We start from the raw sequence: 69,424 nt of genomic DNA on the forward strand, positions 1-69,424 counted from the left end.
AAGTCCCTCTGGTGGGCTCCTGGAACACTTAGCAACTGTGAATGCGAAATGACAGGGCAGAGGGAAAAGGCTTTAAAAAAGTGCCTTGTTTGACAGTGAGAAGGAAGTACAAAGTGAATGATAAGTTAATACACGGAGGGTAGAGACGGTAGAGACACCGATCTAGCAAAAGAGAAAAAAAAAAGCAGTTTTCCCTTTTATAGGACAAACCAGAAAGTTATCTAAATTTTTAAAACAGTATATAGTGTCAGATTTCAGAGAAAGAATAAGAATGAAGAGACTCACTCGAATTAGAATAATTGTCAACTATGTTACACAGAAGCTTAGAAATGAAAGGGAGATTGTTTCAAGGGATAGAGAATAGGGCCAAAACTGTATCTACACCAGAAATCGCAAAATAACTCTGAATAATGACGATTTGGAAAGAAAGCCTCTGTTATTCAGAATGGGGCTGCTTATTTAAAACCCGCTCTCGGCGGAGCCCTGTTCCCTTCACTGCAGTCTGTCTTGATGGGTCACTGCGTGTTGCTTTGTTCAATGATGCCGGCATCGCAGCACGTTTGTATACAGTGGTCAAGCCTCCCGACAATTTAGTGGAAAAGTTAGGGAAATTGGTTGCTGGAACTAATTGGCCAGTTCCATTACGGTAGTTTCCACTGCCCTAAGGACCACTGCCCTAAGGACCACTGCCCAAGATTCACTTTTCTGTATGCTCCTCCTTGGAATCCAAAAACTTTCCATTGTTTATCAGCCACAGACATTTTTATTTATGCCTGCCGAGTGAAGAAGTGTGAATGACTTAAAATGATGTGTTTTTTTTTAAGAGTTGAACCTCCCATCCTCTTACTCTAGAATCTTTCAATATTTTTACCCCCAAATCTATGCAGCACTAGATTTTTCATGTAGGAAGGGAGAAATTATCCAGTAAAAAAGGGAGTGTACTGAATGGTATTGGATCTCTCGGTTACTGAACTTAACAAGTGTTAGGAGTTGACCCCAGACAATAACAACAAGCAGTAATAATAATGGGTAAAATGTATTATATTCTAAGTGTGTCATGTGAATTAAATCACATAATCCTCACGCACAAAAAAACTTGCTCTCCCCATTTCACAGATGAGGACATTGAGGCACACAGAGGCCAGATAGCTTACTCAGACTCCCTTGGGAAGGAGAGTACTGATGTAAAGTCGATACTGGTAATTTGCCTACAAAACCTTCAGCTCCCCCTTCCCCATACACTCACCAAGCTGAGATGTTACAGTCCCACCTTTACGCTTTATGACTCTGATACTTCCTTTCAGATCGTAGATAATTGATTTTAAAGGGTGGATCATCCAAGGCTGGGTCTGACATTTCCTTTCTCCCAAGACTGTTGGATTTGTCTTAGGGTTGGGGTGGCCCAGAGGCACGTACCTGAGCCAGGAGGAGGCCGGTAGGCTGACAGGAGAAGCGGCACTGTAGAGGGCAGTGGGGATCAGAGGGACCCTCGGTGAAAAGGAAAGCGCAAACTCTCTCAGCCCGTTGCTCCCCAGTTCATGTCTGCAGGAGCCCCAGATGCCCGAATTGCAGTTGAGTTCCCTGGGAGACCCCCGTGGCTTTCTACCAAAACCCTTCTTGCTTTTTCTTAATCACTCTTGAGTGCGTTCCTGTGATGTACAACCAAATGATTCGTAAGAAAACTGCCATTCTTCTCTGAGGGGCTTCTGCTCTGCTGCACCCAGACCCTCTCTGAAGTGCTACCCCAAAACGCATGTTCACGTGTGGCCTTCCAAAGCATCCAGCGTATTCCCCCGACACTGACACCGTCATCGGAAGGCGCGGTGACCAAGGGTGAAAACAAAGATGCTAATACTGCTTGCTACCAACAAGAGCAGGATGGGTTTCAACAAGACAGGTTACGTCAAATCACCCATCGTGGTGCTTGGCAGATCGCCGTCTCTTAAATGTGGTTTACCTTCTGTTCCCTTTATTCAGTAAACATTATGTAACTATGGGTTCTTTATGTAGTAGGTTAAAACCAATGGAAATCTCCTGCTTCCCTAACTATGTGGATGCACGTTAAATTTTGTGTCTCTATTTTCATTTGGAGAAATAAGCAGTGACACAGTGTGGTTAAAAGGCAAGTCGGGGTCCTGTGCGTCTGGGTCATGGAGTGGGCTCTCGCAGTCAACTCTGCAAATGGGCTCCGTGGCCCAGCATCCCCATCCCCGCCACCTGTGATCCTGCGCCGAGGCTCGCTTGGGGCTAGCTCGGGGCCAACCACGACTCCTCCTGGCGCTGCCTGGGCTCCACTTCCAGTAACAGCTCCTGTGGGGGTGCGGAGTACCCTGGGGAAGCCATCCCGCACCACCTGGGCCTCCCCAAGGCCGACCCAGACACTGGTGGGCTAGCTTCTTTTCCAGGAAGTCCACTCTCCCACTCGTGGCCACAGTGTTGGAGTCCCCAGAGCGCTCTGAATCGCCCCAGACGTCCACCGGCACCATCACCGGTGAGCTGGCTCGGGAAGCCGTGGGGAAGCAGCAGCCTGGCGGCCAGCCTGGCAAAACCAACTCCAGGCTCCCCCATCCTGAGTGGCCACCACCAGCTGCCAGCCTTCCTTCCAAGGCGCCAGGCTTATCAGAGTCCCCCCAACCCCAATTCCCCTTCCCTCCCCTCCCCGAGACCAAGCAGGCTACAGGCAGCAGAAACAGGTTCTTTAATATCAAAACAGCAAAGCACCAAAAAGGAAGTTGAGAGAACCCTGCTCTTTAGTACCCAAGCCACACAAGAGCCTTCCTGACCCCTCATAACCCTGTGCCTTGCACCAAGTAGAAAATAAACTCCAAGCAGCCATCAGTGAATTAATTAATTAATTAATTAATTAATTAATTAATTAATTAAAAAATAAAAAGGGTGTCTGCGGAGATCGGAGTGGTAATACCTCACTGGTAGAGTGCATGCTTCGCATGTGCAGGGTCCTGGGTTCAATCCTCAGTAACCCTATTAAAAAATAAACAAATAAATGTACTCTCCTAAAACAAAGGAAAAAAATACTAAAAAAAAGTGGAGTGGGGAAGTCAAATTGACTGCTAATAACACCTGTGAAGGTTAATCTGATGTCAACGTGGCTGGGCTAAAGGACACTCAGGTAGCCAGTCAAACATTATTTCTGCATGTGTTTGTAGCATGTTTTTAGGAGAGATTAGCACTTGACTTGGTAGGCTGAGTAGAGAAGAAGGCCCTCACCCATGTGGGAGGGCATTACCCCATCCTTGAGGGAGGAAGGGCAAATGCGCTCTGATGGAGCTGAGACATCCGTCTTCGCCTGCCTTGGGACATCAGCACTCCTGGCTCTCAGGCCTTTGGGCTTGGACTGAACTACACCCCAGCTTTCCCGAGTCTCCAGCTTGTGGAGAGCAGAGCATGGAACCTCTCAGCCTCCAAAATCACGTGAGCCGATTCCCATAATAAATCTCTCTCCCTCCATATATATGGAAATATATATCTATAGTAAATAATATATATAATAATTCTCCATCTGTATATCTGTATCTGCATATCTCTGTCTATTTCAGGCTTCTCTAGGAAAACAGATGGGTTCTATTTTCTCTGGAGACCCCTGACTGATACCTAGAGGCTTAGAACAGTGCCTGGCTCAGTGAAAGAGTTCAGGGACTATTAGCATTAATTATCATTTTTATTATCATCATTACACCTCTGACCCTTTTCCTTTCTCAGTGGCATCATTTCTGCATCTTTAGTACTAACCATCTTGTTCTCCAAGTTCTGTGCAAAGATGTTACTGACGAGTAAGTTTGATTTACAGTAGCTGCCTGGGTTCCCATTCTCACAGCTAAGGTTATTAGACTCACTACATCTTATTTGCTTGCAAATCTTATTTTTGCCTCTGTTTCTCCAAGAAATACAGCAGAACACTCAAGGCTTCTGTATTTGTTTTGTGTGCCACTCTTCTATCTTATAAAGAGTTGCTTATCAAAGACATTTTCATAGAACTAAGTTTAAATTTACTTTTCAACTGTTTACCTTTTCCAAGGTTCTTTAGTGAATGAGGGTGTACCTCTCAAGATAAAGGAGATGATCGTTTATGGTAACGCTCCCCAAAATCTAGATAGTCAGTGGTGCAGCTGTCCAGTCTTCTGCTTTTATTTAACATCAAAGTATCATAGAAAAGAGGGGAAGTAATGTTTTTTAAAAAAGTGTTCTATACAAAACCCAGCAGAAAGCAGTGACAGGAAATATTAGATTGTATGTTACTTTAAGGCAAGGCTATAGTATCTTCTTCTTTTTGGTAACTTCACCAGACTCAATAAATGTTGACTGAACTAACTGGCATTGATTCTGCTCTTAATACTTTAGAAACAGAACTTCTCCCCCAACATATAATTAGTGTATTTCTTCAGTGCAACAGGATAAACAGAGACTGCTAGGCGTTTATAGCAATGCTATCATATCATTTTATAGAAAAGTGATACAAGTGGAAAGGGCCGACAAGCCACTGGTTCATGCTGTGTAAACCTACGCAGGGACCAAGTCCGGTGATGTCCCTTTCAGTGGAGATACTATCGTGATTCGATGTCACAAAACATTACCCTTCTCTGACAGACGTTATAAGCCAAACTGCTTCTAGGAACCAGTCCGCCGCAAAGTGACAGAAGTCCTGTATCCTCATCAGAGTCCGCACTGGGAAAGGTTTCAGCTCTCATCTGTCTCACTTACTTGATGTACATAACGTCAGTTGCAAGGCCTACATTTTCTAATAACAAGGTGTCCAGGTGACAGCTCAGAGAGCACAGGCTGTCATGTCGTGGGAAAGGAAGCCACCAGGAAAGGGAGTCAGTTCAGTTGCCACGTAGGTCGGTTCAGTCTGATGCACACATGCACGTGTGCAAGGGGCCACTGAGTTCAGTTTGAGGGCGTGCTCACTAGAAAGAACCAACAGCTCACACTCGCCCAGACTGTCCGTGCGGAGCAGCCTTCTGAGCAGAACCATCGGTAAGAGCAAACAAGACTAAGAACAGCCTTTGGACACCGGGTTCTCCAGACCACATTTTCATGTCTCTTTCAGAAACCCCTGGGGATTTAGGGGGCCTTCATGAGAGTCTGAAAAAAGCATCTCTTCTGGGTGGACAGTTAGGAAAAGGCTGCTTTCTAGCTGGATGTGCCACTTACCAATCTCTGGCCTCTCAGCCACAAGCCCGCTCTTCCTTGCCCTGCTAATGATTCTGGAACATTTCCCCCCTTGCCAACCGGCACTAAATGAAGCCTGTCAGCAGCAGGTGCTGGAGGGACACTGGAGGCAAAAGTCCCTCTTCTGGATCCGTTGTGGGCTCTCTTTTGGCAGGTGCGGCCATGGTATCTTCCTCCAGTTCTCCAACGGTGGCTTTCCAGCAAGTTCCACTCTTGCCGCAGTTAGCAAACTTCTCTGCCGTTCAGTGGACCCTCACCTGCTCTCTCCAGCAAAGCCTGTATCTCAGCCCTGGTGGACAGGGGTCTTCCTTCTAGATTTGTCCCTTACTTGGGTGCTTTTCTTCAGCCACAGAGGTAGTGGTTCACCCTACATCAGTTAACGTTGTATTGTTCCAACTTCTCTTTACCCTGAATGGCCAACCCTCTGTTACTCCAATCCCCTGTTGTAGTTAATTATTCTTCTTATTAAACTTTCCCTGTTCACATTATGTAAGGTTTCTGTCTCCTGAGTGGACCCTGGCTGACACAGTGGATGAATTAGAATGGCGACCCTTTAGACAAGGTTTAGTGAGTAAGGGTGCCTTTGTACAAAGGAGAAAGGATATTCCACTTGCTCCATGAGCAAGGGCTAGACTTCGGCCCCCATTTGCTTCAGCACATTGGCAGGCCATCTTTGAGTTCTTGCCCAACCTGTACACCCATCAGGAATCGTCCTTGTCCGGACCACTGAAGTTCTAAAAATTAAAACATGAATTGCTGTGTCTCTGCTTGCAGGATGCCCTCAGGCTAGTAGAAGAGACAGACAAGTACACAGACAATGGGAAGTAGGCTTCGAGGGAGGGAAACACAGGTTACTATGGAAAAATAGAGGAGGGAGACCCTGTTTCTGTTGCTGCATAGAATACTCCAAAACACAGGGGCTTAAAACGGCAGTAAAATACTTATCATCTTACAGAGCTTCTATGCATCGGGAATTTGGGAGTGGCTTAGCTGAGTGATTCTGGCTTGGGATCTCTCATGAGGTCATAGTCAAGGTGTCAGCCAGGGCTGCAGTCACTTAAAAGCTCTACTGGGGCTGCAGGATCTACTTGTAAGATGACTCACTTCCTTGGCTGGCAAATTGATACTAGCTGTTGACCTAAGGCCTCACAACCCTGACCTCTCCGTAGAGATGACTGAATGATTTCAAGACAAGGCAGTAGGCTTCTCTCAGAGCAAAGGATAAAAGAGGAAGCATGGTAGGATTTACTATTTTTATTATGGCATAGCCTCAAAAGTTACATATTTGACAATTTCCTGTAGGTTAACACAGGTCAGCTTTACTTGATTTGGGAGGAGACCACAAGAGTGTGACTGTCAGGAGGTGACATGATGGGGGGCCATGGTAAAGGCAGAGCTCCTACAACAAGCCAGAGGGCGGAGGGCTTCCTGCCAGAAAGAATATTGGAGGTGAGTGTGGCAGCCTGCGTTAACAAGTGATGCAGAGTAGCAGAATGTTCCGAGCAAAGGTGTCAGCAGGTGCATAGGTCTGGGAGCTGAAAGGCAAGAGCAAGTGTTTCACTCTGTTGTAAGTTTCAGGGGTTTGAGGTAGGAGGGTGGTGCTACATGAATGCAGTGAGAAGTGAGGCTGGATAAATTGTCAGAGGTAAAATCACAGAGGACCTTGTGCAGCATTTTACTTGGAGGAGATGGGTAGCCGTGGACAGATTTTAATCAGGGTAATGATTCTTAAAACTTACGTCTCTAAAGAAAGCCACTCAGATTCAGCACACTTATTGCAGTGTTAATTTCCAACTCTTCTTAGAAGCACAAATACCTTCAGTGGGGACCTCCTGCCTTTTACTTTGTTCTTTCTCTGGTTTGCTTGTCCTTAAATCTGAAGCATTAAGGGGTGCAGCCGGGGTGAACTGAGAAGTTAGGTTCCAGGTTTCTACAGCCTTCCTGGGAAGTCCCCTTTATGGGTCTGCTGGCTTGCTGGCTGTTGCAGGGACCGTGGCTGAAAACAGACTGAGTGGTATCAGCTTCAGTCAGTGACGTGCTCGAGTCACCAGATATCATTTCTCTGAAAGGCCGTGTGATACAAGTGTCCGTGTGGAAGGCCAGCTGGGGATTCTTTGGTCTTTCCAGCTGTCATCGTACACAGGAAAAATAAAGCTGTCAACAGTAGCATTTTCAAGGATGAAGGACAACAGTGTATATATAATACATGGTATGTTACACATACATGTATTAGAGATATATAGTGTAATTTATATTACATGATACATAGTATATATAAATGTAAACATAAATAAATTTTATATATGTATTTGTTAGGCCTGAGACCCTGGATTAGGAAACATTATGTGTCTCTTCCAGGAACAGAAGTAATCTGTTAACGTCAATTTCCAATTTTCCATAAAAGAAGGAATAAGACAGAAAATTAAAATCCCTGCATAATCCTCACTTTCATTTCTATTGTCTCTTGAAAGCACCTTAGAGGTGTAAGTAAGTCAGTTTCCAAGGAACAAATTGCCTAATTTTAATTCTTTCTACTAACTCATTCACATGCCTTGGCAATTTACTTTCCCTTCTTAAGACAACTGTCTCACCGCACAGTTAGGGAGCAGGCATGGGTAGCCTTTAAAAGTCTCTTTCAGACTGGAAAGACCGCATTTTGTGAATTTCATTCTTCAAAGCCACGCTCCTATTGGAGATGCTAATGGCCAGGGGAAGTGTGAACTACAAAAAGAGACACGATAATTCTCAAGCCGTATAATCAGTCTCTGAATAATTTAAAATTTCGTGTACTACTAGACTCCGTGTTTCACTTGCCTTTGACGTAATTCAGATAACAAAGGGAGGAGTCATCAGAAACTGCTAGTGAGGAGGAAGCCCATATTGCTGATCCCTGCTCTCATTTTTTTTTTTTTTTTCAAAGTGCCCTACTGGACCAGGATAGCCCTGAGGAAAAGCTCATGCACATTTAAAACTCACTGTCCATTTAAAAGAAAATATACTTTTAAAAGGTAACCTGGGGGCCTCATACCTCCTTATTCAGTCCACCCTTCCCGAGACATTTCCTGGTTCCTCACACATTTTCTCAGTGCTTTGTTACTGGCTTGCACGGCTCATGGTCTGCAGGGGTCCAAGGACTGAAGGGCCATTCCAGCAGCCAAGAAACACACAGGAAGCCCTGGCCAACTGTGCAGAAAAATCCCAAACAGGAAAAAACAACCGCGTTCACAAGACAGGGGCAGGATGGAGGGAAAAAGCTCCAACCAACACTGAATTACCCCAGAGCCCTTTAGTTACAACTATTTAAGTCGACTGATGAAATGTCAAGTTTCTTAGCAAATGTGATAGTTAATTTTATTATTACTAACTTGACTGAGTCATGGGGAGACCAGATATTTGGTCAAACATTCTGGGTATTTCTATGAGGGTGTTTTTGCATAAGATTAACATTTAAATTAGTAGACTGAATAAAGCAGTTGTCCTCCCTCATGTGGGGGGGCCTCATTCAGTCAGCTGAAGCCTTGAGTAGAACAAAAAGTCTGACTCTTCCCCAAGTAAGCAAGAATTTCTCTCACCTGTGGGCAGAAATGGCTGCTTAGGTAGAATGTAATTATGGGGGGGGGGGGGGGGAAGGACAACTTCCCTTTTTCTACCCCCACAGAAATCTTCACTATCTACTGATAGACGCCTAAAATTCTCCTTCACTCTTTTTTCTTGATATAGTTCCAAAACGTCCAAGAATATAACATTTCAAACAGTGATTTATAGCATTTGGGGATCAATTTAGGGCCCAGACAAGAAATCAGAAGCCACATTAGGTATTTCAATAGAGGGAGTTTAAAATAAAGAATTGCTTAAGCAAGTGTTGGAAGAATGAAAAAGCGAAAGGTGAGTATTTTAGTTACACAGAGATAGGAATTATAGGAAGTAGCCACCTGGGAAGGAAGGGAAGAAGTTGGAGTTATCTAAATCCACAAGTTTAGGGAGGAGGCCCTGAAGAGCTGGAATTCAGACTTCTCAGTATGGGGCGCTGTCTAGCAGCAGGGGGTACCTGGAAGTCTGAGGAGAGGCCCCGTGGATGCAGGACAAACTAGAAATGGGTGGGGGGCACTTCTCAGTTGTGCCTCTCAGGTATCTGGTCATGATGGAGAAAGCTGAACAACTGGTATATAAAAAGCAAATCCATATTCTCTCTCCTCTCTCTCTCTTCTCTCTCTCCCCCCACCCCTTCCCCTGCCCTCTATTGATTATGCCTAACAGACAAAGGACAAACAGTTTTTCCAAGTCTTAGTCCTAACATCCCATATTATAGAGGGATGGATTTACGTCTGGGTGATGGTAGCTTAATAACCATTATGAATGGACGGATTTAAAACAAGTTTTGATGGAGAAGAAAACCTAAACTGATAGATTCTCGATTCCGGTAGAATTAGAGGGTAATGTGAGTGACATTACAGGAGGGTGGACGGCAGTATAGAAAGGAATCATTGAGACAATTCTGCACAGTAGCAGCATTGACTGAGATATCTGATGCCTCTCGATAATAATATTAACAAAGAAAGATTAAAGCTAGTTGTAAATACTAGTAAGTGTATAAATAACAAAATAATAATATACATTTATATTTAAAATCTGTATTGCTTATCCAGCTATGCTAAGTGTGGTGTAGAAATACTTTTGCTGATACTTTGTAATCTTCAGTGACTCTGAGAAAGATGGTTGAACTTACTGTAGCTATAAGAAACAACTACAGTAATATAATTAAAACAGTACAACGTAATCACTTGTGAGATTATACAGTATTCCAAATTTTTAAAGAGTCAACATTTGGATAATTACAATGTTCTTGGCAATGTTTTAAATGCTTTACATGTATTAACTCACTTAGTGCTCACCATAACCCTGTTTCTCTTATTTTTCCATTTTATAGATAAAAAGACTATGACAGAGAGAGGTTAAGTAACTCGCCAATAGTCACACAGCCTTCCTTCAGTGGCAGTGCTAGAATTTTACTCCAATAGTCTGTCTCTTAAGCATTCCAGTCTACACTGTTAGTAAAAACATTTTGGGATTAAAAAAAAATCTCTTCCAGTCACATTGTAAGCCTTAGTTTCCTTATTTATAAATAGGGATAATAATTTGTGCTTGTTGGGACTGCTGTAATGATTAGATAACACGATATTTGTTAAAAAAATTCTAGTTCAGAGCTCCTCATGTATTAAGTCCTTCGTAAGTGGTAGCCCTCACTTATACTTCTGAGTATCTCTGCGGAGGTGGGTGAAAGGTAAGTCATCTAATCTAGGGGCTCACTTGACATTTTGGAAATAAACAAAAGTATCTCCTGTAACCGAGACTAATGAGCGAAGGGAGAGGTCATACTGGCCACTAACACAGCCTGATGAACAACCAGGTGTCACGGAGAGGACAGCATGGATTTTCTTCTGTGCTTCTTAAGCTGTTCGTTATATTAACAGATCATTATTTGAATAATCATTCCCACGTTTAAAAATCTCAATTTCTTAAATAAATGGGAAGCAACAAAACAAAGCAATTACTCGCAGAGAGAGACCTTTTGGCCTGCCCGCCTAGCCCTCCTCAGTCTGCGCTCAAGAGGGAAAATACCATTTTAGGACTGGAACAGTGAAAGGCTCTAAGGGGATTTATTCTTCTGTTTTGCTTAAAAAAACAAAACAAAAAACTGAGATGAGAATACAATGTAGAGTAATGGCTGCATTGTGTAATTGCGGATAGAGCAGACATAATAATATGCTTTCCTAGCACGAAACAATAACTCTGATTCCTTCTCATTATTCTAAGCATGGACAAACATGCATAATACAAATACTCTAAATGAAAGCCTTGTTTGGTAGGGTCATTTAGTGAGGAGACCCTGTACAAATATCCAAGGAAGATTAGGCCTCCATATTGGTTAAAACTAACTTGGATGGGCCACAGAGAAGAAAATAAAAGAATGCAACACTTTTGCTCTTGGGTGTTTTAGAAAATTTACAAACAAGGCTTGAACTGTTAACACCAAAAGTATTGCAGGTTCGTAACCAAGGCAACCCTTCCCGGCTCCGCATTCAGGCTTTCCTGTTGATGATCTATTGTAATGCCAATAATTGCAGCTGAGAGGCTTCCCTGTTTGTCGTGAGAGACAATTAGCACTTGAAATAAAGTAACAGATTTAAATAAACTGGGTGACTCAACAGTGTGACCTGATCTCTTAGGAATCAGCAACAGCTTTGGGACATGACTGACTCCTGTGTCTTCAGGGGCCTCCACAGTGAGAGAGACATCATCCAAAGTTACCTGAGGTCTTGTTTGCTGATTTCTCTAGCTGTCGTGATTGAAAACCATTTGTTCCATCTTAGATTCTGTTGGAAAATAGTTTAATCAATCCAAACCTGCGAGAAGGTGATACTGAATTTTCAGGGACAGCCTCATTCAAACAACTTGTCTCTACCTGGAATGCTTGGTTAAAAAATATTGCCTCCAATTACTGTCATAATTACTCTTCCCTGTTAGGTAGGCTGTTTTTTAAGTTGCTGTTTATTGTCATTCTGGTGTGAATGGAAAGCTTGCAACTCCTGATCTATGTCTTTGCCTCACCTATAATTTTTGCTTTCAAAATGAAAATCACTACTAGTATTAGGACCATTTATGGAAACCATTACATGGCACCAACTCTCAAAAACAGTGTTAATAAGCCCATGGACCCATGACTCTTAGAGACTTTCTGAAGTCTCCATGAATCTTCAGTGTCCCAAGGACAAGTAGGTTTTCCCTGACTCAACCTTACTTGCTTTCAGAGTCTCGTTTATTATTTCTGTAAACAGTCACTCAGATCTCATGTGTCCATGTGATGAGATTTCTGGTAGAACGATGCTCCAAGCCTCTCCCTTCAGCTCTCTGCTTTGTGAGTTCAAGAGAAGAAACTGGACGTGCTGGACTGAACCCCTTCTGGACTTTCCTTTTTCAGCACGAATGTATCCACAGGGTCCCTGAATTCCCATCGGTCCTCTGCCATGTGGTCAGGGCTCTGTGTCTAGGGGGGAAGTGGCCCACAGCTGCCAAACGATCCCAGTGAATGAGGAGAGGGGTCTTTTAAATTCAGCGATAAAGGCAGATCTAAAGCCACATTCTCCAATCAGCTTGAACAGTCGTAAAGCTGTTGGTTTGATCTCCATCTGTCTCTCTCTTCCGTCTCTAAATTGGTTCTGAATTCAGCTGGGAAAGAGAGGTGTTATTTATTGGCTGCTCCAAACCCCTAACATATGTCTTCCACATCCATTGTGGTTGGTAAATATTAACTAATGACAAAGTCATAGGATGTAAATTGCACCAGAGAAGAGCCCTTGCTGGTTGCACTCGCTGCTGTGTCTCTAGTGCATAGAAGTAAAAAAAAAAAAAAAAAAAAAAAAAAATCTGCGGAGTGACTGAAGTTACAGCTTCTTTAGTTCAGATCACAGATATTCTCACATTTCAGAATAAAGCACTTGGGGTATTTCATTTTTTTTCTCACTAACACCCTAAAGATTGATGAAAGACGGTCCTAATGTAAATGAAAGGACTGAAACCTCAGTCTCAATGGAAGCAAAAGGACTGGAACCAGGGCGGAATTGTTGAATTATTCACAGGAGAGATTGACGGCGTAGTGTGCCACGGTTGGAATTTAGGCTTCTCTAAGACCTATTCTCGGGCTCAGGACCACAGGACTGGGAAATCTCAAAGGATGGAGGAGAACAAAGAGCCCTGACATGGGCCAGTGATAAAGACCAGTCCTACAGAACACAGGGAGAGGATGTGAGGATGTGACGCTTGGACCATAAAGTAACCACGGAGCTCCCGCAGTACTGGGTATGAGACGCTGGAACAGTTGTGCCTCTGAGCTGCTCCTTCCAGCAGGAAGCCTAGCCTGACAGAGAACATGGTGGCACGGGGCACTGGGGAAGATGTGTTCAAAACCGGAGACCGTTCCTGGTGCCAAGGGCCATGGACTTTAAAATCTACACTTTGATCCTACCTGCCAAAGAGACAGGAATTGGCAGTGAGAGCTGTAGCAGGACAGACTCCTCTGCACCAGAGACAAATGAGGACCAGCGCCTAGATGTCTACCGCCTGGAGGGGAGGAGACCCCCAGTGCTCCCACGACCCCAGACTCCTGAAGGGGGCACTTCAGAGAACGACAGGCATCTGCGAATGAAAAGACCTAGGATTTATCCTAGAGACCTCAAAACAAACAAACACAGACACTCCCACCAGCAAGAGTGTAGAAGAGCAGGGTCAGCACACAAGGAGATTTGGGACCAGAAGCTACGCTTTTGCTCACACTAGCTTCAGGTTCCTAAGAGGAACTGGAAGTCATCTCCACTGTATGGTGTTTATAATGTGTTGTCCGTAACTCGGCCTAAGAATAGCAAAATGTATATTAGCTGTTGTTCCCGTGTATGGATTCAGACATTCCCCAGAAATCTTTTAGTGAGGTTCCGAGGCTGCCTTTTGGGTGCTGTTACACAGAGAACTCAACTTTTAGGGCTAACATTATGGTGCCTAGCATGGGTAAGAACATGCCGAGAGAATTGCAGAATTCTGCCTTAATAAAACATGTTACTCAAGTAACAGCATCCCGGGAGTCCTGGTGTAGTGCCCGAATGCAGGCTGGTGTTAGAGCTCCCTTACTAGCCAGTCGTAACAGCGGGGGTCAGTCACTCATCGTCTTTAACCTCAGTTTCCTCATCTGCATCAACGTACAAATAGAGATGAGAAAAGTGCTTCCAAGAGAGAGCGGGAGCCGGAATCCAATACAGTGAGTCCTGGACATTAGATAAGTATTTATATAAAATGAACCGATGACTTGTTTTTATAAATTTAATGAGTTTTCCACAATAGGTAATTCACATAAAACCCTCTGCGCAGTGACGGGCATGTGATTGTGCTCACAGAAATGGCGAGATATTACTATTGATGGATCCTAAGCATGTGCTGAGTCCCCGCTGTGTCCTGAGTGACTGTCGAAAACGCGCTGGGTACACAGCTCTCTATTGCTGGATCTAACCATACTGCGTATTTCATGTTTAGTTCAGCCTCTTTGAAAGCTGCTGGTTTTCCTTTTCTCTACAATAGGACTGATTTTTTTTTTCTTCCAAAAAGCATAAGCAGTGTACGCTTGATTTACCTCTCCCAATCTGCCTCCCCCTTTCCCTGTAGAAATTTGAGTGACAGGTGGGTTGGTGATATGATCAGTAAGCCCTGGAGCCCCCAGCTTTCCCCATCGTGGTGTTATTTAAGGGCCCTTCTTCCCATTGCCTCTGTCCTCTCCTTCCCCTCCTTGCCTTCTTTCTCTGTGTATTTCTCAGCCTCTGTTATGTACACTGTGTATTGCTAAACGCTGTGGAAAGTCCCAAGAAGCAGACACACACACACACACACACACACACACTCTTCATGTTCTCAAGCACTTAGAATCTGTTTGAGTGGACAAGACATAAAAAGTTAAATAAAAGAGTAGAGTGACAATACAAGACACTGTCATAAGATATGTACCAAGGCTGTTTATGACATGGTGTCAATGATATTCCTTGCAAACCTAGCCTATCACACTGTCAATCTCTGCTGTGAATAATTTAGAGTTTTTGATTCCTTCTTGCACACAGAGATAGCTTTGCTCTGTAGATCATGAAGATGTAGAAATCATCTGATTCCAATGATGCTAGGTGAGCTCAAAACCTTAAGCAGGAAGGAGTTAGAGAGCCAAATGCCAAGGTAAAGGAAATTCAGCGTCAGCAACATTTTTGGAGTTTGATACAATTATTTGTTAGAGGGGCTCTTAAGCTTATCACCAGATTCCTACTGGAGTGTGTATGAGCCTAAAATGTAAAAAGAACGACATACAGAAAATTAGTCCAAGTAGTGGTGTTTTGAGAAATGGAGTTAATGTATTTAGAAAATACGAAGTGAAACACAGACATTCACATAGGAGGAAAAACTTGGGAAGCAGAAAGGCTGGGGTGATAACAGGTAGCAAATTCACATGAATATGTAGCACAAGACGGTGCAGAGAAGAAAGGTAATGTCACTTCAGGTGGACCAAGCAAAGAAATCACATTCTAGACCAAGGGAAACAGAGGTGAGTCTGTTCACATCTCCTTGGTGAAACACTCTTGGAACAATACACGTGATCTCGGGATTTCAGCTCAAGGAAGACGTTGAAAAACAAAAGAAAGTCTGATGTGAAAAGCACAGATGATTATAAGCACCTGCCAGGTTGATTTATGAGGTACGAACACACAACAGGCACCTAAATACGTGCATACATGTGAGTATCACTTGCAGAAACCCAATGATTATCACAATAATTGGAGTCTTCTTTTGCCATTCTGTTGTCAGGGAAAAGCATTTGTTGGCTTAAGTAAGATCTTTTGCCTTGAAAAGGAGATTATCTTAGAATTTGTCATCAGGCAAGCCCTATCCAGGAAATAGATACGTGAAATTCACATACAATTGTCAAATTCAGGCTCGTTTGTGATAAACTAAAGAGACTTGTGTTCTCAAAACACATGGTTCTAGTGGCGACAGAAAGGAACATAGCGGATAGATAACTAGTAGTTGTTGCTGACTTATTCTTAGCCAAGTGCAGGGTGAGAAACTTTATAAATACAGTATCTTAAAGGGAGAATGATTAACAGCTTTAGGAGAGGGGAGGTAGTAGAATGGGGGGGGGGGCGGGGGGAAGGCTGAAGGATGAGATGTGCCCATTCAGTGACATAGTTTCTCAGAAAAGATGAGACAGCTTGAGCTCATTTAATGATCACCAGGAAGGTGCTTAAAATTACCCTGTTCATTAAAAAAAAAAAAAAAGATAACTATATTATAAGCCATAAATTACTGAAATTATCATATGAGTATGTAAGGAAAACATCAATGTTTTAAATACAGGATAAAAATAGTTCTTGTTACAGCTGCTATTTACTCAAAAGGCTGACTCTGCATATATAAATGTTACAAAAGAAATAACTTTAAACTCCTTATGCAATCAACTGACATTTTGGCATTTTATAGTGAACTACAAAAAAGAATGTCAACTGCAAATGTGAAGAATTTTAGAATACATGTATCTCAGAAATGATTGCCTTTTCCTTACAAACATACTTTAGAATATATTCAGCATGAAATTTTTCTGTTTGTAAATAATTGCCTGTAAGTGGTATAAAGAAAAGGTAAGTTATAGGCAAATAGGCAACTTGTAAAACTAAAGTCTTTTAATGATGGTGGTTCCACATATATTTATGCTTAAGTTTATGGGAAGTATTTTGAAATTCACGTAGAGCACTAAAAAAAAAAGTTATAGGACGCATGATTCAAATTGAGGTCAACCAAATTATAATTCAAAACATAAAAACGTAACTCACACATTTATTTTCAATGTAGTCACAAAATAACATGTTTACTTGCTGAAACAAAGCACATAAATTAAAACATTTATTTTAGTCTGGATTAACATCTTTTGGAAAAGCCAAAGTTAGCTCCATGACTTCTCTCCTCTCTACAAAAACCTTCCTTTGCTTATCATTGTTTATTGACTCAAATGAGCAATTTTTAGCTTATCGGCACCTCAGTGATCTTTTCCAATCCTCTCCACAGTATAGAAGACTCAGCCTGTTTTTTCCTATCCATCAAATCATGGCTTATAACTTAATAGTTGGTTACTTTTTTGTAACATGAACAGAATAATTTTAAGCACCTTCCTAACCATAATGACATTGTTTCAAGTTCTTAAAAGATACCTCATTTGTTTCTTCTGGGCTAGTTATTGCAATTCAAATGCCTACCCAGGCCATGCCAGTCACATAAATAGGTATAATGGGTCTGGAAGGGACCATACAAACCGGAGAGGACACGTCTGTCTGAGGGTCGCCTCTGCACAGCTTTGATTGTTGACATGCCGTAAGGGTGCGCCTCGTTGCCAGCTCTCTCAGTTCTCTTAGAGGAGCCAGAAATCTAACTCTTCTGTGAAATCTCCAACTTCTGAATGTGGGAACTGACTCAAATTTTTTTAAAAATATTATGCATACTCCAAAAGAAAATTAAAAGTTTCCATGCTGAATATGGTCCGTGGACTTTTAGTTTTGACCTCTATGGTTAAACTAAATCCCAACCCCCAATTCAATTTTCTGCCCTAGTCTCTTTGTTCACACCCAGTTCATGGGCCAAGACAGCTTCGTCCTTCTTTTTCTGTCAATTCGCACTGAAATGTCTCCTGATTCTCTTCTTTATGAAAAATCCCTTCTCTTTCTTCAGCGCTCTTTTTTTTTTCTTCTCTGAATCCATGTAATATTAAACCCTTTCCTATACCAAAGTCTTCCTTGTGTCTTATTCATTTATATACGTATTTTATTCTTGTGGCTAACAGGAAAAAGTCCTTGAAGGGAGAGATTATTTTACTATGCCTGACACTTAGGAGACATTCAGTAAATGCTCGTAGAATTGAAATGAGTTGGATACAGAGGAGATCGCTTACAGATGCCCCATCAGCAATGTTTTTCATGGAGATTCTCATTTGAGCTGAACCGTGTAGAGTTAATATTTACGAGGCTAAAGTCTAGCAGAAAAATCAGTTAAATCATGTTTCCTTAACAGATGGTGCATCTGTGTTTCCTCATGCGATATCCTGACTGTGTATAATTGCCATAATTAAGTAATAGTCGCCTACACAATCTTTGGTAAAAAGGATCTTTCCTGCATTCAGATTTTCAGTATGTCCCAGTCGCAATCAATAAATGCTTCTGCGTTTGATCCAGAGTGGGCTGTTCCTGGGTGGATTTCCTTCTCTGACCCCAGACAACTGATGAAGTCCATCTTGGTTTCAGTTTGCGAGGGTAGGCGGTTTAATGTGGCTAATTCCTGAAATGACCCTAGGACCCAGGATACAGAATTTGCTGGCTTTCTCGTTGCTCACAGCTTGATCTAATGCTTGAGTTAGCATCAGGGGGTACTCAGCAGAGCTTGAGGAATGTTGGTGGATATTTTTTTTCTCACTCTCTTGCGCGCTAACTGCACTTAGCCAGAAAATAAGAAGAATTAGAAGTTGTTCTCATTCATACTTCCTTCTGTTTGATCTGTATACAGTGCATCGTTTACAAGACAGTTGGGTGTGTGGTGGAAAGATGGTTAAAACTGAAGTCAAGAGACCAACTGTTTGAGCTTCAAAAGCAAGGGAGAGACCTGAGCACCCCGAGTCTGGTTTTCTCATGTGTGAGATAAAAAAAAAATGATGTGCCTGCCTCTTCCAGTAAGCTACAGTTCAGGATTAGCTGAAATAACATATGTGAAAGCACCTCTGTGAGCAGGCTTTCCAAGAGTTCACGACTGTTTATTTGAAGAACTTACACACTTGTGCCTTTGGTGGTAGAGACCTAATTTGGGGGGAACCCCTTTGAGTCAGTGAACAATGGCAGGACCAAATCGGGCCAAGCCCACTGGTTTCCTTTCTGTCCCCGGCTGCCGCCCTCAACTGTGGCAACACTGAGTCGTCACGACAGAAACCTAGGTCTCACATTGAATATCCGCTTCTTCACAGAAAAAGTTTGCCTACTTCTGCATAGTTTTTCAGTTGCAGGAGATATTCAAACATTTGACTTCAAGTCTGAACTTGAAAACCCCTCAACTAGACCTTCTCAGAGTTACTGTTTATTTTTCCTGTGGTCACAGGGCAGGAATAAAAACACCTGTGGGACCTGGGATCAGAACAATAATTACTTCTCAGTCTTATCTCCTGCAGCCAGAAGAAAACATCTGCTTTTTTTAATTCTGCAGAGAAGGGCAGAATTAAAACACTCTGGGGACTTCCGCTCTGTCTCTGGCACAGAGAAGGAGAGGTGCAAGGCCGGCAGGAACGTTTCTGGTTTAACTGAACGCAAACTTCACGCAAATCAGATTAGCTAAGGGGGAAGCCTGGGCTTTAAAGTTTAAACCTAAACAGGTCTCATTGCTGTTCTGGAACCAATGGATATATGTTGGCGAAAGTCCCACCAATTCTTTGATTTGTTTAATAAAAACCATTAATAAAAATCAAATGGATCACTGGGCAAGAATTTGACCAGAAACACCTTCCAAGTGATAATTAGCTAACCAATTTTTTTTCTGAGTTTTATGTTACCATAAATATTCATGACACATTCCCCATCAAATTGTAAGTTCTTCAGGAAACACTGTTATCAGTTTAAGAACATGAATCAGACTGATAAAGCTAATTGGTTAGGGTTCTTTCTTCTCCTTCATTTAAAATAAAGCTGTCGAAGGTTCCCAGGGTAATGAAGAGCTTTGTTGTTATGACAACTGCTTCTTCCTTTCCCTTTGAAGAAGCTCGTGATGTGATAGGCAACACATCAGGAATAATTAAAACAAATGATGAGCGAGACACATCCGCTTAGAGGAATAAACCAGCACAGACTGAAACCATTTGACTGGTTTTTCAGTTACTGTTTTCATGGCAGGAAATTCACATCATCTGAACTGGTCATTTGTGCCAATTTCCATCGTTTCTCCGTCCAAAAATCTTGTCACTCAGGGAAGATTCAGTTGCATATTGAGATCCTGTTTGCCCAGTGCTTCTCACTGTCTAACTTGCTCTCCTCCAGATAGTGTGAAACACCAGAAGTGACGGTTTAATCAGAGTGAAGGGACACACTCTAACATGGTTCCCAAAGCTCACGTGATTTACACACCCTGATTTCTTCAAGATAAGGGAAGCTATAGCACCATGGCTTTGAGCTTTCTCCCTGGAACTGTAACACAGCATCCACTTGTTGCTTTGTGCCGAGCCCTTCTACCTTCCTCTTCTCCTTTACCCTTTACTCCGGGAACTTGCCGATATCATGTCTGTTTCATGGAAGAGGGATCCAGTCCCCCCAAAGTCCAAGGGACACGCTCAAGGTAATCTGGCTGAAAATAGTTAGGCAACAATTCAAACTGAAGTCTCCTGAATCCAGTTGAGCTCTATGAGATGTATAAGATGCTAAAGCTGAAGGAAAACATTGATTTGAATAATTAAAATACAACTTAACTCTCTGCTGAGGTGGGCTATTACTGTTACTCCAATTCCTCCTCACTTCTTTGCTAAACACTTAGCCTTGCTACCCTAACACATTTTCCCCCCAACTCCAGGTCATGAACCGTTGAGGGTTATAAAAATTTTAGGAATAAAACCCAGGTTCTGTTTCTTAGTGTTTTTGTTTTTTAAGTAATGAGAGATTAGGATATAAAGTCTCAGGGTTTCTTCACATGTAGTCAAGGAAGATATGGTTTTGTGAAAATTGTTTTCCTTTTGTATATATTCATGTATCCTTGTTTTTTTTAATTGAAGTATAGTTAGTTTAGAATGTTGTGTTAGTTTCTGGGGTACAGCAAAGTGATTCAGTTACATATTTACATATATATTCTTTTTCATATTCTTTTTCCTTATAGGTTATTGCAAGTTATTGAATATAGTTCCCTGTGCTAGGCAATTGTTTATCTATTCTGTGTATAGTAGTTTGTATCTGCTAATCCCGAACTCCCAATTTATCCCCTAATTCTATGTCTGAAAATTCACTCATATTTTTATCACCAGCATCTGATCTATTGTTATTTCCTTATGGTGCATTTTTCATCTCGGGCTTTGTCGTTTTCACTTTCAGAAGTTTGATTTGCATTTTATATATATTTTCATGTTTCTACTTAATACATGTGGTCTTTTCTCTGACTTGGTGGACATATAAAATACATTTGTCACAACTGCTCTGCTGTTCTTGTCCACAGTTAATCCCATCACTTGTGTCATTTCTGGGCAGAATTCTCTTATGGGGTGAAATTCTTTTAGACTCCAGGGAGACCCATGTAGGTCTTCAGAGCTCTGTCTGCAGCTCCCTCCTCCCTGGTTACTATCCTCTGTGAATTCTCGCTGCCTTGGCCGACCCACACTTCCAGCTCCGTCTCCTCAACTCAGATGCACCTCTGGGTTCTCCCTGGATCCTCCTCTCCTGTGCCAGCCTGGGACCTCTCCCCAGCCCGGAAGCTCGGGCAGTTGTAAGGCTCACCTCATTTCTTTCTCGTCTTTCAGTGATGATTGCCTTTAATCTCCTGATGTCCAGTTTCTTGAAAACCTCTTCTTAAATACATGGTGTCGGGTTTTTTTTTTTTTTTTTTTTTTTTTCTTTTTCTTAGTTGTTTCAGGCAGAGGGCTAAGTCTGGTCACTGTTACTCATCTAGGCTGGAAGTGGGTGTTTCTAGGTCATTCTTGACTACCTCTTAGAATCTCTCAGCCACCACCAACACTAGCACATACACAAAAATAAATAAATTTAAAAAAAATAAAAGGTCCTGTCAGAGAATTGAATCATGCTGAAGAATATAAATTCCATGTCCACAGCTGATGCTCAGTAAATGTTACATAGGTACATGAATCTGCTTCTGAGAAGAAACATAAAGAGGAAGAGATGCAGAATTGTATTTGTCTTCTTTGCACCACGTCCTGTTGGTGGCGATAACAGACACAAAGGCCTCAGTTATGTCCCTTGCCAGGGATCACTGGGCTAGAAAGCAGTGGGGGCAGGTGCAGACACCAGTGACATGAAGCCCTGCTATTGAGCAGAGCAGGAACGCTTCAGTGTTTCATGCTAATGTCTCTGCAGGAATAAAAGAAAATACATTTTAGCAGATACTGAAAAAAAGTGGGATGAAATTGGTAGTGTCTACAGAGTGAACTATCTTTGGACTGAGATACGCAGTTGGTGAAATAATGTCATAGCACTTCAAAGACCGGTCTCTTGCTGCCCTGGTCCCACCCTGACGTCTTTCTTTCCTCGCCGATGAAACGATGTATTGCATAAGTGCAGGGATGCCAGAGGAGCGCCCGGCGCATCGTGAGAACATTATCTTAGCTGTGTGTGACCAGGAGTCCTGCAGCCCGAGAGCATGGAGCACTGCTGTGCCTCCCAGCATCCCTGGCATTCTCCACAGAAAGTTGGGGGCCGTTTCGAATTTGGAAAAAAAGAAAAAACGTGAACCAAGCCAACTGAGTTTAATATAATTCTTGAAATACAAACTGGCGTTTTCCTTTTAAATCCACTTAAGTACCTGAAAGGCTTTGCGGAGGGATTTTAATGACTTAATGCAAGAACTGTGCACAGAATTAGCATGTGTGACATTTCTTCCCCTTCTCCTTTAAACTGTTGAATAAAGGACTATAGAGAGTTTCTGAGACTGAGATGTGTGGCTTATTGACATAAAAACCATGGATCCCAAGGCCAGTTGAGACAATGTGAGTGTCGCTTCGTTTTTACCCCCAGGGAGGGGCTTCCTCTCCACTGACTTTCACAACACAGCCCTGCCGCTGAGTTGGTGACTGAGAGGCTGAGCTGAGTCCGTGGTTTCTGTCTAGTGAACAATAAACACCGCCATCTCCCTAATATATTTTTCAAGTCAAAATAATTCCTTCTGTCTAGTTATATCCTACGAGAATCCTGTGCTGTACACAGGCAGCATGAGATGGTTGCAGACATCCTCTGTCGAATCCCAAATTACCCTCCAGTTGGCATTGATTCGTTCTTGTTAAATTGTGCGACCCCACTGACCTCTCAACGTGCAAATATTCCTGGGAGAGGTACCGTGGAGGAAGTTTTTTTTCAGATCATTTTTCTCTCTTTCACAAAAGAGATTGGTCAGCACGAAAGGCCTGAAGGCGGTGGGAAAGGAAGGAGTGATAGAAGGGACGCAGAAGAAGGCAGGACCCAAAGATGCACCTCCTGGTTCAGAGTTTTGCTAAGGAGCGATGATGTCATTTTTCATTCATCCATTCATTCATTCAAGTCAACAGACTTTTACTGAGCGTACACAAATCATTTATAATTTTATGTCCTTCCTGATACCGAGAAGGATTTTTCTGTTGTGATACACGCTCGACCCCCAGTGTGGAGATGATGTAAACCCAAGGGCCACAGAATAACGGGTTATAGAAAAATGTAAACAAAAAGGCCAATCATAGTTCAAAGTATAAAGCACTATATAAATGAGTGTATCATAAGTTGTGACAGGTGTGGTTCAGAGGAAAGAAGAACTCGAAAGGAACAAGGATAGGGTTTGGTAAAAAGCTAGAAGTGGGGGTGATGACCCTGAGATTTCTAGTTTGAGCAACTGAGTCATCATAACTGAGATATTAAATTCAGGCAGAGTAACAAATCTGGGGGGAAGTTAATTGGTTCCTTTGGGAAATATTGCACTTGTCTGTCCTATAGGCAATGCCCAGTCGGTGGTTGGATACACTGACCTAGAGCTGAGGGGACACGTGTCTAAGTTGGAGGTAGAGATTTTGGACTTGTCTGTTTTTACGTGGTAGATTTACGTGTCAGTTGGTGGGACTGCCCAGGAAAGCCAAAGACACTGAAAAGAGGGTAAGGGCAGGATGACAATTGTAACAGAAAACATAGGCAATGTGGGAAAACTGAATTCGAGGTAGGGGCAGAGAAAGGCAAGAAAAGAAACCTAGGGACAGTGGTAAGACAGAAACCAGTAGAGGAGAAAATTTCATGGGGGTGGGGAGTGATTGTCAGTGGTGCCAAATGCCTTCGTGGGGCTGGGGAGACCAGTCTAGGAATTGGACAGGACAACTCAAAAACAATTTAATAATGTTAATAGAAGTGGAAGCTAGACTTCAGGAGATTGAAGAGTGAATGTCAGGGAAAGAAGTGTGGATGCTAAATGTACTCTTCCAAGGCAGTTTAGCTCTGAATCTGTTAAACCCCTCCAAAAATGTGGTCTCTGGCCAAGAAACTGTATTTTGTTCCTAAGGAAACTATCCAAGATACAGATAAAAATGTACATATACTGATACTGACCACAGCATTATTTATAATGATACAAAACTGGAAACAACTCTAATGTTCAAGGATAGGGCTTTGGTTAAGTAATTCATGGTTCAATTATGTGACAAAAAAAAAACGCCATTAAATTTATGTTGGAAGGAATATACCGACATAAGAAATGCTTGCAAAACATGTTTTCTAAGACTTCTGCCTGGAGACTGTATTCACTTTTTTAATTTGGGGAAAAGTCATTAAACATGCTGCCTCTACCCAAACTAAGCCTGGCTCTGCATGCAGGGCAGAGATAAGGCAGTTCGTGGAGGGAATCCGTCAAGGAATGGTTTTTCTTTTCTTCCTCTTCCTCCTCTATTCTTCTTACTCTTAATTAGAGACCCTGGAACATGCTTATTTGCTCCAAGGAAGAAGCCAGCAGTGAAAGGCTTAAAATACTGGGGAGGAATAAGTGAGGAAGCAGATTCATCTGAAGTTGGGAGAGAATCAGGTCCAGAGAAGAGACGAAGGGTGTACCGGTAAGCAAGGATGAAGATAGGATAGGGGAGGAGATAAATAGATGGGGATATAAATGAGTAGGTTGATGGGGGACAGGGAAGAGAAAATCTGAGAAATGTTCATCCAATACGCTTTCCTTTTTCTGTGAAAGAAAACCTAGATCACCCACCTGAGGAACGTAAGTGGGGCATGGATGGGACTGAAGACTTGAAAAGGATGAAAGTTTCTAAAGAGGACTGTTTGTAGGGAATAGGAAATAACACATCGGTCTTCAGAATGGAAACTGATGATGATAACTCATGCCTTGTTTCCTTTCGTATCAATTCCATGATGAGACAAAAAAAAAAAAAAAAAAGAACGGGAGAGAACTGAGTGTTAGTGTATTAATGAGAGGAACGTACCTGGGTCAGTGAGTGAATGAATGAACAAGGTTCTGCCTCTCCATCTCATCACAGTCTTTAACACGTACTTACTGAATTCTTATGATTGAGGCACCAAAGAGACTGCAAAATAGTGAGCTACAGTGCCCCTCCTGAAGGAACTTCCATCTGGCTGGGGAGATGAATCACAGCCACTTGAAAAATTAACTGCATTACAAGGGAATTTTGTCATATGTGATGAACGTGGACTAAAGAATCAGAGAAATGATTGATCACTTACAACTGGAGTAGTCCAGGAAGAGAGACTCCGTGTTATTTTCACATTGCCTTTGTGTATTTATTTATTTCTCCTTTCCCATAGAGCAGGCGCTGCTATGTTCATCTTTAGCCCCTGTCTCGTTTCTTGGTACATGACAAGCACTTAATAAGCATTGTCGAATGAATGGACTAATGAATAAACAATGAACCAAGTCAAGTAAGATTTGAATGGGTGGGTGGGGGGTAGGCATTAGTTTCAGGAGAATTACGGTAAGATACGAGTGTAGAAGAAGGGGACAAAGGAAACAGCATTTACTGAGTATTTCTATACCAGGCGCCGTGTTACATGCTTTTACCTACATTACAGGCTCATTTAATTGTCACAGTAACCCTGTGAAATAGCTATAAATATCTCCACTTGAAGGGGTGAAAAGTTTCAGAGAGACGAGGTGACTTGCTCGTCTCGTGAATAAATGTTAGCACTGGGACGAGAACCTTGGAACACGAGGCTGGTCCCGGGGCAGCGAAGAGGTGGGTTCTCATCCACTCCCTTGTGAGGACCTGGCTCTCTCCAGCTTCACTGCAGCACACGGTGCTTCTCTAGACTTTAACTCCTGTAACTACTAGTTACGTCTCCGTTTTGGTGGTGTTGATGGCCCGAGTTCCCACTAAGTCTTGGCGCAAAGGCCCTGGGTGGCCGGGCCCTGCTCTGCTCCCCAGCCTCAATCTCAGGTGAGCATCCCTGTTCCCAACATCCAGCTTCAGGTTCCCTGAACTATGCTTGCTGGTTCACCCATCCCCACCTGCCCTCGGGCTATTCTCTGTGTCCCAAATGCCCTCCTCACCTTGGTGGTACCTGCTTATCTTTCAAAATCTAACTCCATGGCCACTCCCTCTTTTTCTGACTTGCAAATAAGATTGGTTGCAGGAGTTGATACTTTAGTCTTCCTGAGTTCCCATAGTGTTCTCTTCTCTTTCCCTGCACGTGGCTATGTTAATTGATTCTCATCTTTTCTTGCCTCCCCTAAAGAGGCCCCTGGCCAAAGTGCAGTTTCATATTTCTATAGCCACAGGCGGTCTCTGTAACTTCAACGTTGTGAAACACAAGGGAAATTTGGGCACTTATCCCTAAGGCTATGACTCTGAAATTGTGTACCCTCTGTAATTACAGAACCTCCTCCTCTAGTTCCTTGGGGTAAAGAAAAAGATGAAGTTATGTATACATATGTTGATTTATTCAGAGCCCCCAAATTACAGTTTGATCAAGTTCTGGAATTCTTGAACTGTTCTATCTGCATTTATGTCCTGTCCCTATCTGTATTCCTACCCCTACTGAGGTGGGGGATCTGTTGAGCTGCTTAAGAAAGGTAGAGAGGCCATTTCTGCAGGCTCTGCCCTGGGGTGGCAGCCGGTGACTCTGTGGGGCACCCTCCAGAGCTCTGGAATCTCAGAGCTGGGAGGGAAATGCAGGTGCGGTGAGAGAAGATTTTTCTCAGGAACAGTGTGAAACAGCACACCTGCCTAGCCTCGGGAGTTAGTTAACACCGCTCTGAAATAATATTCAAATGTAGACTAATCTGCTATTAAATGAGACTATGGATGGTCTCCTCACACAGCCTTCCCTTGGATGCAACTGGTGACGCCACAGCTAAATTCCACCCTTACCGCCACCATGCCTTGTGCCCGCGGAGCGCGTGGCGCACGTCGTCTCTGCCGCAGGCTGGGCCAGGAGCTCAGTGTTCCTGCTGGTGGTGGTCGTAGAGTCTGCGGTTGATACAGTCTAACCTCACTCAAGTTCAAGAATATTCAGAGATGGCCTAGTGGCACTCACCTGGGTAAAAGGCCAGAAGGCAAAGAGGGTGGTTCTAGGAACTCTTAGGGAACTTTCTTTGCTGACCCCCTTCTTTACTAGATGGCAGCTGGAAAAGCGGAAACAGCCACCTGTGCGCGCAAAGTCCACCAAGAAGTGAGTCCTCTGAGATTGGAAAGTCAGTCCCTCGTGTGACCAGAGACCTTATCCAGAGGAGTTCCAGGTGAGTGGTTCTGGTGATATCCAGAAGCCAAAGGACTGAGAAACAAACAGAAAGTGAGTAAATGGAGATGGTAGGGGAGGAAGTTAGTTGACTGCGCAAGGAAGGCAAGAGATACAGCCATACATGCAGGAGAAAGGTAAGCTGAGGATGATTTTTTTTTTAAGGTGAAGGAAATCTGAGTATGGTTCGTATTTAGTGGCTGAGACAGATGCACCTGTGAGGAGCAAGTGATGGAAGTATGGAATGGGGAGAAGAAATAATTGCTAGGGCAGGATATGGAGAAAGGCTAAAAGAGGTGTACATGCAAAGAATTAGAACATAATGCAACCTAAGGTAATAATAATATTACAAAGTAAGAATGAAGTTCCATTGCCCAAGTATTAAGTTTAGACTTTAAACATATAAAAATGTGACAGATCCGTGGAGAAGTGTATTCCTCACATATGTTCTATGCATTTATGCAAGACCGTGAATAATATGATTACAAGCACAGGTGGTGTGATATTTTTTTTTTTCCAACTGTCCCGAAGAGTGAAACTCAATCATTATAAAGGTGTCAGGAACACTATCCTGATTCCTCTGGCTACCGTCTCAAATAGACATCAAGTCAAAGTAAGCTGCTTAGAGAAGAAATGTCACAGAAAAATCTTGTTTTCTGAAGGACTACTCTGAACATATGCAGAACGTCATCCTTACGCAGAACTGAACGCTGAGTGACAGGAAGCTTCAGCCAAAAGGGGGCTCTGTTCCATTCACCACTGTGGTCCTCCTGCCTAGCCCCCGGGACCTGGCATATCTAGAAAGCATTCAATACACGTTGGTTGGATGAGTGGATGAGAATGTTGTGATCTCAGGAATGCGTTGCAAGTCTTCACTTAAATTAAATGTCAACCTGCAAAGAAAATTCTTTCAAGGCCAAGTTCCCAGGCACCCTTGGAACTTGAAGGCAAGACTCTTCTTCTGAACATAAGACCAAAAGGCACGGAAGGGGCAAGATGAAATGCAAGCTTGTAGAGACAAAGTGTGCTAGCTCCACGGGGTGACTGAGGACGGGTGAGATGGTCGATTGCTCTCTGTAGTGGATGCTGGGGTGCTCTGTCCAGATCCCCCGCAGAACTGAGGCACCCATGTCCTGACACCTGGCATTAGTGATGGCTGACCTGAGGGTGACCAGCTCTGCCCTGAGGGCCTCTCAGGGAGTTACCCTCAAAGGGAGGGAGAGCTACTTAGCCTAAATTTACACTGTTTTCCCAGGAGCATCCCACTCCAGTGACTGGTGAATAGCGGGGGTGGGGGTGGGGGTGGGAATGAAGGCCCCCACCCCTCGCCGCCCCGTGCACGCTCTGTGTACCTCGTGTGTGCAGTTCTCTGTTTCAGGGTCAGCCTGCTGTGGAGACCGACCTGAGACATTCGATGTTACTCACTATTTCTAGGTAGACAAGAGGGCACTCTTTTAAGAACTAAACAGTCCAAGGAGCATTAGACCTAGGGTCTTGGTTCCTTCTCATGGCACCCATGCATTCCAGAATATTAATAACGCTAACCAGAGACTCCAGGAGGGCTGGGTTGGCTTGCGTCGGTCAGAGCAAGTGTCTTTGTCCTCTCGCACAGAGGAGGTCCCTTCCTCATACTTGTAGCGCACAACTGCCCACTGCCACACGTCATGCCTCTCAGCCTCGAAACATACCTTGCTTCGATTTTGATTTATTTTGATTTGATTTAATTGATTATTTCAGTTCTTCCAAAGGTTATCCCCTGTTTGTTTTGGTTGTTCCCAGCACTCAGCATTACTTTTCTTGTTCTTTTGGGAGCTCTAATTCTGAGGGCAAGGCAGCTTCTTCTGACCCAGAATGAAAACAAAGCTCTTTGATTTCATCTCTTCACTAGAGTCAGTTTCTAAGATTAGAGACAAATCTAGCTAATTCCTGAGACTTCCTTAGAATATCTGAATTTTGAGCCTGTTTTCCACCACTTGGCTGCTTATTATGTTGTTAGGACATTTGAAAGATATTTTCAGTTTAATTTTAAGTATAGCTAATATTTATTTAGAACTTATTATTTGTTTGACATTTCTACTGTAAAATAAAACATGGATACAGAAAATCAGACAGAAGTGCATGGAACAATGAACTATGCGTTTGTTGTAACCACTTCTCCAGCGAGCCCGGCAGCCCCTCGGTGCACCCCATCTCAATCTCAGCTCTCCTCCTCTTCTCCCAAGGACCACCACCCAGATTCTATAATAATCACTTCTTTGCCTTTTTTTATAGTTTGATTCCTAGACTCTGTAATTTTGTCTTGCCTATTCTTAAGAGAGTAAGTCTTTTAAATTTCTCTGAGTTGGCAGTTACCCCCTCCAGCCCTTTCTCTTCCTCGCACATTATCTGTCGATGAAACTGAGCCATTTGATCTGCCGTTATCCATAGTCTGGGCTTTTCACTCGAACACTTTCTTTCTCTTCTGTATTGCCTACAAACTGGCAACTGGATCCAGACATTTGACCAGATTTGTGTTTAACCCCTTCTGCAAGTGAAGGAATTTCAACCCCCATTCCCTCCATTCCAATATCTTTATTGAAGCTCAAACTGTCCTGTATTTGGCTAGTGGGCACATCTTCAGGTTGGCTTCTGAATCTTCTTAATGTGACTCTTCGGTAAGTTCTTTGCTATTTGATGCATCAAGGTTTTACAGGCTCATCTTTTTTACATTTCTGGCCCCAGACATGAAAATAGCTCCTTCTCTAAAGAGCCTTGGGTATTTTTTCAGGGAAAATGGTATTTCACAATCCATTTGCTTGGGAGGGTCATTGTTTCTCGGCTTCTCCATGAGTTCGAATTTAAATTCAGGAACGCAGGGGTTTTTTTTTAATTTTTTTTTTTTTACTTAACTTCTTTTGTATTTCATCTCTGTTTCCTTTCTTCTATACTCTTAGTTCTCAAGGACATAGAAGGTGATAGAATCAGAATATTACATCATTACTCATTTACTCAATTCCAGTATTACATACACAAATGATACTAATGCTACCACTGGCAATATGATCATTGAAAATAACTACAAGTTTTGTTGCATACACTTTCCCCAGCTCTCATTAATTTTTTATCGCTCTACTATATCTGTATTGCCTAAGCATATAGCCATTAATACACTTTCCCCCTTTAATGGTCATTTGATCTTAGCTCAATGATAACTATATATTTTATATATTTAGTCCTCAGCATCAGTCCTGGTGTCTATGTCTCTCTTGTGGTTTTGGTTCTCTGAAGTTGAAATAAACTATAGTATATTCCTCAGGAAGGGCTCATGGAATAATATTCCTTGAGTTTTCACATGTTGATAACAGTTTGTGTATGTTCTTTATGTCTGAAAGTCAGTTTTGCTGAATAAAAATCCTTTCCTTTATGTTTCCATTAGACACTTCTGTCTTTGAGTTGGTTAATTTGGTCATTTTTTTTTTTTTCCTGTTGTAAAGCATTGCTGTTGTAAAATCTGGTGGTAACTTAATTTTTTCCCTTATAAATCACTTGCCTTTTTTCCCCCTAGATGCTCAAATAATTTTTTTTCCTTTAAAATCCAATGACTTTATTAGAATATGCCTTGATGTTTGTCATTCTGAGTTGCTGTTCTCAGATGTGTGGTGTGTTCTTTCAATATATAGTCTCAATTTTCCTTTTTAACTTCAAGAAAGTTTTCCAAGTAATTGTTTTTAGTGTTTGTCATCTTTCATGCTTCAGTTTTCTTCCCCAGGGATTCTTATGTAATTTGAATCTTCTTTGCTTGTCTTCTCTTTGCTACTTCCTCTTTAATCATTTTTATCTCTTTATTTCTTTTTGATTTTTAAAACCTTCCTTCTTTTTACCTTCTCTTTCTTAGGACATATTTTGTTTATTTGCTTTTGTGTTCCTTCCAACTTAGTCTCTGTTTCCGAAATGTCTTTTCATTTATTTATAATTCTTTCCTATATGCTCTGTCATCTCATTTCTGAGTTTTTCTAACTCTGAGTATACTGTTCTGTTACATCTTGCATCATTTTCTTAATGTCTTTTAGCTCATTTTGCAATAGGTTACAGGTTTGATCTGTCCCTGTCTTTGCAATATGCTTTTGTTCTCTATAGTGGTGTCATCCTGCCCTCCGCTCTCTTTTATCTTACGAAAACTTTTCATGGGACTTGACTTTGCCACATTTCTGCTGCTCACTTTTATGTGAAATCTGTTCTCTGAAATTTTAGAGGCCTGGTTCAGGCTAGCTTTTCTAACTTCAGAGAATCCTCTCTTCTATTGTTTTCCAAGACTTCCTGCTTCTGTTCTCCCCCACTTTTATCTGGATCTTTTCTTCCCTTTATCCCTACTGGGCCTACTCTGTTCAATTTTGATAACATTCTAGAAGTTTCTCCTCAGTGCAGGGCCCATAAGTGCTAGATTTCTCCAGCCCTCCAGCCCCAGTTTCCACCGCAAGCCCCACCGTGCTCCCCCATGACTGGGTTGGATAAAGCCCCCCCCCCCCCGATTTCAGTGGCTGTTCCAGATGGGTCCCCAGGGCTTTGACTTTGCTTTGCTCTGCTTTCTTCTGCACGGACGCTGATCCCACGCTGGCCCTGCAGCTCTGGTATGATATTTTGAGGCTTTTAAAGAAAATGTAGGCATCTAGTTTCATGGTAAACATTGACCATGGATTTTTTTGCTTCACCACGTGATTGCTTTGTCTGTTTTAATGTAGACATTCGGAAAGAAAGGAAAACGCCATATGCGCTACCACCACCCTCCCTGGAGCACTGAGCATTTGCCAAGCACTCTACATGTATCATCTCATTCAATTTTCAGGTATCCCAGCAGGATACGAATAATTATTATTCTTATTTTACATCCAAGGAAACTCAGGTGCAAGAGGTCAGATAGCTTCCCAAGGTCACCCAGACAGTAAATGCTAGCTTTGGGATTTGAACCTGTGTCTGTTTGACTCTTAAGTTGGCTAACTTTTATGTCAAAAATATTATAACATCAGGCCTTTAAAGTTTAAAATACACATTCCCATAGGATGGTTTCCTAATCAAAAGGTTGTAATTTATGATTAAGAAAATATTAGAAAAGCATCCATTTTTAAACATAAGAATTTGGATGATTTTTTCTTTTCTCTTCTTTTGTGCACATCCCCAAATTTCTCCAATGGGTAGATATTAAATTTAAATTGGGTAACCCAATACACCTTATTTAAAAAATTAAAACGAGCATGGTTGAAAGGTTCTTTGGCTACCCTTGAAAGTCTGTTTAACTTATCATGTACCTGAAATACAGTGCAAATATGTGTATGCCTGTGTGTATACGTATATAAATACATACACATATACATATTTGATTAAAGGAGCAAATCATGCGTCTGCAGTATTATGTGACAGCACCATAATTTAGGGGCATAATGGTTAAACATATAAGGTCTGCGTTCAGACAGACCGGAGTTGGAGTTCTAGATCTTCATCTTTTTGGACAAATTTGTCAGCTCATTCAAGCCTCAGTCTTCTTAGCCATAAAATGGGGATACTTGCATACTGTTGTTCCGAACATAAAATGACATGATGCACTTGAAGCCAAGCACGTTAACACAGCGCCCAGCAAGAAGCAGTACTCACTAAAGATGAATTGTTAAACACAACCAGTACAATAAAAAAAACCAGGCTTAATTAGGAAGAGTGGATGGAGAATTACAGCCATTCTGAAAATGAATTCTGTGCTATATCAAACCTTTAGAAACAAGTGGGGTTTTTGGTTTGTTTTAGAGAGGAGGATTTTTTTTTAATGAAAGATCAATCAGTGCCTTTAAAAATTTTTCACAACTGAGGGAAACAAGAATTATAGTAAGTACCCTTAGAGTAGGTGGTCCAGTGTGGAAATGACAGCTCACACATCACACAAAAGTCCTGTGTAGGTCAGATCCTTGTTGTAACATGGAAATTGACTTCCTGTAGTGTTCTGGGGCCAGATTGGAAGTTGCCCTGCTGGGCCAGTACACACTCTACAGAAAACTTTGTCAGGCCTCCCAGGGATGTGATTTGGAAGGCCATTTGTATCCCTGATAATTGTAGACAAGTTGTACTGAAGTGGTAACCTGAACTGTGCATTGTGACAGAATATTCAACTGCAGTGAGTTTAATTGGTTTTAAAAGACTGGTTCTTTTTTTGACAATATAATACACACCATTCTTCCTGTACTAAGTGTGCTATTTTGTGATATTTGCTGTAGAGATAATAGAAGCATTTAATTTTATGGAGCAAAAACGTGAGATGAAATGTGTAAACGTGATGCCTCCCTCTGTAACTTCTGACTGTAGCCTCGTAAGATGCCTGTTAACATCCTGAAGCTGGTGTCAAGGTCATTTTCTGTGCCTAGAACCCGGGAAAGTTTGCAAGAGCAGTCACTTGGTGCCTCAGGCAACGGTGTCGACTGAGGTGCATTCCTGGCAATTAGTGATTGCATCGGTGCACCTGCCTGTCCAGGGCCAGGTGCTCCCTGCCCTCCCCTCTCCCTGAAACCACCTGGGAAGGTCCGGTAGGGCTGGCAGCCAGCAGAGGGGGAGCACAGCTCCCCTACTGGCTCCAGTGCATCCTATGGATGGAAACTTCATGTGAAAGAACCCCTTAGCTAACATAATGTTGGTGTAGGAAACCTCCTGCTACAAATGGTAGTTGCAGTCTATACACAATAGATGACTTTCAGCTCCGAGAATCGAGAACGGATTCTTCTCAAGATCCCTGTTTCTAGAAAAGGTGCATTTTTTTTCCTGAGCAACTAGTTGTTCTTGTTTTCTGATAGGTATTTTGTGGATTTTGAAACAAATAATGGTTCTCTTTTTGTTAGATCACAGGGCAGTCACATTGGTGGGATCTCTATAAACTCTACAAAATCTAAGCCCTTAAGACATGAGCTTCTAGGTAGTCAGTTATCTGGAGAACAGGGCTATATCTCTGGATATTTCTTTCTTCTTTTTCCCTTCATCTATCATTTATTCCCCAGTACATATGTGTACATTTCTGTAAGTCTTTTCAAATCCTTTTTGAATCATGTTAGATTAGACCCACATCTAACATTTTTCAAGCCAGGACAAGAGTACAAGAGACCTACATTCCTTCTCTTTGCTTGATCAGTTAAATCCTCACTTACGAAAGAAGGTGCATGGTACCATTTATTCTCTTTCAGAAAAAAAACAAAAACTTTCTTACTCACTTAATCATTATGATCAGTAATTCCATCTTTATCAAATAAAGAACTTGTAAGGTCCTATTCCTGATTCTATGTGTGAATGTAATGTAGTTCTGAAGAATTATGTCTTGACCTAGCTCTGTGTGTGTGTGTGTGTGTGTGTGTGCACTTGTGTGTGAGTGCAGTGTGGTAATGGGACCCTCTAAAGCCCTGACCCAGAACTCTGGCCCCTCGTGTTCAGGTCTGAGGGCAGTACTGACATAAATACCTTTTAAAAATGTGTGAAATTTGAGGCTTTGGATTTCCACCTTGAAACCAGAAGGTGTTCAGGTGGGAACCAAGTCAGAAGTAAGTGGACTACATGGTAATATTTCGGAGAATTCGCTTCCAGTTACATTTGAATGTTGTCATAAAGGACAAGCATTTCTGTGTGACTAATGGACTCTGGGGTAAAGGTTAGCACGTGTGTAGCCTAATCCCACACAAAGCTGTTTTTTTAATATATAAAAAAAATTTTTTTTCAGGTTTTATTGAGATATAATTGCCAGGCTACACTGTATTAGACCAAGGTGTACAACATAACGAAGATACACTTATGTATTACAAAATGACCACCACAGTAAGCTTAGTTAATATCCATCACCTTACATAGTTACCAACATTTTCTTGTGATGATAACTTATAAGATTGAAAGATAATTTTTCTTGTGATAACTTTTAAGATTGTAGCAGCTTTCAAATATACAATGTAGTATTATTAACTATATTTGCCATGCTGTACATTACATTCCCATAACCTATTTATCTTATATCTAGAAGTTTTTACCTTTGACCACCTTCATCCATTTCACTCCCCACCCTCACTCCCAACCCCCACCTCTGGCAATCACCAATCTGTTCCTTGTGTCTACGAGTTTTGTTTTGTTTTTTTTTTTTTGATTCTACATGTGAATGAGATCACATAGTTTTTGTCTTTCTCTGCCAGACAGAGCCATTTGTGCCCAGAGCAAGATTAGAGGTGGAAAAGCTGGAGGCAGGGGAGCCTGGGGGCAGCAGGACCCTGGTCCTGAGGCTGCCTTCACTTAATTCTACCCAGGGGATCACAAGGGAAAGAAAACTGAGGTTGAAATACTTTCACTTTCCAGGATCTTCTTTCCCTTCCCCACTCCAATTTCCCTGCTTCATTTTCTCTTAATTGGTCCTGATTGGAAGTCATCATAAATCAGAATAATTTCTCTTTCATGCTCTTCAAATTTTAACTCACCAAAAAAAAAAAAAAAAAAAAAAAAAAGTCTTTAGCTGGAAATGTCCATAAAAAATGAATGTCAGTGGTTTCATCTCTAACAGGGAGAAAATGAAACTCAGACAGTTTGGAGTCACAGTCAAACTCTCTGAGTATGATTGTGAATTGATTTATACGGGGCCTTTAAGAAACTTCATGTCCTTTTTGGAACATACTAAGCAGGAATCACTCTTTCATACATCCAGAAATTATAGCCACCCGTGAAGTTAAATGCTATATCTGTCTTAGCCTGGGTCTGTACCGGGCTGATAATTTACTTCGAGACTCAAAAAAGCGATTTGACTCTGCTATCGAGTTCTCAAAATGACTGATTCAGTGCTGAGCATTTAGATAAAGGCTAAAGATTTCTTTCTCTCCTTCCTTCTTTCTTTCCTGTCTTCCTTCCTTCCTCCCTCTTTCCTTCCTTCTTCTCTCTCTCCCTCTCTTCTTCCTCCTCCCTCCTTCCCCTCCTTCTTTTTGGTTTTTAAACCCACATGCTGTGGGTGACAGCCTGGTGACAACCTGCTGTCACACAGTAGTTTCATGGGAAACATTAGTTTATATACGGATAGAGATTACACAAGTTCCCTAAGCTCTGAGGCTGTAAATGGGAACAACCTGCTTTCTAGTAATTTCTAGCCGTTATTTGAGTAATTTAAAATCTGGTATGTTAAAGACATTTATACATCAGTGTTTATGAGTTTGTAAGACACCAGCTGCCACACCTAGATCATTGAGATGGAGGAGGGGTAGGGAATGGCTAAGTTACTTTATTTCATTTGAATAGACACTGAATTGATATTATCTATCTCATTAACTTCTTTATGTGGTAGAGTCTGGGCATGAGCATCAGAGAAAACGTGAGAAGACGTTTTAGTGAAACAAACCCAGGTACCCAGCTTAAATGAGAGGCTAGCTTTTTTGGGGGTGGGGGTGGATTTTTTTTTTTTTTTAATTTTTAAAAAATCACTGTATGAGTGTTGTAGAGATAAAATGTGAAGGTCAACCAGAAAGGCCCAGAAAAGACTAAAGTTAAGAGAGTAGAACTTTCATGTTGGAGTCATCTTTCAGTGTCTGTGGTTCAGCAGAGACCCTTCCAAACAGAGCTCCTTCCATGGCGTCAAATCGGTTAAGGCCGATAGGAAGGCTGCCTTACAGGATTGGCTACTTTATGGCCATGCGACCTTGAAGAAGTCCTGAGCTTCAGTTTATCTGTTTGTAAAATGGGGGCAACCGCTTTGCTTGCTTTGCAGAGCTGTGAAGCCTCAGAGGGATGAGTGTCAGTTAAAACCCTGCTTTAACAGCAAAGCTTTGTCCTGACTTAGGGCAGTGGTATTGTGACAAACATCCGTGGCTTTAAAGAATAACGGAGAAAGGACAGCTCTTATTTTATGGGAAGCAAAGGGTGCAGGAGAGACCCCCAGGATTTGGTAGGCAGAGTCATAAGGAGCACCACAAGAGAAGAGGCAAAAACGTGGAATATCAGTTTCTCTCCCTTCCCGTTCGGTTCAGGCTTCGTGTAGCATTTAGTCAGTCCTTGCCAGCTACGCTCCATCTACTGAAGGGAAAACAGAGATTTTACAGACTTCTGATTTGGGGCATGGCACCACCTTGGATGTAGAAATACCTTCTCCCATAGGATGCATAAAGGCTGCCTGGCTGGGAAACCGTGTGCCTCCCCCCACCCCACCCCGTGAGCCTTCCAACACTTCTTAAAAAGAGTTTAAAGTCTTCTAAGTATTCATGACTTGAATAGGATTTCTCATCTTACTTACTGAGCTAAAGTAATTTGGTTCATAAGATACTCTTCTGCCTGTTTGTCGTGCCCAGAGACAGATGGGAGGGGAAGGAAGGGAGGGGACAGAGAAGGAAGAGGAGGAAGGGGAGGGAAAGGACCAGAACGTTTACAGAGCAGCTGCCGTGTGCCAAACACTGCTTTGGATGTTTTATATTTTAGAAAGTGATACCACATAGTCTGGTACTTTCTTTGACTACTCCAGTGACTACCGGCTATTTGTTGTTTTCAGATTAAAGGGTGTTAACTTAAAAATATACTTTCTCTCTGAGCCAAGTGATATCTTGGATGGTGTCTTAGTCAGGTTGCACCGACGTAACAAAACTACCATAGACTAGGTGACTAAAACAACATTTATTCCTCTCAGTTCTGGAGGTTGGAAAGTTTAAGATCGAAGCAGAGGCAGATTTGGTATCTCTTTGGTATCTGAGGAGAGCCTCCTTCCTGGTTTAGAAATGGCCATCATTTCCCTGTGTCCTCACATAGTGGAAGGGGTGAGAGAGCTCTCTGGGGTCCCTTTTATAAGGGCACTAATCTCATTCATGAGGGCATCACCCTCATGGCCTAATCACCTCCCAAAGGCCCCCACCTCTTAATACCATCACTTTGAGGGCTAGGATTTCAACACAGGCATTTGAGAGGGAGGGTCACAAATTTTTGGTCCATAACAGACAGGGAAAAAGAAATGCCCCCTGCCTTGCTGGCTAAGTAGACGAGGCGTAATCCTGTTCTCTACAACCAGAGTTTGGTCCTCTTCAGTTAACTCAGCAGCGCAGGCTCCTAGGCACTGGCAGGATGCTCAACGTCCTGATAAAGCTACTCCCCTGCTCTGGGGAGTTCTTCTGTGTCTCTCCTTAGAAGCAGCAAGTTTAGTGATAAGAGATAGATGAATAAAGCCTAGAGACCAATTAACAGGCTACATGTGCCTTATCTAATCAGACTGTGACATTCAAACCAAAGCTTTCCTTGTGAGCCTGCCCAGAAGGTGTTTTGTGAAGAATACAGATGCTTAAAAAAAAATGAGCACCTGCTTTTTCAGTGAACAAGGTGAGATTACAGATCGGATTTTTCCTGGGTTGATAAAATACTCACTTTTTTTTTCCCCCAAGAATACTATCTTTAGTTAAAGGGGTTTGAAGTCTTCAGTGAAACTTAATTTTTTTTTTTTTTCACATTTTAGATAGGCTCTCACTTGAGTCTACTGGCCTGCTGGAATTCGTAGACCAAGCAGAAAAGTAAGAGGAAGAAAGAAAGGGATCAAGCTGAATTTGGCCGTCCAGTGGGTTTTTCCCACTAAGCATGGTGGGGTGCTTTTGCACAGTGATCCACATGATCTGCTCTTGAAAGTGTCTAATAAGAGCAGCTCTCTGGTTACAGAGTCCCAAATCACCCCTGCTTGTATGCGGATGAAGAGCTTCTGTTAAAGCAACAGCATTCTGGGACCGTGGTTATTTTGACTTTCCATCTGCCCTTTACTTTCAAAGACCTCCTCCAATGAACTAAGGTTAAGAATGCAGGAGATGGCACAGGCTTAGGAAGGCATGGGTTGGGTGAGGGGAATGAAAAATGAATTCTCTTTGGATCCATCGAAACTGTAGCAGCCCACATGATGATACCTAATAGATGGGTTTAGAAATAGTTCTGGAATTCAAAAAAGAGGTATGGACCAGAGAGAGAGACCTGGCTCATTAGGCTTAGGCGGTAGTTGAAGCCATGAAAATAAATGAGATTTCCTAGGGCCAGCAATGCATGAGGTGGGTCATGGAATCAGGGTAAGACTATGGAGGGGACACCAAGTTCACGTGGTGTTGATGGCAAAAAAAAATGAGTACAAGAAGACTACCAGCGAACACGTGATGCCCAGCTGGAACTGAAATGGAAAGCTTCTGCTCATCTAAGCGGTGGTGAGAACATCTGAGCCATCTTCATAACCTACACTCTGAGAGGGGTCGTCCAATTAGTGGTGGTCAGTGGCAAAACAGGGAATCTCTCAGAGTGCAAGGTTTGTGTGTGAGAGGATCAGGGCACCAGAGTGTGGGAGAGTGAGAGAGGGAAAGAAAAATATGCTTAAAAGGAGGGAAAAGAGAGGTATGTGTGTGTATATGTATATGCGTGCATGTGTGCAGAATATTCAGGGAGCACTCCTTTATGTTTATCAGTCTTTTATAAAACTAATAGTATGAATAGAAATATGTTATTTCTGGAATATATTGATCTTGGAATCCCAGACTCCAGAACTTTAAGAATTAAATGTCTGTTGTTTATGAGCTTAAAAAAAAAAAAAAAAAAAAAAAGAGGCAGCATCTTCCAAACCTCCATCACCCCCTGTGTGGACTGAATTGTGTCCCCCAAGAGATATGTTCAAGTTCTAATCCCCAGTGCCTGTGAGTGTGACCTTATTTAGAGACAAGATCTTTGCAGATGTAATCAAGTTAAAATGAGGTCACCTGGATTAAAGTGGGTCCTAAATCCAGTGACTGGTGTCCTCATAAGGAGAGAGAGATTTGGAAACACAGAGGAGACGGAGGGAAGAAGGCCAGGTGAAGACAGAGGCAGAGATTGGAGGGATGTGTCTGCAAGTCAATGGACAAGGAGTGCCAGCACCACCACAGGCCAGGAGAGGCCACGGACCGGACACTTCCCACGAGCCTTCAGAGGAAGCACAGCCTGCTTCCCCCTTGATTTTAGACTTCTGGTCTCCAGAACCTGGAGAGAACATTTTCCTCTTGTTTTAAGTCACCTAGTTTGTGGCGTTTTTTTTTTTTTTTTTTTTTTAGGGAATCCCTAGAAAAAAATCCATTCCATCAACCAGGAAGCCTCTTCAGGCCACTGCTGCTGGGTGCGAAATCTTTCTGATTTTTTTGTGACTCTGTGTAGATTTACTAGACAGGGTCTCCCTGTCTCTCTTGCCCCTTCCTGCATTTTGCTTCAATTTGGGGAAAGTTATTTAAAAAATAATATCCTGCCACGTAATTAACGCACTTCCCTGTAGTCCGTGATTTATTTGACTGTTTCTTGAGGAGAGAGAGGATATCTTTTTGACTTGATAACTGCCGTGCCCAACCCACAGTGCATGTTCAATAAGTGAGTCTGGTCGACGGTGTGTCTGCAGGAGAGAATAATGAGCAGAGCTTCTCAAATACCTGTGTGTGCCAACACCCTTCGTAATGCTGGAATTTCGGGCAACACACTTAAAGGGATTAAAATATAAAAAGTTGTTTAAATAAGGAAATTGGGAAAACTGAGAAAAAAAATGTGCATTGTTATCACGCATTCACTTGCTGCCATTCAACAGCATAGGTCTGTTTACTGCCCTGACCACGTTCTCTTTTTTATTTATGAAGCGAAGTTCTGACAGTTTTAGTAATCACATGATGCGAGATCACAAATGTACTCACACTGTAGTCAGAGGTGCAGAGAAAATATGAGTTCTTCATTTTTCAATAGTCAGCTGACCTTCACAGGCTCCCGCCCCCTGGATATGGGGGGCAGAGAACCCCAGCTATATTTTAGTTAAGTGTTTAGTCTCTTTATGCAAATTGTCCTCTGTGTAAATGGCTCAAATAAAACACTCTTTTGGAATTCCATCTCCATGCTCATTATATTGGTTTCCTAGTTGCCTGCTATAGCAAAGTACCAAAAGCTGGGCGACTTAAAACACAGAAATGCATTGTCCGTAGTTCTGGAGGCCAGAAGTCTGAAGTCAAGATGTTGGCAGGGCCATGCTCCACTGGGGACTCTTAGGGAACTCCTTCCTTGCCTCTTCCTGACTTGCGGTGGTACCTAGCAGGCTGGCTTTCCTTGGCTCTCAGCTGCATGACTCCAGTCTCTGCCTTCATCATCACGTGGCGTTCGCCCTGGTACCTCTGTCTTCACAAGGCCATCTTCTTATAGGACACGGGTCATGTGGCTTAGGGACCCACACTACTCCATCCAGTAGGACCTCATTTTAACTAATGACATCTGCAACAACCTTATTTCCAAATAAAGTCACTTTCCGAGGTCCTGAGGGTTAGAATGTCAACATATCTTTTCAAACCTTAATAACTATCTTTTCTTTAAGCTGGCGTTGAGGTACGTGAAAGGGAGTAACTGCTCACCTGACCGTGGGTCACCACGTTTTGTCCCTGCGGATCCTGCCGCGGGGCGGCTGTCCTGAGTTCCACCTGGGACCGAGTGCTAAAGTCCAACTTTGCCTATTCTTGTCCTAATAGTGCCCGTGCTGGCGAGTGATACTGTGTAACCCACCCTCCATTCTCTTCTGCTTAGTTGAGACTCAGCTAACTTCCTAGTTGTCTTTTGGGAGCACGTGGGAAGTTTGCAGTCCAGCTTCTCAGTCTCTTCTCCATCATCGGGGACAGCGGGCAGTCGGGAGAGCTGGACTCTGTCTTAACTTTTGCCTGAACAGGATGAGCCACTGAGATCCCGTGACTCTTGCCCTTGTAGATAAGGGGTACTGCAGAAAGCAGCCTCTCCCAGGTCGTAAATAGGAGGCAGAGTAAAAGCTTCTCTGCTCTTGGGCTTTTTTACATACCTGATCGCAGGTTTCTCTGGCTTTCTTTACATCCAACCCCTCTACTTCTACAGGGTCACGAAGAGGTAGGGGAAGAAAATGATAAAGGATTCTCACATCTGCTTTCTTTTTCTACTTCTGTCTTCCAAAACTTTCCCCCAATCCTGTGGACTGCAAGGGGCGGGCCTTTTCCCCTGTGTGTCACCTGGGCCTTCCCCCTCAGGGCAGTAAGCTCTGTGGCCCGATCATCCTGGAGTAAGGCATGTGCCCTTTCCATTGTGGAGGGAACCCCGTGACCTGAGTCCTCCTGCCATGGGTTTAATATAGGAGATTTAAGACATCTTTGAATTGGGAATAACCAAACAGATTGGTTTAATACCTCCCCTCCAAATTATCATACGCTAATAACCTGAATTGCAGTGTATAAATTAAGAGAACAGGCTTTGGAGTGAGACTTCCTGGGTTCAAATCCCAGTCCTGTCACTTACTGTTTGAAATTGGGAGTTACTTAATCTCGATGAGTCTCTATTTTCTGGTCTTAAAAATAGGAATTATAGCAATGCCTCCCTTGAGGGTTATTGTAAAGATCAGAAGAAGCAATAAAGTGTTCCAGGAGCAGCTGACACGTAGTGATTGACCAGCAAGTGTTGGCTGGCATTACGAGTAGCATTTATTTGGCGTTACCCACTTGGCTATTATGCGATACCTTTTACTTTTTTACTCCCAGCCAAGTGTAGTCCTCTCTATAAGGCATTTGATCTGCCAAGACATTGCCTCTCACACAACAGTTTATATCCTCAGTTTTAACACAGACGCATTTCACTCTTGGCTCACAAATTGCTGATATGACCAGGAAGGGTTGCAGCCTGACAGCAGGAGGTGGAGGACTTGTTAAGAACCACTGATCTGGTGTTGAGTAACTCCATGCCCAGGCTTAATCAGGGACTTTCTAAGCTAAAGAGGAAAGGGTGGCCTCTTAAATGCTAAAACAGACATGACATAATTTACTTAAGTTAAAAAAGAATTTTTTTGAAGTACTGCTTTTCTTTGTGTTCTGAATATGTAGAAAAGATGGCATTGTAGGACAATTTCCATCTTTCTGTGTGATGTCTGTATCAATTTAAAGTAAGTGTAATGGAAAACTTAATGAAACAAATCTTACCCTTCCTGGTGGAAAGAGGATACTTTGATGTCTGATTTTTAATTCACATTTTTCTATGGAACCTCCCCACCCCTGATGATTTATTGATCTTCAGAATTTAAGAGCTCAGCTGAGAGAGAAAGTTCTCTAAGGACAGGAGCCTGTAGCCACATGTATATTTTAATGGCGGACCTCGTGCATGCTAAGCGTGGGCTCTGCCACTGAGCTGTACCCTCCCCCAGCCACATTTATATCTAACCTATTACTTTTGACAAAGGACTTTTACCCTATTAGCACTGTTCCTTGGGACTCTACCTGGCAAACATTCTTCTAGCATATTTTGAAGAGTAATGGAACCTAGTTCTTGAGAGCCCTTCATCTACCTTTGTGCTATTAAGTGCTTGTTTAAATATAGCCAAGACTACTAGTTTTTTTTACTGGAAATTATGGGGTTTGGAAATTATTGAAGTGAGTTAGCAAGGTTCTGCTCTATTTAACCCAAGTTTTCCCTACTACAGCTTAAAGGCCATTAGTTCTTCTGTCTTTTTGACTGATGAGAATAATTGATTCCTGTCTTCTTTTTACCTTATTTATGTATGTATTTTTGTCCATTAAGCCTTCCCTTTTAAAGTGATGTTTTTAAGAAATGCCATATAGACAATATGTAATCAGAAGTTCCTGGTTATACTAATGTGAAAAGGTGAGTAACCTTATTTCTGGGTCATTAAACCAATTGGTGGAATTGGAATTAGATAAACAGGTCTCTCTCTAACTTCAGCATGTCTATCAGATTGGAATAAAATGCTTTCATTCCCCTACTTACCCAATAATTACTCGAGTCTGTTCTTTAGAATTTTAGGGCAGGATGTATCACTTGAAACCATGAAGCTCGATTTCATCATTTTATAGATGGTCCAGGATGGTTAAGTGCTTTCCAGCCCCAGGTTTTCTCACTTGCCTGTAACGCCATCTTACCTGTCAGGTCTTAGTGGAAAGCTTAAATGTTAAATGTCACCACTTTAAAGAGACCTTTTCTGCCTCTCCTCCCTGGGAAGGCTTTTTGTCTTTCCCCTGTCACTGAACCCCCTCAATTTTCTTCCCAGTACTTACTATATGAGTCATGATATGTGGTGTACTTACTTACTCATTTTCCACCTTTTCTGTGATATTGTCAGATTCATGAAGGCAAGGTTGGTGATACAGCCAGGGGATCACCAGGTGCCTGGTACCCAGCAAGGTGCCTATGGCTGTGTAGGTACTTGATACGAGAGCTGGGCCAGAACTTTATATTCTCTCTTTTCTTCTTTAGTTACACACACACACACACACACACACACACATCCCTGATGTAAACCAGCAACAGTGTTTACCTAAAATTCTTGGTCATGTGACAGCCATGAGGCTTTTGCAAATACGGTGTCATCCTCAGTCCATGCAGGAGTTCTTACCTTAGTGTTCAGTGCGCGGGACCGCTACGATCACGCAGAAATCATTAGCTGGAGCTGGAAAGTGGAGTAGTCACCATTTTCCTCCCAAAACAGAATGTAGCTTTTGAAAATGGAAAAAAAAAAAAAAAAAGTCATGGTAAACTAAAGAACCGACTTTCAAAACAGTATGTAGACATGCTCCTGTACTAAGATGAAGTTAGTAATTCTGGAAACTGTTGCAATAAGAAACTGTGCTGAGCGTGGTTTGCGACTGTAGTGCAATTTAGGATCACCTGTGGAGTTTTTGAAAACCACTGATGCCCTGGCTCTAGTCCTGGACCCATTGGATTAGAAACTACTCCAGTGGTGGATCCCAGGAGTGCATATGTTTAAAAATTGCCACTCATCATTCTATTGTGTCCCAGAGTTCAGAACAAAATAGAAGAAGCATTTTGGTCCTGGATAACCCGATTTGTGTTCATTGTGTTGAGTAGGTCCTTCTGAAAAATCAGGAAGCCAGTAACTACAGTGAGTGCAAGAGTATACATGATGCTGAAGTTTTAAAATTGAGGATAGTTTGGAGATAATCGTTGATAGTGTTACTTTAGGCTGCAGTCTGTGTAACTGGTTACAGAACAGTTCTGAAAATGGTTCTGACTTACTTTAAATGCGGTCCATCTACAGGGTAGTTTTGTTGCGTTGATTACATTTCCTGGAAATATGCCAATTATGCCTTCCTGTAGGTTTGTCCCCTCTCTCTGCCTATTCACCATATGGATTCCTTCCCCTGTTTTAATTCGGGGTTCAGGGCTTGTCTCTTTCAGGAAGCTTTCTATAAACAGTGCCTCCATTCTCCTTAAGCATACGATGTGTCAAACTGATCCTGGATCACCTTTGTCAATCGCCGTGTCTTATGCACATACTTTCATGAGTTGCCAGTTAGTCACAATGTCCACCTTAATAGCTGCTCAGCAACTTTTTAGTATGGGTTGCAAGGACCCAGAGACATATGGCCCCAGCTGATAGATGTCCAGTAAATATTTGTTGACTAAATGAATAGCCAGGCCTGCTCATTCCAGGCAAGCATTTTTGACAAGGGCAAGTTTAAAGAAAATGTGGGGGGAGGTTGTTGGCAGTTTGTTCCAGTGAAATAAAAATGAAATAGTTTTTTTTTTCTTTTTTCTTGTGGCTGATTTCCTTTCACAGGTTTCTTTACCAACTGGCTAGTGTCCAACTTTGTCAGAGCTGAAACATCAGACAGTTAGAGAAGAGCTTCTCAGTTGATAAATATTTGATTTACAAGGTATTGAGAGGTTTGAAGAAAGAGAAGGGAGTTTGCCCAATGGGAGCTGTGTTTAATATGGGGAGGAAGACCCCCGATAACCAGGTCTGCTTTCCTTTCCCGTGGCCAGTGGGTACCTCACTTTATCACCCTTGTTGCACTGCAGATTGTTCTGGGCTGAGCAGACAACTAAACAAAACGGGGAGGACTGCGATGCTCCTGACTCCACAGCAGAACTACCGCTGAAGGGGATATTCTTAGATTTTTCCTTTCTTCTTTTCTATAACCTGTGATAAATATTGTATGTCTCAGCAGCATAGGGAAAAAAATGATTGATCCTTTCTCAGCGATATAGGTATGTGGCTGTATGTGTTATATGCAGAATGAATGATTGGGAGAGAATGGGAGAGAAGAGCAAAGAGAGAAACGAAGCCACTATGTACAGAATTGCCAATAGCAATCTATCAAAGGAATGTCAGGAGCGCCAGAACAGAGAGTGAATTTTATCTCTAATTTAATCTTGTGTTGCTTTTTCTATTGTCAAAGTTTTGTTTTCTTTTAAAGTTTTACTTCTCACTACCCACCTCCCCCCATCCCCAATTTCAAAGAAATTGGAACCATTTGGGGGAGGGGAACTGATTGAATTAAGTGCTTAAGAAATTAATGTGCTGCCTTTTCTATATGCTGTGAATCTTACATACGAAGATAATTATACAGATCCGGCACTGCATTTAAAAGCCTTGCATGTTAAATAATTTTTATTTTCCCATCAGAATAGTGCCGACCATTCATTCTCAATGGCAATAATATTGCCCCTAATGGAGCAAAAATTGGTTTGGCCATATCTCACCTCTAATGGAGCAAAAATTGGTTTGGCCATATCTCACCTCTTACTATTGAAATTTTCTCTGCTGAGTGTATTATTTTGGGGGATACTTAACCAGGTAATTTTATGAGACCTGTGCTTTGTTGGAAACTTGGTTTTAAGACTAACCGCTGAGTAGCTAAGAGTTTGAGTTGGCTTGCACGTGTAAATCCAAATTCTTCATAGTGGTGAGGGTACAGCTCAAATGGTAGAGCGCATGCTTGGCATGCACGAGGTCTTGGGTTCAATCCCCAGTTCCTCCTCCAAATAGAAATAAATAAATAAATCTAATTACCTCCCCCTCATAAAATAAACAACCAAATTCTTCATAGATGGCTTCTCAATTTATTCTTCTCAAACTGTTGGAGAGAGCAGGAGTGTGGATGGAAGATGTTTACTGCAATTTTGGGCAATGTGCTACCCTTTGATTATGAATACTATCTCACTTTTGAAGAGTTGGTAGCTAATATACTAGGGTCAGTTTATTCAAGCAGTGGGGATGGGTTTACAGTTTTCACCAGGACGTTTATGATTTCCGCCCCCTCCCCAGCTCCCCGTAGTGTGCCCATAACTCAGTACTCCGTTACAACTCTCAGAGTTGTCCGCACTGAGCCTCCAGCGATTCGTCAATTACAGTTCACGTTTTCCTACCTGCCGCGGGTTCCCGTAGACCTTTCCGCTTGTGTGTCTGCTCTGGGAATCTGTGTGTGACTCCCTCTGTTCACCCATCTGACTTTCCCATCTTGGGGCAGCGGTTTGCTCTGTGTCCTCTTCTCTCTAATGGAGCCAAGAAGAATTGTTGGTTTTTCAGTTTGTGTAGCTTTTTTACATTTTGCTAGGATGGAGTGGTGACTTCCAATCTCCTTACAAATGGAACTGGAAACTGGAAGTCAGTACTTCATTGTAAAGAGTCTTTTGTTCACGAGTGTTGTATGTCTTTATCCGGTCTTCTCATCTGAATAGTACTCTCTGAGAGAGAAGTCATATAGAGCTATAAAACATTAGAGGAGGAGGAAAGGAATTTCAACAAGCCCAAATTCACTTTTCCTTCATTCGTTCATTAATCATTCGACAAATTTGTGTGTATGTGTGTGTGTACCTATCATATGGCAAGCACTGTGCTAGAAATTTGGGAGGTACAAATATAAAGTAATCATCAATTAATCATGTTTTTAGAGAACTTAAGTCCAGTAACAGGAATGACGTATAACCCATGCTTTATAATTTCCTCAAAAAAAACCCCATGATTTTTAATGGCTGCATTTTGTGTGAACATACTATCATTTATCCAGTTTTTCTCTTATCATTGGACTTTTAAATTTCTTACTATAAACAAGGCTGTACTAAGGAATATCCTTACACATAAAAAGCAATTTATAAATTGCTATTTCTAGTATAAATTTATGGATGTGGAATTACCAGGCTTAAAAATATAAATTCTCTAAAATATCTTAACTTTAATACTCTTTTTACATTACTCTCCAGCAAAGTGTTACCAATATGTACTTTTGGAGCAAAAAAATAAATAAAAGTAGCTTTGTGTGAATGTGACTATCTCATTATTATTGTGGAAAAGTCTTAACTTAATTTTAATAAAAAGATTTAAAAATATATACTTAAAGCCCAGACTGATTGCAGTAGTTTCTGCTTTTTAAAGGAGATGGCATATTTCAAAATAATGAGAAAGCAAATATCTAAGCCATTCTGTTCTTTTCAGAAAAACTCGTGGAGTTGACCGGAGGTCATGGCAGAAAGTTTCAAACTCTCTGTCAGTTCAGTTTTTCCATGCTGAAGATGGGACACAGAATAGAGATTTATTATTTAGAGGAAAATATCAGTGACCCAGGATGCCTGAGTTAAGTAGGGAGTGAAAAACTACAGGAAAACATGAGGACAGTTGAGTTTTGATGTAGGTGGGAGATTCAGGGCAGGGGTGGAGGTGTGGGCGGGGCTGAGTCCCAGGGCAGGGATTCAAAAAATAAAGCAGGCAGGGCCGCCTTTAAAATAAGTAAGGCTTATTTCAGATGTACAATGAAGGTGTTAAATAAAAACAAAAATTTAAAAATTTAAAAAATAAAATAAGTAGGGCTTAGAAAAATCGTGACTCGCAACCTTTCCGTCACCATAAACCTTTGGTAAATCTGTTCTTTATGTGAAAATTAAGGAAAGAGGCTATGGTCCATGTTTGTGGCATTCGTTTACCAAAAAGGGACAGCATTATGAAATAACAAGCTGCTCCGTCCGTGCATTGCTCTCATTCAGCCAAAGTGAAATAAGATTTGTAAAGAATTATAAGGGCTTCTGAAGAATTCCAAAGGCATTAGGAAGGATTTCGGCTTTCCCCTGTGAAGGCTAAATTGGGTTATATGTCATTGATGTTTAAAGTTGGATTTTTTTTAAATTAGTGATGAGGCTGAACAGTTTTTCATATGGGTTTTAATTCTTTTTGGCTGTTTAATCTTTCTTCTGTGAATTGTCTACTCAGATCCTATGCCACTGGCATTCACAGCTCACAGGAAACTTCTGTAACTGGGCAACATGGGACTAAGACAAAGCAAACTTTCTCATGTCAAGACCAGAGTAGGCTTTATAGTGATGAATAATACTCGTCAATAGTACTGCTCGAGATATTCTTTCTTGAGGACGAGGACTAATAAATGTGTATACCCTTGTGGGTCACCAACAATTATTTGTTGAATGTGTAAGAAGGCTACTTTGCAGGGAGAGGATAGAGTGCACACTGAGCATGCCCGAGATCCAGGGTTCAATCCCCAGGACCTCCATTGAAAATAAATAAACAAACAAACCAACCTAATTACCTCCCCCTCAAAAAAAAAATTAAAGAAAAAAAGAAGGCTACTTGGACTCGGCTGAATGCCTCTTGCCAGAGGAAGGCTGGGAATAATATCCCACTCCTGTTCCAACAGCAACAAGAAATTCCTTCTCTACCAACTTCCGCCCAAAACATTCTCTCTTAATTTCAAATTGGTCATGAGGGTTCAGAGATAAAACGAACATCTTCTCGGCAGGTTGAGCTATAATGTGCATTTTTCTAGAGAGCAGGAGTGGAGGAAGAAGCCCTGCCAGTACATTAAGACAATGCTTGGGGCGGTGGGGAATGGCACACTAAAGTTTGGACAGCCCGGATTATGGAGATCATCAAACTCTACCCAGGAGCGCCCGATTTTGGAGCGGAATGCCAGATGGCTTTGTTGGTCTCTTTTTTCCATGTTAATGAGGGGTTCAGTTTCCAGTGAAGTACACTTCGCACACAAGAAAGAAATCCAAAGGTGACTTTGTTTTGCTTCCGATTTGAACACTATCAGAACATCCATGGGGAAAAAAAAAAAGTCAATCTCAAAAGGGCTTATCATCATAATAGCAATATTTTAAAAGTGATAAAACTTCAAAAGTAGATGGGATTTTATTTGTTTTCCTGCTGGGATAGATAGAGTCCCACAGGGTCTTCCTTTGGGAATCCTTGTCAGAGGATGAAAAGAACAAAGGTTATGAAGACAGTGCCAGCTCCTATTCCCTTTTAAAAAACAAAACAAAACAAAAACAAAAAATAAACCAAACCAAGTTACCTCTTCCAGTAGTTTGCCCTGTGGCTGTAATAAAATTTTACTTTATACTGGCTGTTATTTGATCACTGTGAAAAGATAATGGATTCATTTGAAAAAACCTATCTAATCAGCACATTTTGTTAATTTTCTGCCTACATGGGAGGTGGCTGAGGGAGAATAAGATTGAGATCAAAATCCCTTTGGGCCCAGATCATTGATAAATTGATTGTGATGCTAATCAAACCCTTAAGCCGCAGAGCAGGAAACCTGGGGACAAGATGATGAGGTTTACTTAAATAAACGGAGGTCTTGGAATTGCAGTGGCATTGCGCATAGCTAGAACTCATTCACAGGAGCAGACTACAGCGGGGCAGGCTGATTCCAACTGTCTTGCCGTCTCTAAGGAAATCCTGACCCTGTGTGCCCTAGGTTTGTGAGAGCTGAACGAATCTTGCCTCTACTAGATGGGGGCAGATTTAAAAGTGCCAGTTGCACCCGAAAACAATAAAATGGATTTCTTTCATCAACTCAACCCTAAAGGAACTGAGAGGCAGATTCAGAGTTCACGGGTAACCCTGATACAGGCTGGGCTACGAGAATGCTGTGGGGTTTTGTCTCCCCACAGATCAATTAAAGACTGTGGTTTGGAATTTTCTTCTTACAGATAACTCTGACCATCTTCTCTGTATTAGAGTCTTCAATTTATAAATGACAGAAAACCCAATTCAAAGTGGCTTAAGCAGAAAAAACAAACAAACAAAACCTTGGCTTGGGAATGACAAAATGTCAGGCTAGAACTGACTTCAGATTGCCTCCATGCAGGGGCTAAAATGATGCCAGCAGGACCAATTCTCCCATCATCTCTTCATTCTACCTTCTTTATTGGCTTCATTCACAGTTCTGTTTGGAAGCAAGTGGGAAACTTGCAGCTCCAACCCAGCATCCTCCAAGGTTCACGTCTCACAGAGAAATAGAACTCCATTCACTAAATAGTCCAGACACAAGTTGGGACTGACTCTCATCGGCCCAGAGGTCACAGGCTCACCCCTCATTGAATCACTGTGGCCGGAGGAGGACGGGATTGTCCTCTCACGCAGTCTGAGTCACATGCTCATCCCTGGGGTGGGGTGGTAGTGTCAACTACACCTGGATACCATGAAGGGGCAGCGGATACGGCATGGCCAAAAGACTGTGAAGTCCACTACACAGTTCTGTCAGCTTACTGAAAGATCACGAAGCCCAGCTCCCTCCAAAGACTGGAAACACAGATTTAATTGGAATAGCAATTAGCAAGCTGAGTTTTTCATTGAAAGATCCAGTGTCCCATGCCTAATGGAAGCAATTGGAAGGCAATCACCTTTTCTTGCCAGCCTCTTGGAAAATAGAAATTTCACCTCTAAGAGATGGGCTGCTGATCTCAAAAGAAATGAATGTCTGGGACTCTTTTGTTTGTTTGTTTGGAAAAAAGCATGAAAATTGAGGGCCTGGTATCAGCTTCCTGGGATGTTGTCTACTGGGGAGAGATATCCAGGTTTCAGAATCAGAGTTGGGTCTAAGATAAATGTGATACTACCATGAAGATAGTTTCAGACACAAGGGACACCATTCACCTGGTACCAATATTAGTTAACAATCGGAGTTTCTTAAGGCCTTTCCTTGGTCTTCTTTGTGTGATACACACTCTCTGAGGGACAGCATCCCCTTCCAGGACTTCAAATCCATCTGTAGGTCAGTGCTGCTCACATCTTTCTCCAGATGAGATTCATTTCCTAGACCCAAACTATAATTCAGTTCCTGCTGGCATCTCAAACCCGTTCTATTTAATATTGAACTCATGATCTCTAGTCTTGTTTTGCTTACTGTAATCTCTGCCTCCAAACCCATCCTTCCTTGCCCTGCTTTGTGGTACTGGAACCGGATTCTGCAGACACCTTCTTTGCCTGCCGCTGCAGGATAGACTCTGCCAATAGAGGGCGCTAGAGGGCTGGCACTGAAAGGCTGGAGTAGTAATCAGTGCAAAGAGGTGAACCCCAGGGAGAGGGAGGGGGGCAAGAAAGTGGAGGCTGTGTGCTGGAGAGGGATTGTAATAATGAGTCACAGACTCTTACCTGGGAAAGGAGGGAGGAGAGGAAAAAGAGGTTATGAGGCAGTTAAAAGAAGTAGGATTCAGGGTCACCATATGCTGCGGTCCAGGTGGACGACAGCCTCTACACGTATGCAGAGCATGGCCTGCACCGCTGTTTGCCAAGGCCCTGGACTGCGCCACGGCACACAGTGGGACCAAAGAAAGACTGGAGGGAGGTTCTAGACATGAGCAAATCTGGTCTTGCTCTCCCACTTTTCAAAATCATCATGAAGCTCTCCGAGACTGATCCAGTTGAAGAAAGTAGGCAGATACACTCAGCTCCACTGAAGCCTTCCCACTGACTCTGAGGACCATGGAGAAGGCAAATTTCAACCTAAACTATTATTATTCAGCATCACAAATCTCAGGCATCCTTTAATGCATTTGACTTTATGTTTGAAGCCAAGACAGAGAAAGCCAAGTGCTTTAGTTCCAGGAATTGTATAACCAAGCAATGAAGTATCAGACACATTTTGCAAACTACATGAAGAGCCTCTTATCCCCCTTCTCCTTCCTTTGCCTCCATGTCTCCCCGCTCCCAGCCTCTTGAGAATCACAGACCTCAACGTATAAATGTCCAATAGGGGAGTTTCAGGTATCTGCCAGAAGCCACCTGGTTAGAAAGCTTAGACTTGAAGCATTTTTACTCCTAAAATCATACTAGTAACTGACTGCTGATTGCCTGCTGGTAACTATAACCTGTCGGGGTTCACAGGCTCTCGCATCTTACTAGGATGCATGAATCACACACAGCTCACGTTTCTTAGTAGGGACCCACCCTGTGGCAATATTTTTTTTCAAAATGACAGTTTTCAGGAAGGTATAGGATCTTAGTTAAGCGAAAAAATAAATAGTCATAATAATAGTTATTTTTCACTATAGGACCATAAACGGGGCTGTAATGAATGAATCTGTTGAGTTAGGAACACTGCTGATGGCACTAGCTGTTTGGAGCTCTTTATTAACTTGTCATCCATCAGCAGATCTCAGACCCATTAGGGGCAACAAGCGGTGTGGTCTTAATTCCTTTATCTGTTTTCTTCTTTTTTTTTTTTTAAACTACTCATCCAGATCTCTCAAGGGTGAGCTGCCCCTTATTAATCTACCTACGCAATATAAAATTCAGAGCCAATAACGCCCCATCCAATAGAGGAGGGCTTTTAAAGGATAACTGGAAAGTGAAACACAAGGGTTCCTAGTCACTGCAGAGAAGGAAGGAAGACTTTTTCATGAGCATCTGAACTGCAGTGAAGTACAAATAATCATCTCTGAACTTTATTATTTCCGTAGTGCGTTCTCGGAGCCTACCACACCTTTCCCAGGAGGAAAGAGGTTACTGCTTGTAGTAAATCAGATGTGTATGTAAAAAGGGACGCACAACAAAGGGGGAAATAAGGGAGAGAAAACTCAAGAAAGTAGCTGTAAGAATTCCTGAGTCAGGAAGAGGTGGGGGAAATTTTAGGGGCCAAATGGAGACAAATTCAGTAAAAGGAAAAACCCAAATAAAGATGAAGTGGAGGCAAGGGCAGGTGCAGAGGCAGGACTGAAAAGGAGGGTTCAGATCAGATCTCTCACCGGCTGTGGTAAGTCCAACCAAAAGCAATCAATTTATCAAATTCTAACCTGGACTTCATTAGAAAATTCTTCTCTCCCTGGGGACAAATTCAACTTCTAATTTTTTTTTACCCACAGCAGCTGATTTCTGGGTGAGCAAGTTACAGGATAGGATTCCTTACTGTGGGGGAGGAAAGATCCCAGAGGAAGACTGTTCCCTACGGGTGAAGGTGGAAAGTGGAAACGTGTTCCTGCCTTTCTAAGGTCCAGGGATTCATTCCTTTTTCTTTCATGTCACACTTCTCGGGCATTTCCTAGATTTTAGGCAAAAACACACTTGTGAGCCAGACGGACAACTTTGTTCCTTTTCATGATCCTTACTTTCTTGCTAAAGAGAAAGACAATAGACACAAAGTAATCAAGATAATATCAGGTAATAACATGTGCCATGAAGAGATCCCAGCAGAATGGTGGGGTAGGAGTGGTACCCATTACCTTGCATGGAGTGAATTATTAAACACTTTTACCTCTCCTCCCTCCCTCCCTCTCTCATGCTGTCCTTTTCTTCCTCCTTTTCATTCTTCACACATTTTGTTAAGCCTGAATTATGTGTCGGGCATATCTGATTCCTATTTTTATACTCCCTCACCCTCACCCAAGATAAAAGTCCAGGGTTTTGCACCTGACAGGCTCTCTGAAAGTTGTTTGAAAGATTGAGCTGTTCACAGACTTAGATTCTAGTAAGTGAAGGCCAGAAGAGATCAAAAGACAGGAAAGACAAAAATTAAGCATAATTAACACAGAAACAGGTTAAAATTAGATGACAGTGAGCCTTATTGGCACAAATCGTGACTATATCACTATGGCATTTGGAATAGCAGGACGGCATCATTTATCTCACTTTTGTGTCTCATCTGTCTTATGAATTTGGAGGAGGCAAGGCATTTTGCCAAATTTAGGAGCAGTTCAAATTTGACGTATTAGAAGTTTCTACGGAAACTGGTGTATGTCTGTATTTGAACTCTGACTGCTGGCAAGATAAAAATTTCCTAGTTAGAAGAAAATCAGTTCTTAGGACCATGAGAGAGGGAGGGAGGGAGAGAGAAAGAGAGAAACCCAATGTGCAGAGTTAATTGTAAAGAATCATAAACAGATGGACTGACCTCTTGTTAAGAAGTGGAAGGGAAAACAAAGGGAAAACGGTTATGGACAGAATGCAATTTGGAGGTCGTGCCTTTGGTCACAGAGCCTTCGTACATTGGGTGACGAACAAGTTTAGGCCGATTTCCCCCGGTAATGAAGCTTTGGATGACAGAAGCCAAACATTTTTCCTCTTAATTCTCCTGGTAATTCTCATTTATCTTTTTCAAGCAGTGGTGAAAACAGAGGAAGACGCCTGCGTGCAGGTGCTGGACCGCTCCTCCCATCTTGTAAGTAAACGTTATAATAGGATTTACCTGACTTAGCTGTCCAGTAGAGTGAAGGCACCCAGAATTCATTCAGATTCCTACCCCTGCTCACAAAGGCTCTGTAGGCTTGTAGAAAAGATCAGCTTTAAGCAGAAAAAGTCACAGCCCCACTGACACTTTTGCTAAGTGCAGGTTTACCATAGCATATAAACCAATCCAAAATCCAAGTTAGAAATTTGTGGGTGTCTTAGGGTGACGTGGTTGACATGGGCAAATGTTGCAATTCGTATGATCTTGCATTTCAACACTCCTGCATAAATTCCTTCAACCTAAGGTGTATAAACACACGTTCATGAAAGAACCCACATGGCTCTTTCTTTTTAGGAGATGACATAAAATATTTATGTCCCTCTGTCCTTCTAAAACAATTACGTTCCCCAAGGAAGAAAAATATAAGTCCTAAATGTGATTAAAAATTTACCTTGCTACAAATAACTGGCAATTAACTCATTCATTTCCACATTTCTTCGTTCTCTGTTACAGCTGGGGTGTATTGTAAAGGAACTATCGCTTTTGAACCTTTCAGACTGGAAATCCACCATATCAATGGTGGCAGGCAAGTCAAAATACAATGTAGATCCCGTATCAACCAGAATGTCAAATGATCTCATTAGCGTTTCAGGTCTATATGTGGGTGCATTTCAACTGCTCCGCTTTTCCTGCTTGAAAGTTTAGCAAAGATTAAGTCATTTACCAGCGACAGTTGGCAGAGGCAGCTGAGTGGAAGCTTTGATGAAATGTGTCAATCATTTCCCAGCAACTCTGCCTTTGACAGTCGGCTATCAGGAGTAACCGCTGTCACCGGGCTCTGCCTCTGTGGCTGGAATTCTTTTGACAGAATATTCCTTCTCTGCATTTTGCCTTTAACTTGTTTGTTTTACTTTTACTATTTTTTTCCATTACAATTAACTTTCGGAACATCATTCTTCTTTTTGAAAAAAATTTGGAGGGAGTAATGAATTGAAGGGATGAGCTTTAGAATCTGCATGTAGACATAGTACATAGATAGTTCATAATTAAACACTGAACGTCACGTACTATCCTGTGTATATAACATTTTGCTCCCAGTTTTTACCTAGAATTAACTGCCTACTCTTACTTAGCTTAACTCCGAGAGTCAAATGTTGTTTCTGCTCTTGCCCCTCTCAAGCCTGAAGCAAATTCAATGTCTGGTGCTGGTTCACAGCATAAACTCAAAACATCTGCGTGTGACATATTTATGTAGAGCAGAGAAATCTTGGCCTTCCAAGGTCTCAGTAACAGATCACTCCATGAACTATTCCAACTATTTCAGATACTGAGCGTCCGAAGTATTGCTGCTTCTCTCTCTCGGAGGAATTGATAGTGATCAGATCCTAACAAAATTTGCAGTCTCTGAACACGTGTACACAACTATCGCATAAGATGATAAGCAAATTTAACACCTAGAAAAATGGGTTTGAAGCAATGACCATCTGTTAGTAAAACAGTGGTTTTACCCAATCTTTATTTTTCTCGAACTAAAAGAAGCTACTTTAACTTTATTTTAACATTAAAAAAATCAGCACAATGTCCATGGCTTCTGTTTGAAAGTGCCTCATGAAATTCTTAGCCAGAAAACACAATTTTTTTTCTTTAAATTTAAAAAAATTTTTTTTATTTTTTTAACTTTTTTTATTGATTTATAATCATTTTACAATGTTGTGTCAAATTTCAGAAAACACAATTTTTAGTTAATAACTCAGTAATAAGTAAATAGACTGAACTTTTATAATGAAACATATTAGCCTGGGCATTATTACTATAAACCAGAAGCGGAGGGCCCTCTAATTCAAAACTATCCTCTCAAATTAGCTTGTGTGTGGTTTAAAAATGGAATATTCATTTTTGGATTTTACACGTTGATGTAAGACTTTGGTGAAAAGGCACGTGTTAAGGAAACTGAACCAAACAGTGGAAGCATTGTTAAATATTTTCTAAATATAAGGGAACTTTATCTGGGGTTAATTTTTAAAGGAGAGTATTTTACTTAAAAAAAAAATGGACAGTTGTGTTTTGAGATCTTGAAAACTTTTAGTAGGTGAATTATCAAGCGGCACTGATTTGAGGGAGAAAAAAGCCATGTCAACAGATAATTACAATAAAATGTGCTATTATAAGGATTTGTGCCAAGTCTTCTGAGAACTCCTCCCCGTCCATATGGCAGTGACAGAATCAGGGTGTGGGTGAATTTGCTGTAGTGATTGCAATCAGGTCAGAGGATTAAAGAACTCTTGAAGTAGGGACTTTAAACAGTCTTTCTACTGATGGTATATTGAATTTGAAAGAAATAATGTTAAGTAGGATAAAAAAAGACATTATTAAAAGTATCTAAGAACTCATTCTGGCATTCTAATTGAAATTAAAATTCCACCTAAAATTGAATACAGTCATAATGCTTAAAAATTATTTAGCACTTTGTGCTTTACAGAGTAATTTCTCGTTGTGTTAGCACTTGCTTAAAAAGTAATCTAGTTTTTAATATGTTCATTCATATACCATTCATTCATTCATTCATTCAATAAATATACTCTGTCCCAGATAACTGTGTCAGGAATTGATAATTCCAGGATAATTCCCTGGTCCTGTTTTACAAGATTGTATTCTTGCTAGACTGTGAACATCTTTGAGGGCTAAGGTATTTGTAGCATGTAAGTACTCACTAAATGTTCATTGAGTGAATGAATCAGTGCATGTTTTAATCAAGGTGGCAAATAAGAGGTTAACTAAACAGAAGTTTAGAAATGATAAACTCATAGGTGCTGGAGTCAAAAGACCTGATTTTAAGTTTTATCTTGGGTAGACAAGATGATACTGGGAAATTCACTTAACCTTTTTTGGTGTTAATTTCCTCAGCGTGGGATAAAATCATCTCTCTCTCACAACGTTTTTATGAGGATGGATGTGGAAGTGCTTTCTAATCTAAAATGCTATTTAGATGTTAGTCATTACTGCAAATAAGATTCCAATATTCTACATTATGGAGCAACATTGAAGGGAAGTGGCTCTATCAGGAGTTAAGCAATGTAGCCTTTCCAGAATGGAAAAATCAAGAGTGCTGGTCATGACAAGATGCGACGTACCCTTGGGGGAATTACACCAACGAGGGGAATTACACCAACGAGCGGAATCAGAGGTCAAGGCAGAAGTTTCTGTATAGATGAGCAGACTGAAGGGGACTGCGAGTGTTGTGGCTTGGGGCTAGTGCAGATCTCAGATAATTGTAACTTAAGGTATAGTGTGCTAAGTCTGACTAGCAGCAAGGCAAGCTTGCTCCAACGCCAACGAATGGTTGCAGCTGTCACCGCTCAGGCATCTGAATTTTGATTCTGGTGTTCTGACAGTATCTGGAACTCCATGGAAAGGGAGCCAAGGAACTGGATGGGTTTATGGATAAAGGGGTATCACTGATGTTGGTAAAAACATATGAAGACAAAATTAATGGAACTGAGGTGGGTATCATAGGCAGTGGGCTGGATGACAGGGATCATCATTGTGATACTGTTACCACCACTGCCGCCGCCGGTAACTCCATGCTGACATTTACCCAGCATGCTACATGATTTCTATTAACAATCATAAAAAGCTTTAATGTAAAAAATAAAGCACCTAAAAAAAAACGTAAAGCACTTATTCTCATTCTGTTTTACAGATACAAGCATACATTCAGATGCGTCAAGTGACTCATCTAAGGCCATGTCATAAGTAAATTGGCTCAGCTCCTGTACATCAGGTCCCCTGCTATTGCGTAGGAGATGCCAGACCCTTTAGGCCAGGAAGCCCGGATGTCAGGGCGCAACGCAGCAGGGACTGGGGGACAGCCTCTGCCGTAGGATGCCTTGAGTTGTTTGTTGCATGTGTGTCTTTTCTCCCTTATGAAGTGATCTTGTTCTCTCTTTTCAAAGGGCAGTATTAGTACCTAGTAGACTGGAGAAATTACTTTCAGCAATTATCAATATTATAATATTATAATATCAAAATTATATCTATATATCTATATCTATATATATATATGTAAAGTTTGCTCTCCATTTGAATAGCTTATTCCTGCACTGTTAGCCATTCTTTCCATCTCTAACAGACATACACTGGCTTCACTGCTGAGCCCTTTTCTTTTCCGTTAGATCTCTGTAATATATCCCTCAGTCAACCCATGATGGCAGGTGTCTTCAGGCAGGGAAGTTCCTAAGCGTGGCTCCTTGCTGCCTTACTTGTCCATGACCGTGAGCCTCTCTTCTGTCAACACAGCACATGGTGCATCTGACCTGCAATACATTATCCCCCTTTTTTTCCCCCTTGCTTGCCTCTCCATTCTTCAAAAGTAATATTTCCACTTCAAATTAGTTCATATTATTGTTTAACATTATACCTCAATAGAGTTGACTTTAAAAAATCCTGTCTCCTATAATTCCTGTGAGGAAAAAACTTATACACATATACATGCGATATTATCTATATATAAAATATTTAGGATAATGTATATATAAAGAACTTGGCAAGTGTCTTGCATGTAGTAACAAAATAAAAGAAATAAATAAAGTATATACTTACCCTGCTCTTACCGTTGTTATCAGGAGACTGTGAGCTTTTCTGAAGAGCAGGGCAATGGTACAAATATATAGGAGTGTGGGGGGCTCACCAGTTAAATGCTGGTCAAGCTCTCTGAAATCTAAGAAAGACTTAAATGCCAACTTTTAAAAATACAAAGTTAAAAATGTACTGGGATAGTCTGAGAGATCATCAGCAGTCTAAGGTTGTGTGCATATAAGAATGAAATACAAAATATAAAATGAAATGCAAATGAATGAAATACAGGAATGGAAGCTATGATCATTATAGCAACTTAGAGGTAAAGACTGATTTAAAAACAAACAAACAAACAAAACCCAAACAACAGCAACAACAATAAGAAAGGGAAGAAAAAAAAAAACACACCCAAATGGAGAAGCAGATGTTTTGCTAGCATAACAACTTCTTCAGTGAGAACTGGTAAATATTAGCAAGAGAAAGTTGTGTTGCTCCTTTAGATGCTTCATTTTGAAGTATCTGGCAGACATCCTCTACTGTGGGCATTGGTGCTGTATCCATACTAAGAACATGGGTACCATGACTTCCTGTGCAAATGAACCATCAAAATGAGGTGGACACATGGACCAGCAGTGAGAAGTGATGCTGGACACCTTTCTCAGGCAGACTCCAAATGAACTGGAGGGCAACCCAGCCAGCCAAATAGTGGGTTTGTATCATCTTCTGAGTTCTCTGTGTTTGGTATAGGCTAACTGTGAAGTTACTTTGAATCTGGCAATGGACTTGACTCATGTGCTCTTCCAAGGACTAACTGTGTCCTTACACTTAGGTAAAGGGCAAAAAAATACAACATGTTTGTAGAATGGTTTAAAGAAAAAATATTTGTAGTACTAAATTCAATGTTCAATGCGAATTCTTAGAGTTGACTTTTCTACTTAAAATCTTCTGATCAATCAACCACACACTAACCAACCACAACATAAAAACCAGATGCTGTCTTTGGCTGTGAGACATCTAGTTTCCTCACTGAAATGGTGACGTAGGGAGTAGGGGCTTTAAAGATTTCATTAAGAGGCTGATTGTAAATGAAGACCATGAAAACTATGCTGGATAAAGAATAAATGGAAAGAGAAGGGTCAGATATTGAAAAATCTGTCAGTGGAAGAGAAAACAGAATTTTTCTCTGTGGCTCTCAAGCTGGAAATAAAGCCAATGGGTGGAAATTACGATGTGGGAGATTTGAACGTGAACCATTGTACAGTGTGGATTTTCAGATGTTTTGCCTCTGCTGGGGTATTTCTAGGGGAGAGGGAAAAAATCGCATCACCGCAAGGGAGCTCAGTCTTCAATGAATGGCTGTCGTTAACAGTGAGGAGCCATTTCATAGTTAAAAGAGTAGACTCTGGAGTGTGAGTTCTGTCTCTGCCGTGTGCTAGCTGTGTGACACGACACACTGCTTAACTTTTCTGAGCTCATTTTCCCCAACTTTGGAATGGTACTTAGCTCATAAGGTTTTTGTGAAGAGCTAATATAGAGATGATACTTAGAAGAGGATCTAGCACTCAGTAAGTGTACATTAAACGTTACCTACTAATTACAATCATTACCTTTCTGGGGAATTGAGGTGGAGATTTCTGTGTGAAGTGGGAGGTTGGGCAAGATGATCTCTACAATTTCTTCCAGTTCTGTGTTTCTGTGGGTTCAGCGTGCGGAGAAACATCCTTCTCTCTGAGGTTTGCACATCCCTGGAAAGTGACATCTAGCCTTGACTGGGGACTTACCTTCCATGACGACTTTGAAATGGTAAGCCTCACCTAGGTACGATTTCACATGAATTTTTCAGGCCAGTTAAAATGCTTGCAGATGAGGCTGGCTTCTCTCTCTGACAAGTCTTTTACCCATGTTCTTGGGTCACTTTTCATGTGTGATATTCTCAGTGAGAAAAAGAATGGAGCACAATGCCTTTTTCTGTTTTTCTTTCCCCCCATGCATTCTACATATGTATAGAGGGCATAGTTACATGCTGTGAGAGTTTATCAGAACATACTGATCAATAAATTAAAATAGATAAATAAATCTCCACCTAACTATAAATCAATATACTTATTGGACACATACTAACATGTTCTATGACATAAGCATGTGCTAAGAATTGGAAAACCTACTCATCATTTAAAGTCCAACTTAAATGATGCTGAAGCATATCATTACCCACTGCTGTGTAACAAAAGATCCCCAAATTAATGATTTTTTTTTTTTAATCTTAACTCAGCCACACAGTTTTTTCAGTCTTGATTTTGGTCAGCTTCATCTTGGCTAGGCAGTTCTGTTTCTGGGGTGGGTAGGCTGGATGTTGGCAGGAGTTACGGGGTGACAGCTCTCATTTTTCATCAGGCTAGCCTTATTCTCGTTGCAGAATCAGGGGCTCAAGAGAAAGTGCTAAATATGCAAGGCCTCCAGAGCCTTGGCTTAGAACTGGTACATTGTCCTTTTCATCAAACTCTAGTGACCAAAGCAAATCACAAACCCAGCTCAGATTCAAGAGGTAGGGAAATAGATCCAGCTCCATAGCAAAGAGCATAGAACAGGAAGGCCAGTAACCGGAGCCATCAGTGCAGTCAATCTACCACGAGATGCAATCATCAAATAGACTAAGAAATGCTAAGATCACCTGTTCTGGAGTCAGACACTCTGCACAACATTGTAAGAGATTAACCATATTCACTGTCCAGAGCTTCTTGAAAGTAATGGAAAGGTGAGATTTACAGGGACTCTGTGAGTTCTGGCTTTTTTTTTTTAACTTAGTGTTCCCAACCAAAGTCCAATGAGCTGATGAATATATAAAAATTTAAAACAGTAGATAATATCAATTATAAAATTATAGTGTCCAGAGTAATTTAACTAAAGGTGCCAGTGTAAATAGCCAGCGATGTGAATGTTGTAGAGGTATGAAGATTAATTATACAGTGAGAGAACCAGGGACTTCTGTTTACAGACAAGGAGTTAAACTCTCACAGCAGCGCTGGGGAAGACTTTTGAATTAATGGCTAATTTCAAACAAAGCATTTAATGTCACCACTTGAAATGTTTCAGTAATAATTCAAATGGTTTAATTCTAAGCCACTTATGATTAAATTTCAAATATGCTAAGGTATTATTAGACATTTACGGGAAAAATCATTTTTCCCCCTGCAAATTAAATGTTCTTCTTCGACAACGATTCAAGTTACGATGGGGGTTCTTGTTTCCTTTTAATTACAGCCGAAACACTTATATGGATAAAGCAGCAATATGATCACTATTTCATTTTGGAGCCATTATTACCGAAATGCAAAATATCTCAATCTCTAGCCCTCTCCCCCTCCCCCTAGGTTTTCTTTTTAATCCCATAAAAGCATCTGTCTTTGATTTCAAGTGGAGTACCTGCTGTGCAGGATGCAATGCAAATCCAATTTGTGTGTAACAAAACCAAATGGGCTGAAATGAACTCTGCATTTTAAAGATGTTTTTGTTTAATCATCGCCATCACTCGTCTTTAATGAATGCATAATCAAGTTAAACTTCAGGCAAGAAATGGAATGGCTCTTCTTCAGACAGAGAAGGCAAATTCCTGTGATATCCCTCATTGCTGCCCTGCCTCCCATCCCTGTGTTGGCAGGAAAGAAAGAAGAAAGATCTTCAAATGCAGATTAGGGCCAACTGTCGAGATCCTTGGCGTGAGCAGCAGCACTGCTCACTTTTCTGCTTTCTTTAGAAATCGTTATTATTATTGTTTTAGAGCAGAAAGTGAGGATGCAGGTTCCTGAGTTCTTATTGTGTCCTCTTTTTCTTCTGTATCTCGCAGAAGACTGGAGGTAAGAAAATACTTAGTACTTACACCACGAGGCATTTCTGTGTCACACATCATCTACCCTAAACGTTGGCATGAAATAGAGGTTCTTTCTGATAGTGATCTGCGATTCTTTCTTTCTGAAGGAGAGAATCTTCTACAAAGGCCTTTTGGAGTCACATGACTTTTGTACAGACGTAATATTAGAAAAATCAATTACAAGCAAGGAAACAGGAGGAGAGAATATTTTATAATCGTAGGCCTTAGGGATCATCTAAGTTACTCATTTTCCAGGTGAGAAAGCCAAGCTCGAAATGTACGCTGACCAAAGCGGGGTCGAATGGGGCTGGGATGCTGGGCTCTTGGTGCTCCGTCTCTCCAAAGCAATCCTAAAACATAGCACTGTGTGACTCCAACACGGAGATGAACCTCAGAAAGGAAGTATGTTCTAGAAGAATCATTAAGCGATGAACTGTCTACAGGAGCTTTGTATTTAAGGTGAATGTGGGTGACGGAAGGGTTGGGTACAAGGCCTGCAGTGTCTAGCTTTTGTGGTTGTCATTAAAAAGCTAGAGATTCATGAGGGTGCCAGAATTTAGATCTCCATTTCTTCTGATTGCTTTTAATGGTTAAAAATTAGGATTGATTTTAGCTGTAGCTGAGAGTCTGCATGGTTAGCATCTGTATAACTCTGAGATGGACAGCTAAACGCCTGCCTGAAATTTCAATATTGCAAGTTATGTACATGGGACGAGGCCTCGCCTTCTATTAGGGGAACATTCTTTTGGAGCAGTCATCCTGCAAACCAGCATCTGTCCTTTACCCTGACCCAGGTTTCTAAAGTTTCATCCATTTCCTTTCTGATTAGGAACATCTCCCTGGGAACCTGTGGCTGTATACCCTGGTTAAGTTTTGATGGTTGATGGAAAGGTTAAGGAAGGTTGGAGGATGGCCTATAGGGCAAGTCTGTTGAGATCTGCAGTGCGTGTTGTGGGAGGCAAGGTACCAAGGCAGAGACAGCCTCCAAACTAGACGCAGCTGGTCACAACCTGTTTGAGGCTGGCTGCCCCTGAGTTAAGCGGCTCGCAGAGCAGATATGACAGTGTATGTTCCACAGACTCCACACTGGGCATTCCCTTGTCCTTGATCTGTTTACTTTGTCCTCTATGTTCACCTGCCCTATTCAGATAAGGATACAAATTTTGGAGGTTTTCTCCTTTTTTCATTGTATGTTTTTTTTTAATTGAAGTATAATAGATTTATAATTTTGTGTTAATTTCTGGTGTACAGCACAGTGATTCATTTATACATTTTATATATATATATATTCCTTTTCATATTCTTTTTCATTATAGGCCATTACAAGGTACTAAATTTAGTTCCCTGCGTTGTACAGTAGGACCTTGTTGTTTATCTATTTTATATATGGTAGTGTGTATCTACAAATATTGAGTTTTAAATGGTTTTAAAATTTACCATGTGATGGAAGGAAAAAAAGGCATAGTAAGTAAACTGTGTTCTAGGAGAACAATATTACATGTTTTTTTAAAATTGGCCAAACGATTTCATCTTATGCCAGAACAATACCAACAACTTTTTTTTTTTTTACCTTTTTATGGTGGGGAGGGAGTAATTAGGTTTATTTATTTTTAGAGGAGGTACTGGGGACTGAACCCAGGACCTTGTGCGTGCTAAGCACGTGCTCTACCACTTGAGCTATACCCTCCCCCCTCCAACAACCTTATTTTTTGTGGGGTGGGGGGAGGTAACTAGGTTTTTATTTACTTATATATTTATAATGCAGGCACCGGGGATTGAACCAGGGCCTTGTGCATGCTAAGCATGCGCTCTGCCACTGAACTATACCCCCCCACACAACAACTTTCAATAATATTATTCTAGGGAGGTTAAAAGACATGTGTGTTCTTTCTTCATGAAAAGATTTCAATTTCCAAATTGCACTTGCTGGTGAATGAGACCTCTTGACCCCTCAAACTTTTTCATTTTCCTTCATCCTGGAAGACTCCTTTCAATACTATGCCCACCCTGAAGCCAGGAGGTCAGCCATGTAAATGGACCAAATCAGAAAGTCTATTATGTTCAGATTTGGGGGGTAAGAGTTAACGTCATCATGTACTTTGTTTTGATGTGGTAGGTTATTTTGAACAGTAAACTATGACCAAGTTATCCAAAAATAAGATTATTTGGGGAGATGCACTTGCCAATTGAATTCTAAGTATAATTTTGCTGGCTACCAAAAATAATCCCTTTTGCAGAAATTTAGAATTTAACACGTCTTTTAAGAGCCTTTGCAGTACAAGGGTTTGTATCAAATCATAAAATACCATTGCAGGGATCGTTCAGTTGTTATCAACCTACGTGGCCACTGGATGTCCCCACTCGTCCTCAAATGCAGCCGAGGCATCACTTAACTGGCAGTTATAAAAACAATGCATTTTGCAGCGAAACATTAGAAAGATCCTGCAAGAGTTCTGGTGTGCTTAGCAGTAGTGCTTGCCCCTGGCAACAGCAGCACGGGCTAGACATGGGTGACTTAGAGACCGGGTTCAGCGGAAGGAAATCTTTGGGTCATGTCACTCTGTGTCGTTGCATATTTACTTCTGAAATCCTCTCCAGTGACTCGTTTTTCCGAAATGCTCTAAAAAGGAAGTGAGTCTGAGAATACAGCTATTACAATTCGTGCAGATGAAACAAGTGTGATTTGGGAAAGGGGAGAACACAGGATCATGCCAACCTTGCAAAACACGTGAAAAACTTCCTCATGGGAGTGAAGGCTGTGCCGCATTTGGGGTTCTTTAGCAAGGTAGAAGCTCCGAATTTTGATCAGTCATTTATTCTCAGCAGTGGTACCTAACCAGGTAATAGCTCCAGGACAACTGACCGGACGTTGGACTGAGAGTTAGGAAACCAGGATTTGAATCTTATTTCTATTCCTTACTTGCTCTGAGACATAGGACACATTTGCTTTGTTTTTCCAAACCTCAGGCTCTTGTTTGTAAGATGGGTGTAGTGGTACTGTCCTCAGATGTGTTGAGAAGCTTCAGTAATATTTTTTATACAGGAGAGAGCCTAGGACATAGCGGTTACAGAATAAATGTCAAATATATTAGGAATTGGGGAGGCAATTAAAAGTTAAAAAAGGATTTTAAATCTTCAGGAGATCTTTGGTCTAGTCAAATGGAAAATAGAAGGATTTAGTTTTACTTACAATCTATTCTATTACCTACTCAGAGTTAATGAAAATTTATTTAACCGCATGAGCTCTCCCTTTGCGATTGTCAGGGTGGGGAAATGGTGCACAGCTGCTGAAAGCTTCACCTGAAAAAAAAAAAAGCCTTGGAAAGTGGAACTTCTTAAAAGAAGAGTGCTCCAGATACTTCATTAATTCTTAGGGTTTTATAAGGGAAGGAGAGCACAAATGAAATGAGTTCCTATACTGGTGAGGAGTTGAAGCCTAGATTGCTGTGCAAAGGTCAGAAGCAGTGACTTTGCACCGTCAACCGCACGGCTGCAGTCGTCCGGCCGAGCGGACAAGGTGCAAGATGATCTGTGCCATGTGTTCTGGAACCAGGGTCTGAAACAGAGAGTATGGAAACCGAGAAATCTCCCCTCTGAACAGGTTCCGTTAAGCTCCCAAACGAAGTCTCGTTTCTCTAATTCCATTCCATCAAAGACTATTTTATTTTCACTCAGGGAAAACAATAAACCCTGCTTGGAACTAAAGAGCAGCCCCAGCACAACAGTTCCCGCTGGGAAAGCGACACCGGCGCTCCTCTGCTGGGCGGGTGCGCCTGCTCACGTCCAAGCCCCGGGAACCAGGCTCTCATGAGTATTTCTCAGAGGAGGAAGCCGACTCCTTGTTCTGGTTATGTATTCTCCACAATAGCACCACTGTTCCTCTATAGTTTAGAAAAAAATCAGATAGTACTTCTGGCATTGGCGTTAGGTCAGAGACGCAGTCGGATGCGAACGACTAAGATTCAAAGGCTTTTATGAGCTTTGTCTTGGTTGAGAGTGAGTCTAAGCTGCTGAGAGGTTTGGTAGTTCAGGAGTTGTGTTGAAGAAGTCATCTAGTCTGTGCCCATGGCCAAGGCACAACTCTTGTCAGTTGACTGTGGCTAACCCGTTGCAAGCCTTCACTGACTGTATTTTGTTTAAAAAAAAATTTGCAAGGTAACCCTGCGAGATGCTGCACACAGCAGATTACAGGTTCTGGACCTAAGACACAGACACGAGTTAAGCAAGAACTGGGGTAAATCTCCCTGATGTTTTACTTTTTGGGAAACTAATCCTATATCTTCATTATAAGTTAGGCATCTTTACTCATTCAAGAAATGCCAATAGAAAACAATATTGCCCATTTTCAATCAAAATTATGCCCTTGAAATTAGTTTTCCAGTTTTGGTAATAAGCTTGACTTTATCTGTCTAGACTGTTTCCCCCTGCCCCCATGGTGTCTAGCTGTTTGTAGTTTGGAAGAGCACTAAATAAATAAGGAACGGGCAGGAACAGAAGGTCAAAGTTGGCTCTTCTGGCTGAGAACTGAACTGCAACCGAATGAGCTGTTCCGACCAGTCATGGGAGTCTAATGGAGCTCAGACTTTGCATGCATCAGAATTATCTAAGGCGCTCGTTGAGAGCACAGTCTTGTGCTCTGACATGAGTTTTATCTCAACTGAGACTTTTAATTCAGTCGATCTATGGTAGGACTGAGGAATCTGCAGTTTTAATCCTTGCTACTGGTGATTCATCCTCAGATGGTTCTTGAGCCAAATTTGAGAACCCATGATAAATGATACCTGAGTCATTTGACTTCACCGGAGACTAGTCAAGATGCTGTGAGGAAGCAAAGCTTTACTTTCTTCCTAGAAGAGAGGTGATAAAAAGCAGAAAAACAGAAAGAGAAGAGGGGACATGGAGGAGATGAAGTCGACCAGGTGTCTGTAGTATTGACAGCTGTGGCTTTACTTCCTAGGAAACGTATGCAGACCTTCTGTCGCCATTTAATAGCTGCTGCTCATTGTCCACTTAGGACTGTGGACCAAGCACGGACCCTGGGACCAGCCCAAGTCTGACTTTTGACTCTGCCACTTACTCACTATGTGACTTCAGGAAAGTTACTTAATCTCTAAGTGCCTCTGTTTCCTCATCTGTAAAATGGGAATAATAATAGTACTTATCCCACAGAGTTGTTGTGAGGTTGACATGAGCAAATATAAGTAAAAGCGCTCAGAAAGTGCCTGGCCCTTAGTAAATCATAGATAAAAGTTAGACATCACTACTCTCACTTTTAATTCCATGCTTTTCGGGGAAGGAAAGGAGCTACAGGTGGAGCTGGAAAACGAAGCAATGGGATGAGGTCACTTAGAATAGAAGGGAAATTGTAGAGTTTATGAGCCCTTAAATGGTGCCAAGCCATTGCGTGACTAGCCTTTAGTGATTTTAAGGTGCGATATCTCTGTCTCGTGCAACTTGTCTGTATTTGAACTTCTACGTATTCAGTATTTTCTTTTTATTTCCGTTTCACTTTGCTTCTTGGGGAAGTTCTGTATGAAAAATTCCAACGTTGATGTTGAGGAATTAATGCCCTAGATCATTCCTTTTTCAACTTG

At 41.6% G+C, this 69,424-nt stretch overlaps 1 long non-coding RNA gene across 2 annotated transcripts; it reads left to right on the forward strand.

Annotated features, from left to right (window-relative positions):
- Positions 1–26,944: 26,944 nt before the first annotated feature.
- Positions 26,945–59,935, forward strand: LOC141575934 (uncharacterized). Of its 2 annotated transcripts, none has more exons than XR_012504042.1 (3): positions 26,945–27,207; positions 55,323–55,378; positions 55,901–59,935. It is a non-coding gene; the product is annotated as an uncharacterized LOC141575934 (long non-coding RNA). The 2 variants fall into 2 exon arrangements; XR_012504043.1 differs by lacking the exon at positions 26,945–27,207 and adding an exon at positions 54,354–55,241.
- Positions 59,936–69,424: the final 9,489 nt, after the last annotated feature.

This window comes from Camelus bactrianus, chromosome 34 (assembly GCF_048773025.1).
Source record: "Camelus bactrianus isolate YW-2024 breed Bactrian camel chromosome 34, ASM4877302v1, whole genome shotgun sequence".
In the NCBI taxonomy this organism is placed as follows: Eukaryota; Metazoa; Chordata; class Mammalia; order Artiodactyla; family Camelidae; genus Camelus; species Camelus bactrianus.